The sequence below is a fragment of the Cygnus atratus genome, unplaced genomic scaffold (assembly GCF_013377495.2).
Source record: "Cygnus atratus isolate AKBS03 ecotype Queensland, Australia unplaced genomic scaffold, CAtr_DNAZoo_HiC_assembly HiC_scaffold_54, whole genome shotgun sequence".
NCBI classification, from domain to species: Eukaryota; Metazoa; Chordata; class Aves; order Anseriformes; family Anatidae; genus Cygnus; species Cygnus atratus.
This window is the reverse complement of record NW_026110150.1, coordinates 14,433-83,137: the sequence shown is the minus strand read 5'-3', so window position 1 is coordinate 83,137 and position 68,705 is coordinate 14,433. Positions and strand designations below refer to the sequence as shown.

General features: G+C 57.4%; 2 protein-coding genes across 2 annotated transcripts; one reads left to right on the top strand and one right to left on the bottom strand.

Annotated features, from left to right (window-relative positions):
* Positions 1 to 5,193: 5,193 nt before the first annotated feature.
* On the top strand, positions 5,194 to 12,962 carry LOC118261159 (uncharacterized). The gene is made up of 18 exons (XM_035571849.1): positions 5,194 to 5,810; positions 6,004 to 6,132; positions 6,274 to 6,353; positions 6,522 to 6,645; positions 6,935 to 7,024; positions 7,111 to 7,215; positions 7,437 to 7,614; positions 8,342 to 8,448; positions 8,811 to 8,960; positions 9,178 to 9,332; positions 9,614 to 9,752; positions 10,036 to 10,173; positions 10,421 to 10,597; positions 10,998 to 11,153; positions 11,423 to 11,524; positions 11,734 to 11,836; positions 12,075 to 12,134; positions 12,794 to 12,962. The coding sequence occupies exons 1-18, from the start codon at positions 5,496 to 5,498 to the stop codon at positions 12,919 to 12,921; spliced, it is 2,436 nt and encodes an 811-aa protein (XP_035427742.1). The 5' UTR covers positions 5,194 to 5,495; the 3' UTR covers positions 12,922 to 12,962.
* Positions 12,963 to 34,771: 21,809 nt separating this feature from the next.
* Positions 34,772 to 50,542, bottom strand: LOC118261163 (uncharacterized). The gene is made up of 7 exons (XM_050716937.1): positions 50,448 to 50,542; positions 50,027 to 50,203; positions 36,540 to 36,695; positions 36,169 to 36,270; positions 35,857 to 35,959; positions 35,559 to 35,618; positions 34,772 to 34,899 (listed from the first exon to the last, which is right to left on the bottom strand). Exons 1-7 carry the CDS (start codon positions 50,499 to 50,501, stop codon positions 34,772 to 34,774), a joined length of 780 nt encoding a protein of 259 aa, XP_050572894.1. The 5' UTR covers positions 50,502 to 50,542.
* Between the last annotated feature and the right edge of the window lie 18,163 nt (positions 50,543 to 68,705).

Genomic DNA, 68,705 nt, shown 5'->3' with positions numbered 1-68,705 from the left:
ACTATCATTTTTAATTTCCTATCTATCAGTATAAAATACTTCTACAGTCATTCTTTTGTGAAGGTAAACTTCACAGGAGGCATACACGATGAGCTTGCTTTGTTTTCTGGATAATTGCAGCATGTTTTCACGTTCTTTGGCTGGAAATAGGAAAAACCCTTCTGCACCTGAGTGCAGCCAGGTCTCTAAGGAAAGCAGGTGGGAGCTGGTGCAAAGGAGCTGTAACATCCAGCTGCAGACTTTGGTGCAGAAGTGTGGTGGAAGGAAAAGTGATGCAAGCACCAAGCAGACAATGGGAGAAATGTCAGGGCTGGGGTGGGGAGGAGCAAGGTTGTCCATGCGGTGTCAGATCTCAAGAGTCTGCTTTTCCTATCTATGCAATTCCCCAAAGGAGACACCCTGGACCAATATCAATTAGTGAATTGAAATGCTCCAAACCGAAATTAAACTAAACGCATCCTTTAAGATGAGAAAAAAAATTTATTAGGTGCTCTTTGAAATCTTCCTCCTTAACTACACCATGAAAGCTCTCCAATTAGCTGTACAAGTCTTGAAGTCTTGAACAAAACTATGTAAGAAGCGTTAGGAGTTTCTTCATTTTAATGAGTTCCATGGTGTATTTTGGTGCTGAATTTATGAAGCTCAGGTACTGAGAGGAGAATGATGCAACCAATTGAGAAAGTAAAGTCAGAAGAAAAAGTTGAAGTGACTTGGAGTATTAACGGGCCCCACTGAGGGCCGTTACTAAGAGAGTCTCCCCAAGAACTTGTTAGAGCAGATAATTGGAGGCCATGATTACAGATAGTCAAAGGCACTGTGATGAGAAATGTTTTGATGAAGCAGAAGGGGCAAGGCCCAATACCAGCTACTGGAGGGGAGATCCTACACACCCATGTCTGGTTCAGGGCTTTTCCTGGGGTCTGTGGGATGTGGTGGGCAGTGTGATGCCACAAGAAGAACACTGGAGCTGGAACTGGAGTGGCTGCAGGAGCTGGAACGGCTGCAGGAGCTGGAACAGCTGCAGGGGCTGGAGTGGCTGCAGGGTCTGTCACTAGGTTGATAGTAGCATCAATTGCAGCTCGATAGGCGTAGGCCAGACCCCAGCACACTGCAGTGATTTGTGTCACTTTGGAACTGCCAGAGTCATGACACCCTTTTTTCAAGCATTCTACCAGTTTTTTGGGATTTTGCAGTTCAGGGGTGAATGTCCAAAACACTGGAGGTGCCCACTGCTCTAGAAACCTGCCCATATCCTCCCACACTCCCTGCCACTCGAAACTATCCCGCCTCAAGACAGATCTCTGGATGAGATTCCTAAGTAGTTGTTTAACCTTAAACAAAACCTGAAGCGCATTCAGGAGACATAACAACAAGAACATGGTGGTCTGAGTATCCCAAGGATATTCAACATCTTGGAGAACTATCGTAACTAGCTCAGAGGATAAGAGGGTGGTGAAGGAGAAAGGGAGAGTGAACAAATAGGAAAAAATATCTTCCCCTGTCCCCTCCACAGATTGGCTCCCTGACGAAAAAAGGCAATAGGTGTAATTGCTAATAGTTTCTGAGATATGGTTTCCAAAGTATAGAGTCGACGACAGTCCTGGGTACAAATACCAGGTTAGAGTCATGACCAGAAATTTCATCATATCATAAGCCATTGTTACAACACACAGTACCATACCGATCTTAAACCAGGGCCCGGAAAGGATAAACAGCGTGACAGGGAGCACATACAGAAAGTAACGTGCTATAAAACTCAATTTGGAAAACAGGCACAGCAGACTCGAGATTAAAGCAATCAACATTGTGACTAGCAACTATTAAGCAGGTCTAATACTTATACCAATTTTAGTTTAACACACTCTGGTCAGATCTGTCGTTATGTCAACCCTTCGTGCCCCACATTGAGCGCCAAAAAGGACTGTTGTGGTTTAACCCGGTTGGCAGCTAAACACCACACAGCCGTTCGCTCACCCTCCCCACTCCCTCTCCGGGATGGGGGAGAGAAACGGGAAAGTGAAGCCTGTGAGTTGAGATAAAGACAGTTTATTAAGACAGGAAAATAATTAATAATAATAATAATAATAATGATAATGATAATAGTACTACTACTACTACTGTGTACGAAACAAGTGATGCACAATGCAATTGCTCACCACCTGCTGACCGATGCCCAGCCTATCCCTGAGCAGCCGGCCCCCCACCCTGGCTAGCCACCCCTATATATTGTTCAGCATGACGTCAGATGGTATGGAATACCCCTTTGGCCAGTTTGGGTCAGCTGTCCTGGGTCTGTCCCCTCTCGGCTCGTGCTGCACCCCTAGCCTGCCCGCTGGCAGGACAGAGCGAGAAGCTGAAAAGTCCTTGGCTTGGTGTAAGCACTGCTCTGCAACAATTAAAACATCAGCATGTTATCAGCGCTCTTCTCATCCTAATCCAAAACATAGCACCCTGCCAGCTACTAGGAGGAAAATTAACTCTGTCCTAACTGAAACCAGGACAACATAGGCAAAAATAATCTGAGAGGCTGCAGCCACATGGGAAGTGGTGATCGGCGGCCATCTTGGCCATAGCAATCACAAAGCGGTTGAGTTTAAAATCATTGGTGATAGGAGGAAAACTGCCACAAAACCTGCTTTTGGCAGGGGGTTGGACCCGATGATCTCTTGAGGTCCCCTCCAATTCTGTGAATTCTGGACACGGGGAGGGCAGACTTCAGGCTGCTCAGGGAACTAGTTAGGAAGGTCCCCTGAGAAGCTGCTTTGGAAGGTATCGGGGTCCATCTTTTTAAGCACCACCTCCTAAGAGCACAGGAGCAGGCGATTCCAAAATGTCGGAAGTGAAGCAGGCGGGGCAGAAGGCCAGCTTGGCTGAGCAGGGATCTTCTTCTAGAGCTTAAGAGGAAAAAGCTTCCAGTGTGGCCACTGGAAGCGAGGTCGGGTGACATGGCAGGGCTACAGAGGTGCTGTTCGCCTCTGTCGGGAGAAAATTTGTGCGGCCAAAGCTCAGAGGTGAAGCTGGCTAGTACTGTGGGTGACAACACAGACATATATATATATATATATGTACTGAATATGTTAACAGCAAAAGGAGGACCGGAGGAAACATTGGTCCGTTACTTGATGAGAATGGTCACCTCACAAGCAGGGACATAGGCGAAGCAGAGACATTTAATGCCTTTTTCGCCTCTGTCTTCATGAGCAGTGATGGGCTCTGGGACCCAAGGGGCCCAGAGTTGGAGGGCCGCGACTGCAATAACAAAAACCTCCCAGCCAAACCCACACTGGATGCATATGAGTCTACGGGGCCTGAGGGGATTCATCCCAGGGTTCTCAGAGGGCCGACTAATGTCCTTGTGAGACCTCTCTCAATCATTTTTCAATGGTCTTGGGAGCCCAGAGAGGTCCAAGTTGACTGTAGGCTGGCAATCATTGTGACAGCTTTCAAGAAGGGCAAGAAGCGCCTGATAATTACAGACCTGCCAGTCTCTCTTCAGAGCCTAGTAAAAATATGGAGAAAACTGTTTGGGCGTTACTGAAAAACACCTGAAAGACAACACAGTCATTGGTCACAGCCCACCAAGGTTCATGAGGGGAAAGTCCTGTTTAACAAACTTAATTTCCTTTTACGACAACATCACCCATCTAGTTGACCAAGGGAAGGCAGGTTTTGGATTTCCATCAAGTTTTCAATGCTGTTTCTCTCAGTATCCTTCTGGACAAAATGTCTGTTGTACAGCTAGATAAATACATGCTGTTTAGGGTGAAAAATTGGCTGATGGGTTGGGCTCAAAGGGTTATAGAAAGGGGGTTGCATCAGGCTGTTGACCAGTCCCTAGTGGGGTTCCCCAGGGTTCCATTGTAGGGCCAGCACAAGAGGCTGCAGAGCAGCCCTGCAGAAAGGGATCTGGGGGTTTTGGTCGACAGCAAGTTGAATACGAGTCAGAATTCAGCCTGGAGGAGACTGAGGGGAGGCCTCCTGGCGGCCTGCAGCTCCCTCACGAGGGGAGCGGAGGGGCAGGTGCTGAGCTCTGCTCTCTGGGGACAGTGACAGGACCCGAGAGAACGGCATGGAGCTGGGACAGGGGAGGCTGGGGCTGGGTGATAGGAAAAGGTTCTTCACTGAGAGGGTGGTCGGGCACTGGGACAGGCTCCCCCGGGCAGTGGGCATGGCTCCAAGCCTGCTGGAAGTCAAGAAGCGTTTGGACAACGCTCTAACATTCTCCGATATTGGGCGGTTCTGTGTGGAGCCTGGCGTTTGACTCAATGATCCTTGTGGGTCTGTGTGGGAAAGGAATTTGCAGGTGGCTTTGCGCTATTTCACACGTCCCTGAATTAGAGATAATGAAGAAATAAGCGTTAGAAACAAAAACTCGAGCAAGGTGGAGATAAATTGGTTGGAGATAACTTGGCTACAACGTTAAAGATGAGCTTTGCGCAGAGGCCAATTGCTGGCTGGCTTGAGGCGCATGTCTCGGGGCGCCTTCTGCTCAAGAGCCATCAGGAGACCGTGTCTTTCATCCCTTCAGGTCTGCCCCTTTCCAACTCAGGATATTCTATGATTCTAAGTGTGGCGCCCAGCATTTGGCCTTGAATGCCACACAGCTGGATGCGGCCCGTCGATCCAGCCTGTCCAGATCCCTCTGCAGAGCCTTCCTGCCCTCAAGCGGATCAACCCTCCTGCCCAGCTTGGTGTCGCCCACGAACTTACAGCACCCGGACGCCTGGGACCCACCCAGCCCAGGCGCGTGTCACAATGGGACCCTTTGTGACATCCCTTGGTGACACCCCAGGGGTCCGCCTTATAAGAGTGCAGCCGTGGCTCGGACCCTCAGTGTCGGTGCACGGCAGTGACGGACAGGGCAGGAGCACAGGGCCTTCGAGGAGTCCCTGAGCACAGCCCACATCCCACAATGCCGCAACCGTCCGCCCGCAGGAGCCGCCGTTTTATCCTGAAGGGCCCTGTTCCCACTCCAGAGACTCTTTCTGATTCTTATGAGGAGGGAGGCATCCCCCCCAAGAAGCCCAGGCTGGCCTGGCAGGAGACCTGGACAGAGGACAGCTTGCTGGCAGAGGGCAGCAGCCTGGCAGAGGACAGCAAGGATGAGTCGCAGCTGCTGAATCCCAGTGAGTCAGGGTCACGGGGATGGGGTGGGGAGGGTTGGGGACAGCGAGACCCCTGCTTGACTCCAGGACTCCTTTCCTGGCTAAACCGGCGGGTGGGCCCGACGGGGCTGAGCTTCCTCCACAGCACCACAGAATCCCAGGACTCTTTGGGCTGGGGGGGACCTCAGCAATCACAATGCCTCCCCCCAGCCCAGGCTGCCCAAAGCCCACCCAGCCTGGCCATGAGCAGCGCCAGGGAGGGGGCACCGCAGCCTGCGCCAGGGCCTCACCGCCCTGGGCGTGAAGGATAGAAATCCCTCCCTGACCGAAAGAAACCTGCCCTCTTTTAGGTTATAGCTGTCACCCCTTGTCCTGTCGCTGCACTCCCTGATGAAGATCCCCCCCAGCTTTCCTGGAGGCCCCTTTGGGCACTGGGAGGCCACAGCGAGGTCCCCCCGCAGCCTTCTCCAGGCACCACAAGCCCAGCTCCCTCAGCCTCTCTTCCCAGCAGAGCTGCTGCAGCCTCTGGGCATCCTCGCGGCCTCCCCACGTCCTTCTGGGGCTGGGGCCCTTCCTCTCCTCACTCCTGCATTCAGCCCCTCTCTGCAGCACTCTTTGCTTTCCTCCTTTCCAGTTAAGGCATGGGATCTGTGCAAAGACTCGGCCATGGAATTCATCGAGGCTTATGTCAGCGGCACAGAAAAGGTAACGGCAACCGCTTGCATCGCAGCCGTGCTCCTGGCGCTGCCACGGCTCTGCTGCGGGGCTGCTGGAGGGCTGCTGGCTGGGCAGAGCCGTGGCCTCCGGGTGTCCCACACAGCTCCAGACCCCTCAAGGCTTGGTCCTGCTGGCCGTGGGTGTCCCCCTAACGCTCTGTTTGTGTCTTTGTGGCTGCCAGGACAAGGAGGAGCAGAAGATGCTGTTCCTCAGCAAAATCTGCGCTCTGTGCAGAACTGTTGCAGAGAAGGGCTTGTCGCTGGACTTGCATGCCTTCTGCTGCAAAAATAAGCTGGTGGAGAACATCATGGTGAGAGGATGTGCGGCGGGTTGGGGAAGGGGCAAGGCCCCCTGGCACCAGCCCCCTGGGAGGCCGGGACTGGGGCAGTGCTGGCTCTGCTGGTGCTGGGTGCCGGCGGCTGCAAGCTCTCATTCCTCTTGTGCTCTACAGGCGCTGCTGGAAAAGGAGCCCATGGACAGCTTGCACACAGAATTTCGGCAGAAGGCCATGGAGACTCTCACCGTCCTCAGGTGAATGCCCAGCCCCTGGTTGGGCCAGCACATCCCCAGGACAATGTCCTGGTGGCCCTGAAGCTGGCAGGGAGGCTGCCCATCCCTCCCGGGGATGCCTGGCCAAGGGAGGTCCGTGTCCTCCTTCATAAGCCTCAAGGCACTGCGTCCCTCTCTCCTCTCCCTCAGCAACACCGTGCCGAGAGCACTGCATGGCAAAAAGGAGAGTCTCCGGAATGCGTGCTACAGGAGCGTGTTCTTTCTGCCTCCGGAGTCCAATGTGCCAGAGACAGAAAGAGCACTCTACACCAAGGTATGTGCTGGGTGAGGTACCGGCACCCCCAGTCCTGCTGAGCTGCTGCCTTGCTTCCCCGTGCTGAGACAACTGGAGACCAATGCAGGGCCGGGGCCCAGATTTGCTTTCCCAGCCTCATCCCTTCTTCCCCTTCCCCTTCCCTGGCCTGATCCCGTGCTGCAGGAGGTCTGCACACAGCAGCTTTTAGCCCCAAAGCCACCCCTGGGCTCCAGAGGGGCTCAGAGCCAGCTCCTGGGGCTGAGAAGGGCCACAGAAATAATTCAGTGATCACCTGTCCTCCTTGCAGACTATGAATGCCATGGACCCCATGCTGGCGGCCTTCGTATGCAACTGTCCCCCCGCCAGCGTCAGCACAGAGTTGCAGAATATCTTGGAGGTTTGGCATTTGCAAAGAATTTCCAAAGAATCCTCTCAGGTCACATTTGCAGACCGCTGTCAGCCCAGCAACTTCTCTCCTTGCAGGTGCTGCTGGACTTTGCTGGCTCCAAAAACTCAGCTGTGCGTGAGAGAGCTGTGACGAGGATTGAGAGGCTGAGTGATTTCATCCTCTGGCATTTTGTGGCCAAGGTAAGGAACAAGGAACCCTCCACCCTTTCCTGCATCCCAGAACATCCTGCCTCTCAGGGGTGCCTGCGAGGCAAGCCTGGATGCATGTGAGGGCCTCAGCACCCTGAAGCAAGGGTCTTCGTCCCTCCTTTGCCCCTGCTCTTCCCTCCCCAGGCCCTGCTCTCTCAGGGGCCAGCTCTGCCTCCACTAAGCACTTCATCTCTCCTCCCTCCCTCCCCCAGATCTCAGGCTACAATGAAAAATACACGGACAGCCACGATGATCCCAGAGAGCTCTACATCCCCATCCTGGGCCAGCTGCTGGGACACCTCTTCATTGTCAGCTGTGGCACAGATTCCATCAGTTGCACAGCTTTGGATGCTCTTTTTCGCTTCTACGAAATCATCTCAGATGGAAGAGGTAAGAGAAGGTGTGGTGGGCAGCGTCCGTCTGCACACAGACATCTGCTGGTATGTCTGCTGCTTTTCCCCGAGTATTCTGAAGGATTGTTCTTTTGCTTGGTGGAGGCTGCCCACGGAAGTCTGCCAGGTTCCCTGACCTCCTCTGCTCCTCACAGCAGCTTCCCGCAGGAATCTTGCTATCGTTTTCCACAGAAGCTAAACGCTCACCTCATGTCCAGGAGCAGTTCTCTGCTGCTGTCCTTCTCAACCCTCCCCAGATCACCTACCACTCTGCTTTGAGGTCTTCCCCAGTCTAAGCCATCAATCGATTACCACTTCCCAAACCACATCTTCCCTGAGGAGTGGACAGCAGAGCCAGCCGTGCATCACCAGGGATGGTGTCGCCCTCCAGAATTCTCCTTGACTGTTTGCTCCCTGCCGTCTTGCAAGCAGATGTCAGGGAGCTTCCTGCACATCCTGACCCCGAGCAGAAGGGGTCTGTGACACGCTGCTACCCCCACGGCACCCAACGCCATTGCTTCTCCTCCTTCTGCATCATCCCTGAGGTCCCTCTTGCTCCCAGCAGCCGTCACCCTGTGCTCTACATCCCTGCCCACCACTCTCCTCACCATGGGTCTGAGCCTCCCTCCTCAACCATTCCTAGTGAAAGTGCTTTTCACCATTTGGCAAGCTTGTTGGCAAAGATGCTCTTCCCTACTGACTCTTCGGTGTTCCCCCCTGTTTAGAATGCTCACTGACAAAGGACATGGAAAATTATGCAGAGAGACGAAAGAAGTTGAAGGATACAGCATTTCCATTCACTGTAATGTCCGCTCCCTGTGATATTGCCAAGGTAATGAGCTCTGGCCTTGCTGGGAATCTTGTCCGCAGCATCAGCAGGCAACTCGTGTGAGCAAAAGGGTCCAGAACCGGTGGGGCTGGCACGGCCTCACTCGCCCTGGTGAGAGGGTTCCTCTTGTCCCCAAGCTGGGGCTATGCGAAGGCTGCTCCCCTGTGTCCCGGCAGCAGCTCCAGCCCTCCTGGCCACCAGCAAGCCCTGGTTACCTGCAGGGCCAGCACTCTGTCGCCATACGCCCCATCCTCACTCCTTCCCCCTGAGGGCCCTCTCTCTGGAGCTGCCCTTGCTGCTCAGCTAAGCAGCACCCTTGGGACACTCAGTGCGGCATGTCTTCCTTCCCCTCCTCCTTCCCACAGGCATTTGGAGGATACCTCTTCCCTTCTGAGAGGCTGGACGTCATCCTCACAGCCCTTGAAGCTTTACAAGACTCCAGCATCCATGACAAGCAGGGGGCCTGCAGCGTGCTGGAAGCAGCCTTGGAGGACCCTGACTACTGGCTGACAGATGTAAGTGGCCTGTGGCCATTGCCCTGCCCTTGAGCTCTTTCAGGCGTTGTTCCTCCATCCCTCCCTCCCTCCTTGCCTCCCTCGCACACCGAGCTCTCTTGGGCTCCAGAAGCCACCTGAAGCCAGCAGGGAGCAATGGAAGGGGCCAAAGTTTCAGTGGCAGCTGTGGAAATGGCTGCAGTCTGGTGGACACACCATTCCCACCTTGTCCCCCCAGGTGCCAATAATCATGGAATGCATCAGGAAAAACCTGGACAGCATCCACACGGCATCAGCGCGGCGCTGCCTGGACTCCCTGCTTCTCCAGCTGACCAACCAGATGTCCAGGGAAGAAGTCAAGAACCTGCTGCAGTTCCCTCCGCCAAGTAACAGGTCTGCAGCCTGTCACTCCATCAGCACAGCCCTCCATCCCACCCATGTTTTCCAGCCCCACTGGGCCAGCCAGGGCTGCAGCAGCCCAGCTGTCCAAGGCAGCCCAGAGCCCCCCTGCCCCCAGGGAACGCCAGCTCAGCCCCCTCCTGCATGCCCAGGCTGGGCCCCCAGCGCTCCCCAAGTCACAGGGGCCGCAGGACAGCCTGGGTCCTACGGGGCTGGCCCAGGCCGCGGCCCTGCGGCTGGGGCAGCCCCACTGACAGAGTATTCTGGGCTTGCAGCACTGCCCTGGGCATGTGGGAGGTGGTCCTGGCCATGCCGCAGACCTTGGAGAAGGTTTTAAACATGCTGATGGAAGACTTGCCACTGTGCAACTGGTGCACGGCAGTGACAGAAGACACCTGCATCCGTCGCTTGGCTGTGAGTTCCCAGATGAAACCTTGCTCCCAGCAGGGCTGCGCGTGCCCCTTCAGGCACACAGGCACAGCCCTGTCCCCATCTACCCCCAACCTGCCAGCTCCCCCAGGACGTACGGACACATCGTCCCTGGGGCCGGCAGGGCCGGCAAGCCCCCGTAACCAGCCGCGCCTGGTGCCTCTTTGGTGCCAGCTCGCGCTGCTCCATCCCTGCCCAAAGGCGGGAGAAGAAGAGGCTGCAGGGAGCCCTGCAGGCCCTGCCAGGCTCTCCCTGCTCTTTCTTGCAGATGCTGGCCCAGAATCACATTTCTGAAGAGGAGTTTGGTAACCCAGTGCACCTCCTGAGTTACCTGAAGCACCCAAGCCCAGCGATGCGCTTGATGGTTCTCAAAGGGCTCTCCACCATGTCAGAGAGCCCTGAGAAGGTGAGCGGGCCATCGTCAAGCAAAGCCATGTTGGCAGCCTGGGGCTTTGCTCTTCTGCCCTCCTGTCCCTCCCCGTTGCTCTCCCCGCATCCCTGTAGTGCGCCCGCGGCCACTGCTTGCAGGAGGCGATTGCCATGCCAGCTGCCAGGAAGCAAGGCAGGAGGCTGGTGCTCAGGAACCACAGCCCTTTGCCCAGGGTGGTCTTCTCTCACGGCTTCACGGAAGGGAAACTGTGTCTTTCCTACAGGCAAGAAAAATTCAGGTCGTGCTGCCAGACATCCTGGAGGCCCTGCAGGACACCAACACAGACGTCGTGCTGAAGGCCCTGCTTGTGCTGAGAAATGTGATGGCTCATGTGGAGAGGAGAGAGGCCAGTCGCACGGCTCTGCAGCTGGCTGAGAAGCTCCTGCCACTCTTTGCCCATGTAAGTCTGCTGCGGGAGCCCGAGCCCTCAGCTGGGCCCCCTGTAATGAGGGCTGCCCTTCAGCCCGGCCCCATGGGCAGCACTCAGGCAGGGCCTTCCCAGTCTCCTTGTCAGCCCAGCCGCTGGGGAGCTCAGCTTGGACATGGCTGGTGCGGCTGGTGGCGAAAGTGGGGTGGCTGGCGGGCAGCCTGTGATGGCAACCGACTGCGTTGCCTTTCACGGGCACCAGGCCTTGCAGCTGCCCCGGCAGGGCTGCTGAGCAGCTCCTCTGGGAAGGATCCAGCGCTGAAGCATCTCACAGTTCTGTGATCTCCCTTCGCATCAGCCACGCTAATGCCCCTGCTCCCCATGGGCGGGCAGCAGCTGTTGCCGAAATTCATCCTGTCCTCCTCCCTGCCAGGAGTCCAGCCAGGTGCGCGAGCACTCCATCTGCCTCTTCCAAGCCGTGACAGAGGCTGTGCTGCGGCACAGGCAGAAGGAAATGAAGAGGACAGTGCACAGCAGCCTTCTCCCGCTCTACTTTCGGATGAGAGACCAGAGTGAGAGCGTAGCAAAGGTACAGATCTCAGAGCTGACCAGTTACGTGGGCAAGGGTGTGCCGACACCACAGGGATGCTCTGGGGGATCTCTGGCCGGCAGCGTGAGCTGCCTCCGATGGTGGCTGTCCCGTGTCCTTGCCCTGGCCATTGAACCCAGTGCACGCTGTCCCCCACCACAGCCTCCCATAACACGCTGGGAAAGGCTCGCAGCCCTGCCAAGAGGAGGGGACAGAGGGTCTCCTTCCCAAGGCTGTGGTGCCATGTCCCAACCTCTGCTGCTCCACAGGCCTCTGGGGAAGCTCTCGTCGTCGCTGCAAAGTTTCTGCGACTCAAAGAGCTCAAGCACTTGGCCCAGACAGAACAGACCGGGAGGATCGGGGAGTGCTTGGTAAGGACGACCCCACAGGCCCCAGCCCCAGCTGGGCAAACGTGCCCGGCCAGAGCCCGCTGCCTGCAGCTGCATCCTCGCTCCCTTCCTTCCAGCACAGAGCCCCAGGGGGCTCTTCTGCAGGCCCCTCTGCCCTCCCTGTCCCCAGGATGCTGGAGGAGACCCTGGGGAGGGTCTGCAAGCCCCGTGACCTTGTGTTCTCTCTCCAGCTGCAGCAGGGCAGAGACAGAGTAGACGAATACCTGCAGCAGAGCCAGCCCTACCTGCAGGACTCTCAGACCGTCTTGCGACTTGAGGCCGTCAGGTTCATTGGTGAGCCCAGCCCCTGGGTCCCTCTTTGGGCAGCCTTTGACAGCCCCAGGCACTGCCCTGGCAGTGAGGCGCAGCCCTGTTGCCCCCAGAGCCCCCCGACTGGGCCCTCGCTCCAGCCCCCCTCGGGCAATGACCTTGCTGGGGTGCAGGAGGGGGCACAGCCTGGCTGGCCAGGCCAGGGGCTGCGCTGCTGGGAGTGTGCTGGGGAGCGGGGGTCTGATGGGAGCTCTGTGTCTAGGGCTTGCTGCGCGCTACTCCAAGGACCAGAGCGAGGAGAAGCTGAATGAAATCGTCAGCGGTGAGTGAGGGCAGTGGTGTGTGTGCTAGGGCTGGGGGGACAGGGGCAGAGGCCCCCACGCCTTGCCCTGCTCCAGGGAAATGCTTCGGGGCGGAGGAGCAATGCAGGCATAGGAAGGAGGGAGAGGAGACGGGGTAGCCCGGCATGTCAGGGAATGCCCTCCCAGCCTGGAGTTGGGCAGTGCTGCTGAAAGGGTTGAGTGTGCCTGAGGAAGAGTCAGGAGAAAGGGCAGGAAGGCTGATAGAAGGTGGGAGCCTGTTGTAGAGCACCCAACCAGGACGAAGAGGGAGATGAAACAGCCTACAAGCAGCTAGGAGCAGTGTCATGATTGCGAGCCCTTGCTCTCGTGGGGAAGCACAATAGGGAGAGGAAGGAGTCCAGGAGATTCCTGGAGTGTGTGAATCCTCCCAGGGGATGGAGGCCGGTGGTGGGGGATCCAGCTTGTGAAGGTGCCCGACTTGACCTGTGGTGCGCAGATGGGGAAGGACTTCTGGGTGCATTTGGGACATTGCTGAGCAGCAGCTTTCAACTGATTCATTTGTCCCTCCTGCTCCTCCTGGCCTGGGGAAGAGTCGAGTGGGGCTGGCATGGTCTGCAGGGGATGCCTGGGGATCTCTGCAAGGAGTGGGTTTTCATCTCTGCTCTTCTTTCTTTGGCAGTCCTCCGGTCTTCAGGGAATGACCCAGAACCCATGGTCAGTTGCCTGGCAGTTCAGACCATCATGATCCTGGCGTCAAGGCGTAACAGAACGTCAGGACGGAGATTTCGACTGCTGTGGTGCTGCTAGCCATGCAGCACTCCTCAAATCATCAATATATATCTTAATAGAACTGGGTTCTTGTCTCATTATTCCAGCAGCTCCTTCAAAGTTACTCGGTGCCATGATGCAGAGCTAACTTGGAGGCTACCAAGGATGTCTTTTCCCTGGGCCCAGTGACTGCATGGTGCATTTCCTCTCCTAGTAGCAGGGAATAATATGGAAAGAAAGAGGCAGAGCCAGGTAATAAATAGGTGGCTCCGATGCTGGTGTCATGGACAGAATGATGGCTTTCTCCATCATGGGATGGCCTTTGCAACTGCAGGCCTGCTGGTGCCTGACCGGAAGCACCTTTATCAGAGGGGGAGAAAGAGTTTTGCACAGGAGTTAGCAGGGCTGATCGATAGAGCTTTAAACTAGATTTGAAAGGGGAAAGGGATAAAAACAGGCCCACTGGTGATATGCTAGGGGACGGCACACCAAAATGGGAGGGACTGTGCGCTAGCGAGATCCTGCAGCCTGCTCCATGCCATGCTGGGTACACTGGAGCACATTTGAAATGTTTCTGCACCAATGCACCCAGCGTGAGGGACAAGCAGGAGGAGCTGGAAGCTTCAGCTCGGTCCCAGAACAAGGGAGACTTGGTGAAAGTCCTGTGACTGGAGTGCTGTGATGGACGGTTATGCACTCTTCAAGAAGGATAGGCAGGGCAGGCAAGGCAAGGGGCTGGCACAGCGACATGGCTGAGAGCCTCTGGGTAAGGATTAAGGGAGAAACAAATAACGTGGATGTTGTAGTGGGAGTCTGCGATACCGATGAGTTATTCTCTAAGGAACTAAGAGATACCTCTCTTAGATCAGCTGCCCTTGTCCTGATGGGGGACTTCAACTTGCCAGACATTAACTGGTAAGACCACACAGCTGATACAAGCAGGTCCAGGAGATTCCTCACACACCATGATGACAACTCCTTGGTACAGCTACTGAGGGAGACAACAAGGAAAGGTGCCTTCCTAGACCTGTTGCTTGTGAACAGAGAGGGTGCGGTGGGTGAAGTGGTGATCGGCAGCCATCTTGGTCATAGCGATCAGGAAGCAGTTGAGTTTAAAAATCTTTGGTGATAGGAGGAAAACTGCCACAAAACCTGCTTTTGGCAGGGGGTTTGGACCCGATGATCTCCTGAGGTCCCTTCCAACCCCTCCAATTCTGTGAACTCTGGACACGGGGAGGGCAGACTTCAGGCTGCTCAGGGAACTAGTTAGGAAGGTCCCCTGAGAAGCTGCTTTGGAAGGTATCGGGGTCCATCTTTTTAAGCACCACCTCCTAAGAGCACAGGAGCAGGCGATTCCAAAATGTCGGAAGTGAAGCAGGCGGGGCAGAAGGCCAGCTTGGCTGAGCAGGGATCTTCTTCTAGAGCTTAAGAGGAAAAAGCTTCCAGTGTGGCCACTGGAAGCGAGGTCGGGTGACATGGCAGGGCTACAGAGGTGCTGTTTGCCTCTGTCGGGAGAAAATTTGTGCGGCCAAAGCTCAGAGGTGAAGCTGGCTAGTCCTGTGGGCAACAAGCCCCCTTCCTATTTGAGGAGGAGGACTGAGAGAGCGGCTGTGGTGGAACTCGGCTGCCCACCCGAGTAAAACCACCACACAGGGTCTCCGTGTGCTCACGGCTGGGTGCACCCAGAGCCTGCCAGAAGCAAGGCCTGACCCCTTCCCTGGCATCTGCCAGCCACCGCTTCCCTGGGAAGGGATGGGGGATAGCAAAGGGCAATTGGGACAACTAGGGCATCCACGCCTTTGCCTTCTACGTGCCTGGGGTGTATCAGGACTCCTTGTGGGGCCATGAGTGTGTCACCCTCGTGTCAGGGTGGCAGCAGGCGCAAGGGCAGCAGGCTCTGCCAGGCTGGTGACTTGCGTGCGCAGGGAGGAGTGGACTTTGTGCAGCCCAATGCCAGTGGCTACATTCAGTAGCCCCAGAAAGCTGTCAAATGAGTGGGAAACGAGGGTATGTGAGCTGTACCTGGGCCAGCAGGGAGTCTTGCCAAGAGCTTGTGTTTTCTACTTGGCTGGGACCAACTGTGTTTTCTGGCTGGCTGGGACCGTTTGGGCCCAGCCAGCCAACCAAGCTTTTACCCATCGAAGAGTACATTTGTCCAAGCCATGAACAGCCAGTTTCTCCAGGAGACTGCTGTGGGAGCTGGATGTATTCGAAAGTGTAGGAGACCTGCACGTGATGCGAATGATATGGAATAAGGGGTGGAAAATTGTCGCGATTTTGGCTGGGATTATGTTAATTTTGTTTGTAGAGTCTTGTATGGTGTTGTGTTTTGGGTTTACAGAAATAATGTTGAGAATAATGCTGATAACACAATGATGCTTTAGTTGTTGCTGAGCAGTGCTTGCACAGAGTCAAAGACTTTTTGGCATCTCACGCTGCCCCACCAGTGAGGAGGCTGGAGGTCCCCAAGAAGCTGGGAGGGGACACAGCCAGGACAGCTGACACAAACTGGCCTAAGGAATGTCCCATACCATATGGCATCATGCTTAGTGATAAGACGAGGGGAAAGAAGGAGGATGGACAGACGTTCAGAGGGATGACATTTGTCTTCCCAAGAAACCCTGAGGTTTGAGCAGCCCTGCTTTCCCGGAAGTGGCTGAGCATCTGCTTGCCAACGGGAAGTTGTGAATGGATTCCTTCTTTTGCTTTGCTTGCACGTGCATCTTTGGCTTTTCCTAGAATGCTATATTTGTCTTGATCCATGGGCTTTCTCATCTTTGCCCTTCTGATTCCCATCGCCATCCTGCTGGGACGGGGTGGGCAAGTGGGTGTGCAGTGCTGAGCTGCTCACCCGCCCAGCCCAGGAGCGTGTCACAATGAAACCCTTTGTGACCTCCCTCGATGACACCCCCAGGGGTCTGCCCTAAAAAAATGCAGCTGTGACTCGGACCCTCAGTGTCCGTGCAGGACAGTGACGGGACAGGGCGGGAGCACAGGGCCTTTAAGGAGTCTAAGTGCACAGCCCACGTCCCACAATGCGGTTCCGATGCTGCTACCACCGGAGAAGACGACGTATTATCCTGGGGAGGTATCCTTGCCATCGTCGCTCCATTCGTCCATCCCGCAAGGTGGCAAAGATAACCCGCCCCTGCTCCAGGATGGTCTGGCAGGAGACCTGGTCTCCTGAGGAGAGCAGCTTTCCGCTGGATTCCTTGGATTTCCAGCCACCGAATCCCAGTGAGTGAGCATCCCGCGCGGTTGGGAAGGGTTGGGGCCAAGCAAACATCCCTGCTTGAAGCCAGGACGTCTTTCCTGGCACGGCAGCAGTGGGATCCTGTGGGTGGGGGGCAGAATGGCACCTGGATGCTGGGGGTGCTGGGAGCCCAACCCAGCATGGCCTCGCCCCGGGTTGGGAGGGAGCTTAGAGGGGGCCCAGATCCTGCTGCCTCAGCACCCTCAGAGTATAGAAGTTGTTGCTAATTGAATACCTAATTGAAATCTACCCTCCTTTAGGTTAAATCTGTTAGCCCTTGTCCTATCACAGCACTCCCTGATAAAGAGTCCCTCCCCAGCTATCCTGTAGGCCCACCTTTAGGTACAGGAAGGCCGCTGTAAGGTCCCCCTGGAGCCTCCTCTTCTCCAGGCTGAAGAAGCCCAGCTCTCTCAGCCTGTCCTAGGGGAGGTGCTCCAGCCCTCTGATCAGCATCAGGGCCTCCTCTGGACCTGCTCCAGCAGGTGCATGTGTCTCTCGTGCTGGGGGCCCTTCGTCTCCTCGCTCCTGCCTTCAGCCCCTCACTGCAGCACTCCTCGCTCTCCTCCGTTGTTAGATGCCTGGTTGTGGGATCTTGGCAAAGAGGAAGCCAAGAAAGTCATCGAGATATTTGTCAGAAGCACAAAGAAGGTAATGGCAGCCACTTCCATTGTGGCTGTGCCCGTGTGTCCTGATGGGGCCCCGGCCCTGCTGCCAGGCTGGGCAGAGCTGCTGCCCTCCGTGTGTCTCAGACAGCACCGCACGTCACAGCACTCCAGTGTCACAGCACTCCAGTGCTGTGGGCTCTGGTTCTCCCCCCTCACGCTCCCCGTGGTTCTCTCTGTGGCTGCCAGGATGAGGAAAAGAAAATTAAGTTCCTGGAGAGCATCTGCACCCTGTGCAGACACTGTTCCTTGCTGGAGGACATGGATGCCTTCTGCCGCAAAACCGAGCTGGCAGAGAACATCAAGGTGAGGGGACGCGTGGCGGGTTGGGGAAGGGGCAAGGCCCCTCAGACACCAGCCCCCTGTGAGGCTGGGGCAGGGGGAGGTGGAGACAAACCATGCACAGACACCAAGCTGCCCAAGGCAGGACTGGGCGTGCTGCTGGGCCTTCAGCAGCGGGCACTGGGGGCTGGTGTCTGCCACGTCCCATCCTGGTTGTGCTTTGCAGGTTTTGCTGGAAGAGGAGCCCACGGACAGTTTGCACACAGCATTTCGTAGGAATGCCATGCTAACTATTGCCACCCTCAGGTACCTGCCCAGCCCCTCCTTTGGCCAGCACATCCCCAGGGCAATGTCCTGGTGGCCCTGAAGCTGGCAGGGAGGCTGCCCATCCCTCCCAGGGATGCCTGTCCATGGGAGGGCCGTGTCCTCCTTCCCTAAGCCTCGAGGCACCACCCCAGCACCAGCGTCCAACAAGCTCCTATCTCCCTTCTTAGCTCCACCGCGGAGGCAGCACTGGATGGCAAAAAGGAGAGTCTCCTGCATGCCTGCTTCAAGAGTGTCTTCTTTCTGCCTCCCTATTTGGACATGTCAGCGGCAGAAAAAGATCTCTACAACAAGGTATGTGCTGGGTGAGGTAGTGGCACCCCCATTCCCGCTGGGCTGCTGCCTTGCTGCCCCGTGCTGAGACAACCGGACAACCAATGCAGGGCCAGAGCCCAGATTTGCTTTCCCAGCCTCATCCCTTCTTCCCCTTCCCCTTCCCTGGCCTGATCCCGTGCTGCAGGAGGTCTGCACGCAGCAGCTTTTCAGCCCCAAGTCACCCCTGGGCACTGTGAGGCGGTGCATGTGTCCTCCCTTGGTGCTGGAGGTTCAGTCAGCTCCTGGGGGTGAGAAGGACCGTAGAAATACTTCTATGATCCTCTGTCCTCCTTGCAGACCATGAACGCCATGGAAATCATGCTGCGGGCCTTTGTACGCAACTGTCCAATCTCCAGTGTCGGCGAGGAGTTGCAGATTATTTGGCAGGTCTGGCATTTGCAGAGTCGGTTTCCCAGGAGTGGTTCCACAGCTGGGGGGGTAACGAACGTCCATGCTGCAGTGGATGGCCCACCCCCAGTGCTAGGACTGAGCACACTGCAGGCAGGTGCCCACCTCCTTTGGGGAAGCGCACCAAGGTCTTCTGGGAGCCTGGCATCCCCTGGCTGTGGTCAAAGACCCTTTCCCCTCTGAAGAATCCTCTCATGTCACAGCAAAACCTTGCCCATGGCACTTTTGGGCCAGCCCCTCCAGACCCCAAGAGATCACCTTGCGCCAAAGCAGTGGGAGAATTTTAGCCCACTCCTTGGGCACCGCACTGGCGGCAGCTGGAGCTGCTCTCCGCCTGCCCCCCAGTCCCTCCAGTCTTCTCTTGCCAGGTGTGAATGTGGCAGAGATCCCCGGGGACCTGCCCATCCTGCACGGGAGCGTGGCCCTGAAGCCATGTTCTCCTGGCTGCCCAGTGGCCGTATCCCTGCCCCATTGCGGACCCCTGGTTCCTGCCACAGAAGCCAGCCTTCACGGAGAGGGGACAGAGGGCCGCGTTCTGGGGGAGGGCGCAGGAAGGAGCTGAGGCTGCACTGGCGGGTGGCATCTGCCCGTCTGCCTGACCACAAAGTTGGCTGGCGGATCTGTGGCAAGCCTGCAAGGGAACCGAGGGGCAGGAGCCCTGCTGAGGGCTTTGCTCCACCTTGGGGGAAGCTTTGATGGACGGCATGAGCACAGCCAGGGGTTCAGCAGTGCTGCTTCTGCTGGAGCAGGCGTCAGCTCCCAGGGCAGACCAGCAGCTTCTCTCCTCACAGGCGCTGCTGCACTATGCCACCTCCCATAACACAGCTGTGCGCAAGATTGCCCTGCAGAAGATTGAGAGGCTGAGTGATTTCCTGGTCACATATTTGGGGAAGGTAAGATGCCAGGAACCCTTCAGCCAGCCTGTCTCCCCTTCCCTGCATTCCAGAGCATCCTGCAGCTCAGGGGTGCCTGTGCAGCAAGCCCGAGCACAGGTGGGGGCCTCAGCACAGCTCTGCCCTGAAGCAAGGGTCTTTGTCCCTCCTTTGCCCCTGCTCTTCCTTCCCCAGGCCCTGCTCTCTGCCTCCACTTAACCCTTCTTCTCTCCTCCCTCCCTTGCCCAGACCTCGTTCACTGCTGGACAATGCAACGGCAGCCCTGGCACCCACAAAGAGGTCCACATCCCCATCCTGGGACAGCTGCTGGGCCATCTCTTCATTGTCAGCTGTGGCACAGATTCCATCAGTTGCACAGCTTTGGATGCTCTTTATCACTTCTACGCATTCCTCACAGACGGAAGAGGTAAGAGAAGGTGTGGTGGGCAGCGTCCGTCTGCACACAGACATCTGCTGGTATGTCTGCTGCTTTTCCCCGAGTATTCTGAAGGATTGTTCTTTTGCTTGGTGGAGGCTGCCCACGGGAGTCTGCCAGGTTCCCTGACCTCCTCTGCTCCTCACAGCAGCTTCCCGCAGGACTCTGGCTATCGTTTTCCACAGAAGCTAAACGCTCACCTCATGTCCAGGAGCAGTTCTCTGCTGCTGTCCTTCTCAACCCTCCCCAGATCACCTACCACGCTGTTTTGAGGTCTTCCCCAGTCTAAGCCATCAATCGATTACCACTTCCCAAACCACATCTTCCCTGAGGAGTGGACAGCAGAGCCAGCCGTGCATCACCAGGGATGGTGTCGCCCTCCAGAATTCTCCTTGACTGTTTGCTCCCTGCCGTCTTGCAAGCAGATGTCAGGGAGCTTCCTGCACATCCTGACCCCGAGCAGAAGGGGTCTGTGACACGCTGCTACCCCCACGGCACCCAACGCCATTGCTTCTCCTCCTTCTGCATCATCCCTGAGGTCCCTCTTGCTCCCAGCAGCCGTCACCCTGTGCTCTACATCCCTGCCCACCACTCTCCTCACCATGGGTCTTCTTGTAGATGGGCGTCACGTTTGCTAGCTGCCAGTTGACTTGGATCTCCCCTGATAGCCAGGACTGCTGATAAATGATGGAAAGCGACTTGGCCAGCTCTTCCGCCAGTTCTCTCAGTACCCTCATGTGGATCCCATCTGGCCCAATCGACTTGCGTACATCTAAGTGCTGTAGCAGGTCGCCAACCATTTCCTCGTGGATTGTGAGGGCCACATCCTGCTCCCCATCCCCTTCCACCAGCTCAGGGTACTGGGTATCTAGAGAACAACTGGTCTTGCTGCTAAAGACTGAGGCAAAGAAGGCATTAAGCACCTCAGCCTTTTCCTCATATCTTGTCACTAAGTTTCCCCTCACATCCAGTAAAGGATGGAGATTCTCCTTAGTCCTCCTTTTCGTGTTAATGTATTTATAAAAACATTTTCTGTTATCTTTAACAGCAGTAGCCAGATTGAGCTCCGGATGAGCTTTGGCCCTTCTAATTTTGTCCCTGCACATCCTTACAACATCCTTATAATCATTCTCAGTGGCCCAACCTCATTTCCAAAGATCATAAACCCGCTTTTTTTTCCTAAGCTACGTGTGCCCCTGATCCTTTCACCCATTGTCCCAAGGCCCTGAAGTCCCCCTTTGACTTCTCTTTGCCACTTTGAATCTGCCGTCGGGACAGAACAGTAATGGATGATGCTCAGAGGGCCTTACTGGGTGAGTGAGCTTTCTAGAAACATCTTTTACCCTGTTCTGCTGGGAGGCAGCAGACTTCCCCATGGGTTGGGTTAGATCGCATATGTGGCCCTCTGTTCTCCTCAGAAGGGAGTCGCCTATGACAGTAACCCTTCTGTTTTTCTTGATGGAGGTGGTCGTGATACTGGGGGAAGGCTGACTTGCCCTAGGCAACCCCTCCAACCTGGATGGACCTTCATGCACATCATCATTTGTGTGTCTGTTAGTTCCAGAGCCTGTTGTATCAGGGCACCTGGGAAGGTGAGCTTGGCAAGGAGACACTTGCCTGCTGCCCCGAGCAGATCTGGACTTCCATTCCCCTGTCGCTGAGATCCACTCCTTCTGCCTGATGGCCAGAAGGTAGGGGATCCTCCATTTCCTCTGCTGTGTCTGTCTGACGCATCTGTCCCAGGGATGGCAGAGTACAGTTCAACCTTCTCCGACTCCCTGGTGCTCCTCAGCCTGCCCGCCTCCTCCCGAAGCTCTGTCAGGAGGCTGAGCAGTTCTTCTACCTGGGACACCTCCCACAGGTGTACTCACCGCTGCCCTCAGACCCTGACAGAACACGCAGGCACACCCTGCAGCCTGAGACCTGGACATGAGGAAAGGGCTTCGAGTTGTGCCAGGGGATGTTTAGATGGGATGTCAGGAAGAATTTATTCATGGAAAGGGTGGAACCGGCTGCCCAGGGCACTGGTGGAGTCCCCAGGAATGGGGCTATTAAAGAAATGTGTGGACTTGGTGCTAAGGGCCGTGCTTTTGTGGGTAGTGTTAGCTGACGGTTGGACTTGAGCTGAAGGGCCTTTTCCAACCGCAGCGGTTCTGTGACTCTTCCATTGAGTAGGCACCAAGCAGTCACCGGGCCCAGGGAAAAGACATCCTTGGTAGCCTCCAAGTTAGCTCAGCGTCATGGCACCGAGTCACTTTGAAGGAGCTGCTGGAATAATGAGACAAGAATCCGGTTCTATTAAGATATATATTGATGATTTGATGATTTGAGGAGTGCTGCATGGCTAGCAGCACCACAGCAGTCGAAATCTCCGTCCTGACGTTCTGTTACGCCTTGACGCCAGGATCATGATGGTCTGAACTGCCAGGCATCTGACCATGGGTTCCGGGTCGTTCCCTGAAGACCAGAGGACTGCCAAAGAAAGAAGAGCAGAGATGAAAACCCACTCCTTGCAGAGATCCCCAGGCATCCCCTGCAGACCATGCCAGCCCCACTCGACTCTTCCCCAGGCCAGGAGGAGCAGGAGGGACAAATGAATCAGTTGAAAGCTGCTGCTCAGCAATATCCCAAATGCACCCAGAAGTCCTTCCCCATCTGCGCACCACAGGTCAAGTCGGGCACCTTCACAAGCTGGATCCCCCACCACCTGCCTCCATCCCCTGGGAGGATTCACACACTCCAGGAATCTCCTGGACTCCTTCCTCTCCCTATTGTGCTTCCCCACGAGAGCAAGGGCTCGCAATCATGACACTGCTCCTAGCTGCTTGTAGGCTGTTTCATCTCCCTCTTCGTCCTGGTTGGGTGCTCTACAACAGGCTCCCACCTTCTATCAGCCTTCCTGCCCTTTCTCCTGACTCTTCCTCAGGCACACTCAACCCTTTCAGCAGCACTGCCCAACTCCAGGCTGGGAGGGCATTCCCTGACATGCCGGGCTACCCCATCTCCTCTCCCTCCTTCCTATGCCTGCATTGCTCCTCCGCCCCGAAGCATTTCCCTGGAGCAGGGCAAGGCGTGGGGGCCTCTGCCCCTGTCCCCCCAGCCCTAGCACACACACCACTGCCCTCACTCACCGCTGACGATTTCATTCAGCTTCTCCTCGCTCTGGTCCTTGAAGTAGCGCGCAACAAGCCCTAGACACAGAGCTCCCATCAGACCCCCGCTCCCCAGCACGCTCCCAGCAGCGCAGCCCCTGGCCTGGCCAGCCAGGCTGTGCCCCCTCCTGCACCCCAGCAAGGTCATTGCCCGAGGGATGCTGGAGCGAGGGCCCAGTCGGGGGGCTCTGGGGGCAACAGGGCTGCGCCTCACTGCCAGGGCAGTGCCTGGGGCTGTCAAAGGCTGCCCAAAGAGGGACCCAGGGGCTGGGCTCACCAATGAACCTGACGGCCTCAAGTCGCAAGACGGTCTGAGAGTCCTGCAGGTAGGGCTGGCTCTGCTGCAGGTATTCGTCTACTCTGTCTCTGCCCTGCTGCAGCTGGAGAGAGAACACAAGGTCACGGGGCTTGCAGACCCTCCCCAGGGTCTCCTCCAGCATCCTGGGGACAGGGAGGGCAGAGGGGCCTGCAGAAGAGCCCCCTGGGGCTCTGTGCTGGAAGGAAGGGAGCGAGGATGCAGCTGCAGGCAGCGGGCTCTGGCCGGGCACGTTTGCCCAGCTGGGGCTGGGGCCTGTGGGGTCGTCCTTACCAAGCACTCCCCAATCTTCCACGTCTGTTCTTTCTGGGCCAAGTGCTTGAGCTCTTTGAGTCGCAGAAACTTTGCAGCGACGACGAGAGCTTCCCCAGAGGCCTGTGGAGCAGCAGAGGTTGGGACATGGCACCACAGCCTTGGGAAGGAGACCCTCTGTCCCCTCCTCTTGGCAGGGCTGCGAGCCTTTCCCAGCGTGTTATGGGAGGCTGTGGTGGGGGACAGCGTGCACTGGGTTCAATGGCCAGGGCAAGGACACGGGACAGCCACCATCGGAGGCAGCTCACGCTGCCGGCCAGAGATCCCCCAGAGCATCTCTGTGGTGTCGGCACACCCTTGCCCACGTAACTGGTCAGCTCTGAGATCTGTACCTTTGCTACGCTCTCACTCTGGTCTCTCATCCGAAAGTAGAGCGGGAGAAGGCTGCTGTGCACTGTCCTCTTCATTTCCTTCTGCCTGTGCCGCAGCACAGCCTCCGTCACGGCTTGGAAGAGGCAGATGGAGTGCTCGCGCACCTGGCTGGACTCCTGGCAGGGAGGAGGACAGGATGAATTTCAGCAACAGCTGCTGCCCGCCCATGGGGAGCAGGGGCATTAGCGTGGCTGATGCGAAGGGAGATCACAGAACTTCAGCGCTGGATCCTTCCCAGAGGAGCTGCTCAGCAGCCCTGCCGGGGCAGCTGCAAGGCCTGGTGCCCGTGAAAGGCAACGCAGTCGGTTGCCATCACAGGCTGCCCGCCAGCCACCCCACTTTCGCCACCAGCCGCACCAGCCATGTCCAAGCAGAGCTCCCCAGCGGCTGGGCTGACGAGGAGACTGGGAAGGCCCTGCCTGAGTGCTGCCCACGGGGCCGGGCTGAAGGGCAGCCCTCATTACAGGGGGCCCAGCTGAGGGCTCAGGCTCCCGCAGCAGACTTACATGGGCAAAGAGTGGCAGGAGCTTCTCAGCCAGCTGCAGAGCCGTGCGACTGGCCCCTCTCCTCTCCACATGAGCCATCACATTGCTGAGCACAAGCAGGGCCTTCAGCACGACGTCTGTGTTGGTGTCCTGCAGGGCCTCCAGGATGTCTGGCAGCACGACCTGAATTTTTCTTGCCTGTAGGAAAGACACAGTTTCCCTTCCGTGAAGCCGTGAGAGACCACCCTGGGCAAAGGGCTGTGGTTCCTGAGCACCAGCCTCCTGCCTTGCTTCCTGGCAGCTGGCATGGCAATCGCCTCCTGCAAGCAGTGGCCGCGGGCGCACTACAGGGATGCGGGGAGAGCAACGGGGAGGGACGGGAGGGCAGAAGAGCAAAGCCCCAGGCTGCCAACATGGCTTTGCTTGACGATGGCCCGCTCACCTTCTCAGGGCTCTCTGACACGGTGGAGAGCCCTTTGAGAACCATCAAGCGCATCGCTGGGCTTGGGTGCTTCAGGTAACTCAGGAGGTGCACTGGGTTACCAAACTCCTCTTCAGAAATGTGATTCTGGGCCAGCATCTGCAAGAAAGAGCAGGGAGAGCCTGGCAGGGCCTGCAGGGCTCCCTGCAGCCTCTTCTTCTCCCGCCTTTGGGCAGGGATGGAGCAGCGCGAGCTGGCACCAAAGAGGCACCAGGCGCGGCTGGTTACGGGGGCTTGCCGGCCCTGCCGGCCCCAGGGACGATGTGTCCGTACGTCCTGGGGGAGCTGGCAGGTTGGGGGTAGATGGGGACAGGGCTGTGCCTGTGTGCCTGAAGGGGCACGCGCAGCCCTGCTGGGAGCAAGGTTTCATCTGGGAACTCACAGCCAAGCGACGGATGCAGGTGTCTTCTGTCACTGCCGTGCACCAGTTGCACAGTGGCAAGATTTCCATCCGCACGTTTAAAACCTTCTCCAAGGTCTGCGGCATGGCCAGAATCACCTCCCACATGCCCAGGGCAGTGCTGCAAGCCCAGAATACTCTGTCAGTGGGGCTGCCTCAGCCGCAGGGCCGCGGCCTGGGCCAGCCCCATAGGACCCAGGCTGTCCTGCGGCCCCTGTGACTTGGGGAGCGCTGGGGGCCCAGCCTGGGCAAGCAGGAGGGGGCTGAGCTGGTGTTCCCTGGGGGCAGGGGGGCTGCTGCAGCCCTGGTTGGCCCAGTGGGGCTGGAACATGTTGGTGGGATGGAGGGCTGTGCTCCTTCGGGATGCCCTGCTGTTTGCCATGGCTCTGGCAACCAGAGCGTCTCCAGGTGCATCTCCCGACGTGGAACAAGCCCTCAAGGATGTTAAGGCCAGGACCTGTCACTTGGCGGAGAGAACTGCAGCAGGTTCTTGACTTCTTCCCTGGACATCTGGTTGGTCAGCTGGAGAAGCAGGGAGTCCAGGCAGCGCCGCGCTGATGCCGTGTGGATGCTGTCCAGGTTTTTCCTGATGCATTCCATGATTATTGGCACCTGGGGGGACAAGGTGGGAATGGTGTGTCCACCAGACTGCAGCCATTTCCACAGCTGCCACTGAAACTTTGGCCCCTTCCATTGCTCCCTGCTGGCTTCAGGTGGCTTCTGGAGCCCAAGAGAGCTCGGTGTGCGAGGGAGGCAAGGAGGGAGGGAGGGATGGAGGAACAACGCCTGAAAGAGCTCAAGGGCAGGGCAATGGCCACAGGCCACTTACATCTGTCAGCCAGTAGTCAGGGTCCTCCAAGGCTGCGTCCAGCACGCTGCAGGCCCCCTGCTTGTCATGGATGCTGGAGTCTTGTAAAGCTTCAAGGGCTGTGAGGATGACGTCCAGCCTCTCAGAAGGGAAGAGGTATCCTCCAAATGCCTGTGGGAAGGAGGAGGGGAAGGAAGACATGCCGCACTGAGTGTCCCACGGGTGCTGCTTAGCTGAGCAGCAAGGGCAGCTCCAGAGAGAGGGCCCTCAGGGGGAAGGAGTGAGGATGGGGCGTATGGCGACAGAGTGCTGGCCCTGCAGGTAACCAGGGCTTGCTGGTGGCCAGGAGGGCTGGAGCTGCTGCCGGGACACAGGGGAGCAGCCTTCGCATAGCCCCAGCTTGGGGACAAGAGGAACCCTCTCACCAGGGCGAGTGAGGCCGTGCCAGCCCCACCGGTTCTGGACCCCTTTGCTCACACGAGTTGCCTGCTGATGCTGCGGACAAGATTCCCAGCAAGGCCAGAGCTCATTACCTTGGCAATATCACAGGGAAAGGACATTACAATCAATGGAAATGTTGCATCCTTCAAATCCTTGTGTGTCTCTGCATAATTTTCCATGTCGTTTGTCAGCGAGCATTCTAAACAGGGGGGAACACCGAAGAGTCAGTAGGGAAGAGCATCTTTGCCAACAAGCTTGCCAAATGGTGAAAAGCACTTTCACTAGGAATGGTTGAGGAGGGAGGCTCAGACCCATGGTGAGGAGAGTGGTGGGCAGGGATGTAGAGCACAGGGTGACGGCTGCTGGGAGCAAGAGGGACCTCAGGGATGATGCAGAAGGAGGAGAAGCAATGGCGTTGGGTGCCGTGGGGGTAGCAGCGTGTCACAGACCCCTTCTGCTCGGGGTCAGGATGTGCAGGAAGCTCCCTGACATCTGCTTGCAAGACGGCAGGGAGCAAACAGTCAAGGAGAATTCTGGAGGGCGACACCATCCCTGGTGATGCACGGCTGGCTCTGCTGTCCACTCCTCAGGGAAGATGTGGTTTGGGAAGTGGTAATCGATTGATGGCTTAGACTGGGGAAGACCTCAAAACAGCGTGGTAGGTGGTCTGGGGAGGGTTGAGAAGGACAGCAGCAGAGAACTGCTCCTGGACATGAGGTGAGCGTTTAGCTTCTGTGGAAAACGATAGCAAGATTCCTGCGGGAAGCTGCTGTGAGGAGCAGAGGAGGTCAGGGAACCTGGCAGACTTCCGTGGGCAGCCTCCACCAAGCAAAAGAACAATCCTTCAGAATACTCGGGGAAAAGCAGCAGACATACCAGCAGATGTCTGTGTGCAGACGGACGCTGCCCACCACACCTTCTCTTACCTCTTCCGTCTGTGAGGAATGCGTAGAAGTGATAAAGAGCATCCAAAGCTGTGCAACTGATGGAATCTGTGCCACAGCTGACAATGAAGAGATGGCCCAGCAGCTGTCCCAGGATGGGGATGTGGACCTCTTTGTGGGTGCCAGGGCTGCCGTTGCATTGTCCAGCAGTGAACGAGGTCTGGGCAAGGGAGGGAGGAGAGAAGAAGGGTTAAGTGGAGGCAGAGAGCAGGGCCTGGGGAAGGAAGAGCAGGGGCAAAGGAGGGACAAAGACCCTTGCTTCAGGGCAGAGCTGTGCTGAGGCCCCCACCTGTGCTCGGGCTTGCTGCACAGGCACCCCTGAGCTGCAGGATGCTCTGGAATGCAGGGAAGGGGAGACAGGCTGGCTGAAGGGTTCCTGGCATCTTACCTTCCCCAAATATGTGACCAGGAAATCACTCAGCCTCTCAATCTTCTGCAGGGCAATCTTGCGCACAGCTGTGTTATGGGAGGTGGCATAGTGCAGCAGCGCCTGTGAGGAGAGAAGCTGCTGGTCTGCCCTGGGAGCTGACGCCTGCTCCAGCAGAAGCAGCACTGCTGAACCCCTGGCTGTGCTCATGCCGTCCATCAAAGCTTCCCCCAAGGTGGAGCAAAGCCCTCAGCAGGGCTCCTGCCCCTCGGTTCCCTTGCAGGCTTGCCACAGATCCGCCAGCCAACTTTGTGGTCAGGCAGACGGGCAGATGCCACCCGCCAGTGCAGCCTCAGCTCCTTCCTGCGCCCTCCCCCAGAACGCGGCCCTCTGTCCCCTCTCCGTGAAGGCTGGCTTCTGTGGCAGGAACCAGGGGTCCGCAATGGGGCAGGGATACGGCCACTGGGCAGCCAGGAGAACATGGCTTCAGGGCCACGCTCCCGTGCAGGATGGGCAGGTCCCCGGGGATCTCTGCCACATTCACACCTGGCAAGAGAAGACTGGAGGGACTGGGGGGCAGGCGGAGAGCAGCTCCAGCTGCCGCCAGTGCGGTGCCCAAGGAGTGGGCTAAAATTCTCCCACTGCTTTGGCGCAAGGTGATCTCTTGGGGTCTGGAGGGGCTGGCCCAAAAGTGCCATGGGCAAGGTTTTGCTGTGACATGAGAGGATTCTTCAGAGGGGAAAGGGTCTTTGACCACAGCCAGGGGATGCCAGGCTCCCAGAAGACCTTGGTGCGCTTCCCCAAAGGAGGTGGGCACCTGCCTGCAGTGTGCTCAGTCCTAGCACTGGGGGTGGGCCATCCACTGCAGCATGGACGTTCGTTACCCCCCCAGCTGTGGAACCACTCCTGGGAAACCGACTCTGCAAATGCCAGACCTGCCAAATAATCTGCAACTCCTCGCCGACACTGGAGATTGGACAGTTGCGTACAAAGGCCTGCAGCATGATTTCCATGGCGTTCATGGTCTGCAAGGAGGACAGAGGATCATAGAAGTATTTCTACGGTCCTTCTCACCCCCAGGAGCTGACTGAACCTCCAGCACCAAGGGAGGACACATGCACCGCCTCACAGTGCCCAGGGGTGACTTTGGGGCTAAAAAGCTGCTGTGTGCAGACCTCCTGCAGCACGGGATCAGGCCAGGGAAGGGGAAGGGGAAGAAGGGATGAGGCTGGGAAAGCAAATCTGGGCTCTGGCCCTGCATTGGTTGTCCGGTTGTCTCAGCACGGGGCAGCAAGGCAGCAGCCCAGCGGGAATGGGGGTGCCACTACCTCACCCAGCACATACCTTGTTGTAGAGATCTTTTTCTGCCGCTGACATGTCCAAATAGGGAGGCAGAAAGAAGACACTCTTGAAGCAGGCATGCAGGAGACTCTCCTTTTTGCCATCCAGTGCTGCCTCCGCGGTGGAGCTAAGAAGGGAGATAGGAGCTTGTTGGACGCTGGTGCTGGGGTGGTGCCTCGAGGCTTAGGGAAGGAGGACATGGCCCTCCCATGGACAGGCATCCCTGGGAGGGATGGGCAGCCTCCCTGCCAGCTTCAGGGCCACCAGGACATTGCCCTGGGGATGTGCTGGCCAAAGGAGGGGCTGGGCAGGTACCTGAGGGTGGCAATAGTTAGCATGGCATTCCTACGAAATGCTGTGTGCAAACTGTCCGTGGGCTCCTCTTCCAGCAAAACCTGCAAAGCACAACCAGGATGGGACGTGGCAGACACCAGCCCCCAGTGCCCGCTGCTGAAGGCCCAGCAGCACGCCCAGTCCTGCCTTGGGCAGCTTGGTGTCTGTGCATGGTTTGTCTCCACCTCCCCCTGCCCCAGCCTCACAGGGGGCTGGTGTCTGAGGGGCCTTGCCCCTTCCCCAACCCGCCACGCGTCCCCTCACCTTGATGTTCTCTGCCAGCTCGGTTTTGCGGCAGAAGGCATCCATGTCCTCCAGCAAGGAACAGTGTCTGCACAGGGTGCAGATGCTCTCCAGGAACTTAATTTTCTTTTCCTCATCCTGGCAGCCACAGAGAGAACCACGGGGAGCGTGAGGGGGGAGAACCAGAGCCCACAGCACTGGAGTGCTGTGACACTGGAGTGCTGTGACGTGCGGTGCTGTCTGAGACACACGGAGGGCAGCAGCTCTGCCCAGCCTGGCAGCAGGGCCGGGGCCCCATCAGGACACACGGGCACAGCCACAATGGAAGTGGCTGCCATTACCTTCTTTGTGCTTCTGACAAATATCTCGATGACTTTCTTGGCTTCCTCTTTGCCAAGATCCCACAACCAGGCATCTAACAACGGAGGAGAGCGAGGAGTGCTGCAGTGAGGGGCTGAAGGCAGGAGCGAGGAGACGAAGGGCCCCCAGCACGAGAGACACATGCACCTGCTGGAGCAGGTCCAGAGGAGGCCCTGATGCTGATCAGAGGGCTGGAGCACCTCCCCTAGGACAGGCTGAGAGAGCTGGGCTTCTTCAGCCTGGAGAAGAGGAGGCTCCAGGGGGACCTTACAGCGGCCTTCCTGTACCTAAAGGTGGGCCTACAGGATAGCTGGGGAGGGACTCTTTATCAGGGAGTGCTGTGATAGGACAAGGGCTAACAGATTTAACCTAAAGGAGGGTAGATTTCAATTAGGTATTCAATTAGCAACAACTTCTATACTCTGAGGGTGCTGAGGCAGCAGGATCTGGGCCCCCTCTAAGCTCCCTCCCAACCCGGGGCGAGGCCATGCTGGGTTGGGCTCCCAGCACCCCCAGCATCCAGGTGCCATTCTGCCCCCCACCCACAGGATCCCACTGCTGCCGTGCCAGGAAAGACGTCCTGGCTTCAAGCAGGGATGTTTGCTTGGCCCCAACCCTTCCCAACCGCACGGGATGCTCACTCACTGGGATTCGGTGGCTGGAAATCCAAGGAATCCAGCGGAAAGCTGCTCTCCTCAGGAGACCAGGTCTCCTGCCAGACCATCCTGGAGCAGGGGCGGGTTATCTTTGCCACCTTGCGGGATGGACGAATGGAGCGACGATGGCAAGGATACCTCCCCAGGATAATACGTCGTCTTCTCCGGTGGTAGCAGCATCGGAACCGCATTGTGGGACGTGGGCTGTGCACTTAGACTCCTTAAAGGCCCTGTGCTCCCGCCCTGTCCCGTCACTGTCCTGCACGGACACTGAGGGTCCGAGTCACAGCTGCATTTTTTTAGGGCAGACCCCTGGGGGTGTCATCGAGGGAGGTCACAAAGGGTTTCATTGTGACACGCTCCTGGGCTGGGCGGGTGAGCAGCTCAGCACTGCACACCCACTTGCCCACCCCGTCCCAGCAGGATGGCGATGGGAATCAGAAGGGCAAAGATGAGAAAGCCCATGGATCAAGACAAATATAGCATTCTAGGAAAAGCCAAAGATGCACGTGCAAGCAAAGCAAAAGAAGGAATCCATTCACAACTTCCCGTTGGCAAGCAGATGCTCAGCCACTTCCGGGAAAGCAGGGCTGCTCAAACCTCAGGGTTTCTTGGGAAGACAAATGTCATCCCTCTGAACGTCTGTCCATCCTCCTTCTTTCCCCTCGTCTTATCACTAAGCATGATGCCATATGGTATGGGACATTCCTTAGGCCAGTTTGTGTCAGCTGTCCTGGCTGTGTCCCCTCCCAGCTTCTTGGGGACCTCCAGCCTCCTCACTGGTGGGGCAGCGTGAGATGCCAAAAAGTCTTTGACTCTGTGCAAGCACTGCTCAGCAACAACTAAAGCATCATTGTGTTATCAGCATTATTCTCAACATTATTTCTGTAAACCCAAAACACAACACCATACAAGACTCTACAAACAAAATTAACATAATCCCAGCCAAAATCGCGACAATTTTCCACCCCTTATTCCATATCATTCGCATCACGTGCAGGTCTCCTACACTTTCGAATACATCCAGCTCCCACAGCAGTCTCCTGGAGAAACTGGCTGTTCATGGCTTGGACAAATGTACTCTTCGATGGGTAAAAGCTTGGTTGGCTGGCTGGGCCCAAACGGTCCCAGCCAGCCAGAAAACACAGTTGGTCCCAGCCAAGTAGAAAACACAAGCTCTTGGCAAGACTCCCTGCTGGCCCAGGTACAGCTCACATACCCTCGTTTCCCACTCATTTGACAGCTTTCTGGGGCTACTGAATGTAGCCACTGGCATTGGGCTGCGCAAAGTCCACTCCTCCCTGCGCACGCAAGTCACCAGCCTGGCAGAGCCTGCTGCCCTTGCGCCTGCTGCCACCCTGACACGAGGGTGACACACTCATGGCCCCACAAGGAGTCCTGATACACCCCAGGCACGTAGAAGGCAAAGGCGTGGATGCCCTAGTTGTCCCAATTGCCCTTTGCTATCCCCCATCCCTTCCCAGGGAAGCGGTGGCTGGCAGATGCCAGGGAAGGGGTCAGGCCTTGCTTCTGGCAGGCTCTGGGTGCACCCAGCCGTGAGCACACGGAGACCCTGTGTGGTGGTTTTACTCGGGTGGGCAGCCGAGTTCCACCACAGCCGCTCTCTCAGTCCTCCTCCTCAAATAGGAAGGGGGCTTGTTGCCCACAGGACTAGCCAGCTTCACCTCTGAGCTTTGGCCGCACAAATTTTCTCCCGACAGAGGCAAACAGCACCTCTGTAGCCCTGCCATGTCACCCGACCTCGCTTCCAGTGGCCACACTGGAAGCTTTTTCCTCTTAAGCTCTAGAAGAAGATCCCTGCTCAGCCAAGCTGGCCTTCTGCCCCGCCTGCTTCACTTCCGACATTTTGGAATCGCCTGCTCCTGTGCTCTTAGGAGGTGGTGCTTATAAAGATGGACCCTGATACCTTCCAAAGCATCAGGGGACCTTCCTAACTAGTTCCCTGAGCAGCCTGAAGTCTGCCCTCCCCGTGTCCAGAGTTCACAGAATTGGAGGGGTTGGAAGGGACCTCAGGAGATCATCGGGTCCAACCCCCCTGCCAAAAGCAGGTTTTGTGGCAGTTTTCCTCCTATCACCAAAGATTTTTAAACTCAACTGCTTCCTTATCGCTATGACCAAGATGGCTGCCGATCACCACTTCACCCACCGCGCCCTCTCTGTTCACAAGCAACAGGTCTAGGAAGGCACCTTTCCTTGTTGTCTCCCTCAGTAGCTGTACCAAGGAGTTGTCATCATGGTGTGTGAGGAATCTCCTGGACCTGCTTGTATCAGCTGTGTGGTCTTACCAGTTAATGTCTGGCAAGTTGAAGTCCCCCATCAGGACAAGGGCAGCTGATCTAAGAGAGGTATCTCTTAGTTCCTTAGAGAATAACTCGTCGGTATCGCAGACTCCCACTACAACATCCACGTTATTTGTTTCTCCCTTAATCCTTACCCAGAGGCTCTCAGCCATGTCGCTGTGCCAGCCCCTTGCCTTGCCTGCCCTGCCTATCCTTCTTGAAGAGTGCATAACCGTCCATCACAGCACTCCAGTCACAGGACTTTCACCAAGTCTCCCTTGTCCTGGGACCGAGCTGAAGCTTCCAGCTCCTCCTGCTTGTCCCTCACGCTGGGTGCATTGGTGCAGAAACATTTCAAATGTGCTCCAGTGTACCCAGCATGGCATGGAGCAGGCTGCAGGATCTCGCTAGCGCACAGTCCCTCCCATTTTGGTGTGCCGTCCGCTAGCATATCACCAGTGGGCCTGTTTTTATCCCTTTCCCCTTTCAAATCTAGTTTAAAGCTCTATCGATCAGCCCTGCTAACTCCTGTGCAAAACTCTTTCTCCCCCTCTGATAAAGGTGCTTCCCGTCAGGCACCAGCAGGCCTGCAGTTGCATAGGCCATCCCATGATGGAGAAAGCCATCATTCTGTCCATGATACCAGCATCGGAGCCACCTATTTATTACCTGGCTCTGCCTCTTTCTTTCCATATTATTCCCTGCTACCAGGAGAGGAAAACGCTACATGTGCCCCTGATCCTTTCACCCATTGTCCCAAGGCCCTGAAGTCCCCTTTGATTGCCCTTGGACTTCCCTTTGCCACTTTTGAGAGAGGGAGTTAGGAGAATCTTATCAAGTACAGACAGAGCGCTGACAGCATTAAACTAGGATGCTAATTAGTGTCTTTGCTAACTATGGTGCATTGTGCAAATTAACTAAAGCAAGAAGCTTTGGGCCCCTTACCAAGGTCAGTCTCTTAATAAAAGTGTGAGCCTGTCTTACGAAACTGGCAGAAACTGGTCCTGCGGGTGGACAAGATCCAGGGAGCAACTGAGTCTGTGCAAAGACAAGAGGTCAACTAGCCGTGACGAGGAAGAGTCATCAACCTTCATCCCCACGACCCCCGATGACCACCACCAGGAGACACTGCTCAAGCGCAGATGGAAGGAGTTTATGGAAATGACTCCTTGGAACTAATTTTTATATGAAGCGTGGACAGGTTATGAATATGTACAGGCGTATTGTGAAACTTCATGCATATGTAACTCTTTACTGCATATAACCAAGGCAAGTTGCCACGACAGGTGCGCACGACTTTGGTGGTACTACCCTCCGTGCTGCTCAGCACTGAATAAACACACCTACTTTACAATCTTACTGATTGTGGAGTCCGTTTTCCGGAAGTCACTTTGAAGCTGCCGTCAGGACAAAACAGTAATGGATGATCCTCAGAGGGCCTTACGCGGCGAGTGAGCTTTCTAGAAACATCTTTTACCCTGTTCTCCTGGGAGGCAACAGACTTCCCAATGGGTTGGGTCAGGTCGGCATATGCACTTCTCCTCAGAAGGGAGTCGCCTATGACAGTAACCCTTCTGTTTTTCTTGATGGAGGTGGTCATGACACTGGGGGAAGGCTGATGTGCCCTATTTCTAATTCAGGAAGGAATTCTTCCTAATTCAGGAAGAATTTCTTCATGGAAAGGGTGGAACAGGCTGCCCAGGGCACTGGTGGAGTCCCCAGGCCTGGAGCTATTAAAGAAGTGTGTGGACTTGGTGCTAAGGGCCGTGCTTTTGTGGTGGGCCTGGTAGTGTTAGCTGACGGTTGGACTTGAGCTGAAGGGCCTTTTCCAACCGCAGCGGTTCTGTGATTCTTCCATTGAGTAGGCACCAAGCAGTCACCGGGCCCAGGGAAAAGACGTCCTTGGTGGCCTCCAAGTTAGCTCTGCATCATGGCACCGAGTCACTTTGAAGGAGCTGCTGGAATAATGAGACAAGAATCCGGTTCTATTAAGATATATATTGATGATTTGAGGAGTGCTGCATGGCTAGCAGCACCACAGCAGTCGAAATCTCCGTCCTGACGTTCTGTTACGCCTTGACGCCAGGATCATGATGGTCTGAACTGCCAGGCATCTGACCATGGGTTCCGGGTCGTTCCCTGAAGACCAGAGGACTGCCAAAGAAAGAAGAGCAGAGATGAAAACCCACTCCTTGCAGAGATCCCCAGGCATCCCCTGCAGACCATGCCAGCCCCACTCGACTCTTCCCCAGGCCAGGAGGAGCAGGAGGGACAAATGAATCAGTTGAAAGCTGCTGCTCAGCAATGTCCCAAATGCACCCAGAAGTCCTTCCCCATCTGCGCACCACAGGTCAAGTCGGGCACCTTCACAAGCTGGATCCCCCACCACCTGCCTCCATCCCCTGGGAGGATTCACACACTCCAGGAATCTCCTGGACTCCTTCCTCTCCCTATTGTGCTTCCCCACGAGAGCAAGGGCTCGCAATCATGACACTGCTCCTAGCTGCTTGTAGGCTGTTTCATCTCCCTCTTCGTCCTGGTTGGGTGCTCTACAACAGGCTCCCACCTTCTATCAGCCTTCCTGCCCTTTCTCCTGACTCTTCCTCAGGCACACTCAACCCTTTCAGCAGCACTGCCCAACTCCAGGCTGGGAGGGCATTCCCTGACATGCCGGGCTACCCCGTCTCCTCTCCCTCCTTCCTATGCCTGCATTGCTCCTCCGCCCCGAAGCATTTCCCTGGAGCAGGGCAAGGCGTGGGGGCCTCTGCCCCTGTCCCCCCAGCCCTAGCACACACACCACTGCCCTCACTCACCGCTGACGATTTCATTCAGCTTCTCCTCGCTCTGGTCCTTGGAGTAGCGCGCAGCAAGCCCTAGACACAGAGCTCCCATCAGACCCCTGCTCCCCAGCACGCTCCCAGCAGCGCAGCCCCTGGCCTGGCCAGCCAGGCTGTGCCCCCTCCTGCACCCCAGCAAGGTCATTGCCCGAGGGGGGCTGGAGCGAGGGCCCAGTCGGGGGGCTCTGGGGGCAACAGGGCTGCGCCTCACTGCCAGGGCAGTGCCTGGGGCTGCCAAAGGCTGCCCAAAGAGGGACCCAGGGGCTGGGCTCACCAATGAACCTGACGGCCTCAAGTCGCAAGACGGTCTGAGAGTCCTGCAGGTAGGGCTGGCTCTGCTGCAGGTATTCGTCTACTCTGTCTCTGCCCTGCTGCAGCTGGAGAGAGAACACAAGGTCACGGGGCTTGCAGACCCTCCCCAGGGTCTCCTCCAGCATCCTGGGGACAGGGAGGGCAGAGGGGCCTGCAGAAGAGCCCCCTGGGGCTCTGTGCTGGAAGGAAGGGAGCGAGGATGCAGCTGCAGGCAGCGGGCTCTGGCCGGGCACGTTTGCCCAGCTGGGGCTGGGGCCTGTGGGGTCGTCCTTACCAAGCACTCCCCGATCTTCCACGTCTGTTCTGTCTGGGCCAAGTGCTTGAGCTCTTTGAGTCGCAGAAACTTTGCAGCGACGACGAGAGCTTCCCCAGAGGCCTGTGGAGCAGCAGAGGTTGGGACATGGCACCACAGCCTTGGGAAGGAGACCCTCTGTCCCCTCCTCTTGGCAGGGCTGCGAGCCTTTCCCAGCGTGTTATGGGAGGCTGTGGTGGGGGACAGCGTGCACTGGGTTCAATGGCCAGGGCAAGGACACGGGACAGCCACCATCGGAGGCAGCTCACGCTGCCGGCCAGAGATCCCCCAGAGCATCCCTGTGGTGTCGGCACACCCTTGCCCACGTAACTGGTCAGCTCTGAGATCTGTACCTTTGCTACGCTCTCACTCTGGTCTCTCATCCGAAAGTAGAGCGGGAGAAGGCTGCTGTGCACTGTCCTCTTCATTTCCTTCTGCCTGTGCCGCAGCACAGCCTCCGTCACGGCTTGGAAGAGGCAGATGGAGTGCTCGCGCACCTGGCTGGACTCCTGGCAGGGAGGAGGACAGGATGAATTTCAGCAACAGCTGCTGCCCGCCCATAGGGAGCAGGGGCATTAGCGTGGCTGATGCGAAGGGAGATCACAGAACTGTGAGATGCTTCAGCGCTGGATCCTTCCCAGAGGAGCTGCTCAGCAGCCCTGCCGGGGCAGCTGCAAGGCCTGGTGCCCGTGAAAGGCAACGCAGTCGGTTGCCATCACAGGCTGCCCACCAGCCACCCCACTTTCGCCACCAGCCGCACCAGCCATGTCCAAGCAGAGCTCCCCAGCGGCTGGGCTGACGAGGAGACTGGGAAGGCCCTGCCTGAGTGCTGCCCACGGGGCCGGGCTGAAGGGCAGCCCTCATTACAGGGGGCCCAGCTGAGGGCTCGGGCTCCCGCAGCAGACTTACATGGGCAAAGAGTGGCAGGAGCTTCTCAGCCAGCTGCAGAGCCGTGCGACTGGCCCCTCTCCTCTCCACATGAGCCATCACATTGCTGAGCACAAGCAGGGCCTTCAGCACGACGTCTGTGTTGGTGTCCTGCAGGGCCTCCAGGATGTCTGGCAGCACGACCTGAATTTTTCTTGCCTGTAGGAAAGACACAGTTTCCCTTCCGTGAAGCCGTGAGAGACCACCCTGGGCAAAGGGCTGTGGTTCCTGAGCACCAGCCTCCTGCCTTGCTTCCTGGCAGCTGGCATGGCAATCGCCTCCTGCAAGCAGTGGCCGCGGGCGCACTACAGGGATGCGGGGAGAGCAACGGGGAGGGACGGGAGGGCAGAAGAGCAAAGCCCCAGGCTGCCAACATGGCTTTGCTTGACGATGGCCCGCTCACCTTCTCAGGGCTCTCTGACATGGTGGAGAGCCCTTTGAGAACCATCAAGCGCATCGCTGGGCTTGGGTGCTTCAGGTAACTCAGGAGGTGCACTGGGTTACCAAACTCCTCTTCAGAAATGTGATTCTGGGCCAGCATCTGCAAGAAAGAGCAGGGAGAGCCTGGCAGGGCCTGCAGGGCTCCCTGCAGCCTCTTCTTCTCCCGCCTTTGGGCAGGGATGGAGCAGCGCGAGCTGGCACCAAAGAGGCACCAGGCGCGGCTGGTTACGGGGGCTTGCCGGCCCTGCCGGCCCCAGGGACGATGTGTCCGTACGTCCTGGGGGAGCTGGCAGGTTGGGGGTAGATGGGGACAGGGCTGTGCCTGTGTGCCTGAAGGGGCACGCGCAGCCCTGCTGGGAGCAAGGTTTCATCTGGGAACTCACAGCCAAGCGACGGATGCAGGTGTCTTCTGTCACTGCCGTGCACCAGTTGCACAGTGGCAAGATTTCCATCCGCACGTTTAAAACCTTCTCCAAGGTCTGCGGCATGGCCAGGACCACCTCCCACATGCCCAGGGCAGTGCTGCAAGCCCAGAATACTCTGTCAGCGGGGCTGCCTCAGCCGCAGGGCCGCGGCCTGGGCCAGCCCCATAGGACCCAGACTGTCCTGCGGCCCCTGTGACTTGGGGAGCGCTGGGGGCCCAGCCTGGGCATGCAGGAGGGGGCTGAGCTGGCGTTCCCTGGGGGCAGGGGGCTCTGGGCTGCCTTGGACAGCTGGGCTGCTGCAGCCCTGGCTGGCCCAGTGGGGCTGGAAAACATGGGTGGGATGGAGGGCTGTGCTGATGGAGTGACAGGCTGCAGACCTGTTACTTGGCGGAGGGAACTGCAGCAGGTTCTTGACTTCTTCCCTGGACATCTGGTTGGTCAGCTGGAGAAGCAGGGAGTCCAGGCAGCGCCGCGCTGATGCCGTGTGGATGCTGTCCAGGTTTTTCCTGATGCATTCCATGATTATTGGCACCTGGGGGGACAAGGTGGGAATGGTGTGTCCACCAGACTGCAGCCATTTCCACAGCTGCCACTGAAACTTTGGCCCCTTCCATTGCTCCCTGCTGGCTTCAGGTGGCTTCTGGAGCCCAAGAGAGCTCGGTGTGCGAGGGAGGCAAGGAGGGAGGGAGGGATGGAGGAACAACGCCTGAAAGAGCTCAAGGGCAGGGCAATGGCCACAGGCCACTTACATCTGTCAGCCAGTAGTCAGGGTCCTCCAAGGCTGCTTCCAGCACACTGCAGGCCCCCTGCTTGTCATGGATGCTGGAGTCTCGCATAGCTTCAGTGGCTGTGAGGATGATGTCCGCCCTTTCAGAAGGCCTCAGGTATCCTCCAAACGCCTGTGGGAAGGAGGAGGGGAGGGAAGACATGCCGCACTGAGTGTCCCAAGGGTGCTGCTTAGCTGAGCAGCAAGGGCAGCTCCAGAGAGAGGGCCCTCAGGGGGAAGGAGTGAGGATGGGGCGTATGGCGACAGAGTGCTGGCCCTGCAGGTAACCAGGGCTTGCTGGTGGCCAGGAGGGCTGGAGCTGCTGCCGGGACACAGGGGAACAGCCTTCACATAGCCCCAGCTTGGGGACAAGAGGAACCCTCTCACCAGGGCGAGTGAGGCCGTGCCAGCCCCACCGGTTCTGGACCCTTTTGCTCACACGAGTTGCCTGCTGATGCTACGGACAAGATTCCCAGCAAGGCCAGAGCTCATTACCTTGGCAATATCACAGGGAGCGGACATTTCATATGAAGGGAATGTCGTATCCCTCAACTTCTTTCGTCTCTCTGCATAATTTTCCATGTCGTTTGTCAGCGAGCATTCTAAACAGGGGGGAACACCGAAGAGTCAGTAGGGAAGAGCATCTTTGCCAACAAGCTTGCCAAATGGTGAAAAGCACTTTCACTAGGAATGGTTGAGGAGGGAGGCTCAGACCCATGGTGAGGAGAGTGGTGGGCAGGGATGTAGAGCACAGGGTGACGGCTGCTGGGAGCAAGAGGGACCTCAGGGATGATGCAGAAGGAGGAGAAGCAATGGCGTTGGGTGCCGTGGGGGTAGCAGCGTGTCACAGACCCCTTCTGCTTGGGGTCAGGATGTTCAGGAAGCTCCCTGACATCTGCTTGCAAGACGGCAGGGAGCAAACAGTCAAGGAGAATTCTGGAGGGCGACACCATCCCTGGTGATGCACGGCTGGCTCTGCTGTCCACTCCTCAGGGAAGATGTGGTTTGGGAAGTGGTAATCGATTGATGGCTTAGACTGGGGAAGACCTCAAAAAATCTGGGGAGGGTTGAGAAGGACAACAGCAGAGAACTGCTCCTGGACTTCCGTAAGCATTTAGCTTCTGTGAAAAACGATAGCAAGATTCCTGCGGGAAGCTGCTGTGAGGAGCAGAGGAGGTCAGGGAACCTGGCAGACTTCCGTGGGCAGCCTCCACCAAGCAAAAGAACAATCCTTCAGAATACTCGGGGAAAAGCAGCAGACATACCAGCAGATGTCTGTGTGCAGACGGACGCTGCCCACCACACCTTCTCTTACCTCTTCCGTCTGTGAGGAATGCGTAGAAGTGATAAAGAGCATCCAAAGCTGTGCAACTGATGGAATCTGTGCCACAGCTGACAATGAAGAGATGGCCCAGCAGCTGTCCCAGGATGGGGATGTGGACCTCTTTGTGGGTGCCAGGGCTGCCGTTGCATTGTCCAGCAGTGAACGAGGTCTGGGCAAGGGAGGGAGGAGAGAAGAAGGGTTAAGTGGAGGCAGAGAGCAGGGCCTGGGGAAGGAAGAGCAGGGGCAAAGGAGGGACAAAGACCCTTGCTTCAGGGCAGAGCTGTGCTGAGGCCCCCACCTGTGCTCGGGCTTGCTGCACAGGCACCCCTGAGCTGCAGGATGCTCTGGAATGCAGGGAAGGGGAGACAGGCTGGCTGAAGGGTTCCTGGCATCTTACCTTCCCCAAATATGTGACCAGGAAATCACTCAGCCTCTCAATCTTCTGCAGGGCAATCTTGCGCACAGCTGTGTTATGGGAGGTGGCATAGTGCAGCAGCGCCTGTGAGGAGAGAAGCTGCTGGTCTGCCCTGGGAGCTGACGCCTGCTCCAGCAGAAGCAGCACTGCTGAACCCCTGGCTGTGCTCATGCCGTCCATCAAAGCTTCCCCCAAGGTGGAGCAAAGCCCTCAGCAGGGCTCCTGCCCCTCGGTTCCCTTGCAGGCTTGCCACAGATCCGCCAGCCAACTTTGTGGTCAGGCAGACGGGCAGATGCCACCCGCCAGTGCAGCCTCAGCTCCTTCCTGCGCCCTCCCCCAGAACGCGGCCCTCTGTCCCCTCTCCGTGAAGGCTGGCTTCTGTGGCAGGAACCAGGGGTCCGCAATGGGGCAGGGATACGGCCACTGGGCAGCCAGGAGAACATGGCTTCAGGGCCACGCTCCCGTGCAGGATGGGCAGGTCCCCGGGGATCTCTGCCACATTCACACCTGGCAAGAGAAGACTGGAGGGACTGGGGGGCAGGCGGAGAGCAGCTCCAGCTGCCGCCAGTGCGGTGCCCAAGGAGTGGGCTAAAATTCTCCCACTGCTTTGGCGCAAGGTGATCTCTTGGGGTCTGGAGGGGCTGGCCCAAAAGTGCCATGGGCAAGGTTTTGCTGTGACATGAGAGGATTCTTCAGAGGGGAAAGGGTCTTTGACCACAGCCAGGGGATGCCAGGCTCCCAGAAGACCTTGGTGCGCTTCCCCAAAGGAGGTGGGCACCTGCCTGCAGTGTGCTCAGTCCTAGCACTGGGGGTGGGCCATCCACTGCAGCATGGACGTTCGTTACCCCCCCAGCTGTGGAACCACTCCTGGGAAACCGACTCTGCAAATGCCAGACCTGCCAAATAATCTGCAACTCCTCGCCGACACTGGAGATTGGACAGTTGCGTACAAAGGCCCGCAGCATGATTTCCATGGCGTTCATGGTCTGCAAGGAGGACAGAGGATCATAGAAGTATTTCTACGGTCCTTCTCACCCCCAGGAGCTGACTGAACCTCCAGCACCAAGGGAGGACACATGCACCGCCTCACAGTGCCCAGGGGTGACTTTGGGGCTGAAAAGCTGCTGCGTGCAGACCTCCTGCAGCACTGGATCAGGCCAGGGAAGGAGAAGGGGAAGAAGGGATGAGGCTGGGAAAGCAAATCTGGGCTCTGGCCCTGCATTGGTTGTCCGGTTGTCTCAGCACGGGGCAGCAAGGCAGCAGCCCAGCGGGAATGGGGGTGCCACTACCTCACCCAGCACATACCTTGTTGTAGAGATCTTTTTCTGCCGCTGACATGTCCAAATAGGGAGGCAGAAAGAAGACACTCTTGAAGCAGGCATGCAGGAGACTCTCCTTTTTGCCATCCAGTGCTGCCTCCGCGGTGGAGCTAAGAAGGGAGATAGGAGCTTGTTGGACGCTGGTGCTGGGGTGGTGCCTCGAGGCTTAGGGAAGGAGGACACGGCCCTCCCATGGACAGGCATCCCTGGGAGGGATGGGCAGCCTCCCTGCCAGCTTCAGGGCCACCAGGACATTGCCCTGGGGATGTGCTGGCCAAAGGAGGGGCTGGGCAGGTACCTGAGGGTGGCAATAGTTAGCATGGCATTCCTACGAAATGCTGTGTGCAAACTGTCCGTGGGCTCCTCTTCCAGCAAAACCTGCAAAGCACAACCAGGATGGGACGTGGCAGACACCAGCCCCCAGTGCCCGCTGCTGAAGGCCCAGCAGCACGCCCAGTCCTGCCTTGGGCAGCTTGGTGTCTGTGCATGGTTTGTCTCCACCTCCCCCTGCCCCAGCCTCACAGGGGGCTGGTGTCTGAGGGGCCTTGCCCCTTCCCCAACCCGCCACGCGTCCCCTCACCTTGATGTTCTCTGCCAGCTCGGTTTTGCGGCAGAAGGCATCCATGTCCTCCAGCAAGGAACAGTGTCTGCACAGGGTGCAGATGCTCTCCAGGAACTTAATTTTCTTTTCCTCATCCTGGCAGCCACAGAGAGAACCACGGGGAGCGTGAGGGGGGAGAACCAGAGCCCACAGCACTGGAGTGCTGTGACACTGGAGTGCTGTGACGTGCGGTGCTGTCTGAGACACACGGAGGGCAGCAGCTCTGCCCAGCCTGGCAGCAGGGCCGGGGCCCCATCAGGACACACGGGCACAGCCACAATGGAAGTGGCTGCCATTACCTTCTTTGTGCTTCTGACAAATATCTCGATGACATTCTTGGCTTCCTCTTTGCCAAGATCCCACAACCAGGCATCTAACAATGGAGGAGAGCGAGGAGTGCTGCAGTGAGGGGCTGAAGGCAGGAGCGAGGAGACGAAGGGCCCCCAGCACGAGAGACACATGCACCTGCTGGAGCAGGTCCAGAGGAGGCCCTGATGCTGATCAGAGGGCTGGAGCACCTCCCCTAGGACAGGCTGAGAGAGCTGGGCTTCTTCAGCCTGGAGAAGAGGAGGCTCCAGGGGGACCTTACAGCGGCCTTCCTGTACCTAAAGGTGGGCCTACAGGATAGCTGGGGAGGGACTCTTTATCAGGGAGTGCTGTGATAGGACAAGGGCTAAAAGATTTAACCTAAAGGAGGGTAGATTTCAATTAGGTATTCAATTAGCAACAACTTCTATACTCTGAGGGTGCTGAGGCAGCAGGATCTGGGCCCCCTCTAAGCTCCCTCCCAACCCGGGGCGAGGCCATGCTGGGTTGGGCTCCCAGCACCCCCAGCATCCAGGTGCCATTCTGCCCCCCACCCACAGGATCCCACTGCTGCCGTGCCAGGAAAGACGTCCTGGCTTCAAGCAGGGATGTTTGCTTGGCCCCAACCCTTCCCAACCGCGCGGGATGCTCACTCACTGGGATTCGGTGGCTGGAAATCCAAGGAATCCAGCGGAAAGCTGCTCTCCTCAGGAGACCAGGTCTCCTGCCAGACCATCCTGGAGCAGGGGCGGGTTATCTTTGCCACCTTGCGGGATGGACGAATGGAGCGACGATGGCAAGGATACCTCCCCAGGATAATACGTCGTCTTCTCCGGTGGTAGCAGCATCGGAACCGCATTGTGGGACGTGGGCTGTGCACTTAGACTCCTTAAAGGCCCTGTGCTCCCGCCCTGTCCCGTCACTGTCCTGCACGGACACTGAGGGTCCGAGTCACAGCTGCATTTTTTTTAGGGCAGACCCCTGGGGGTGTCATCGAGGGAGGTCACAAAGGGTTTCATTGTGACACGCTCCTGGGCTGGGCGGGTGAGCAGCTCAGCACTGCACACCCACTTGCCCACCCCGTCCCAGCAGGATGGCGATGGGAATCAGAAGGGCAAAGATGAGAAAGCCCATGGATCAAGACAAATATAGCATTCTAGGAAAAGCCAAAGATGCACGTGCAAGCAAGCAAAAGAAGGAATCCATTCACAACTTCCCGTTGGCAAGCAGATGCTCAGCCACTTCCGGGAAAGCAGGGCTGCTCAAACCTCAGGGTTTCTTGGGAAGACAAATGTCATCCCTCTGAACGTCTGTCCATCCTCCTTCTTTCCCCTCGTCTTATCACTAAGCATGATGCCATATGGTATGGGACATTCCTTAGGCCAGTTTGTGTCAGCTGTCCTGGCTGTGTCCCCTCCCAGCTTCTTGGGGACCTCCAGCCTCCTCACTGGTGGGGCAGCGTGAGATGCAAAAAGTCTTTGACTCTGTGCAAGCACTGCTCAGCAACAACTAAAGCATCACTGTGTTATCAGCATTATTCTCAACATTATTTCTGTAACCCAAAACACAACACCATACAAGACTCTACAAACAAAATTAACATAATCCCAGCCAAAATCGCGACAATTTTCCACCCCTTATTCCATATCATTCGCATCACGTGCAGGTCTCCTACACCTTTCGAATACATCCAGCTCCCACAGCAGTCTCCTGGAGAAACTGGCTGTTCATGGCTTGGACAAATGTACTCTTCGATGGGTAAAGCTTGGTTGGCTGGCTGGGCCCAAACGGTCCCAGCCAGCCAGAAAACACAGTTGGTCCCAGCCAAGTAGAAAACACAAGCTCTTGGCAAGACTCCCTGCTGGCCCAGGTACAGCTCACATACCCTCGTTTCCCACTCATTTGACAGCTTTCTGGGGCTACTGAATGTAGCACTGGCATTGGGCTGCGCAAAGTCCACTCCTCCCTGCGCACGCAAGTCACCAGCCTGGCAGAGCCTGCTGCCCTTGTGCTTGCTGCCACCCTGACACGAGGGTGACACACTCATGGCCCCACAAGGAGTCCTGATACACCTCAGGCACGTAGAAGGCAAAAGCGTGGATGCCCTAGTTGTCCCAATTGCCCTTTGCTATCCCCCATCCCTTCCCAGGGAAGCGGTGGCTGGCAGATGCCAGGGAAGGGGTCAGGCCTTTGCTTCTGGCAGGCTCTGGGTGCACCCAGCCGTGAGCACACGGAGACCCTGTGTGGTGGTTTTACTCGGGTGGGCAGCCGAGTTCCACCACAGCCGCTCTCTCAGTCCTCCTCCTCAAATAGGAAGGGGGCTTGTTCGCCCACAGGACTAGCCAGCTTCACCTCTGAGCTTTGGCCGCACAAATTTTCTCCCGACAGAGGCAAACAGCACCTCTGTAGCCCTGCCATGTCACCCGACCTCGCTTCCAGTGGCCACACTGGAAGCTTTTTCCTCTAAGCTCTAGAAGAAGATCCCTGCTCAGCCAAGCTGGCCTTCTGCCCCGCCTGCTTCACTTCCGACATTTTGGAATCGCCTGCTCCTGTGCTCTTAGGAGGTGGTGCTTATAAAGATGGACCCTGATACCTTCCAAAGCATCAGGGGACCTTCCTAACTAGTTCCCTGAGCAGCCTGAAGTCTGCCCTCCCCGGTCCAGAGTTCACAGAATTGGAGGGGTGGAAGGGACCTCAGGAGATCATCGGGTCCAACCCCCCTGCCAAAAGCAGGTTTTGTGGCAGTTTTCCTCCTATCACCAAAGATTTTTAAACTCAACTGCTTCCTATCGCTATGACCAAGATGGCCACCGATCACCACTTCACCCACCGCGCCCCTCTCTGTTCACAAGCAACAGGTCTAGGAAGGCACCTTTCCTTGTTGTCTCCCTCAGTAGCTGTACCAAGGAGTTGTCATCATGGTGTGTGAGGAATCTTCCTGGACCTGCTTGTATCAGCTGTGTGGTCTTACCAGTTAATGTCTGGCAAGTTGAAGTCCCCCATCAGGACAAGGGCAGCTGATCTAAGAGAGGTATCTCTTAGTTGCCTTAGAGAATAAACTCGTCGGTATCGCAGACTCCCCACTACAACATCCACGTTATTTGTTTCTCCCCTTAATCCTTACCCAGAGGCTCTCAGCCATGTCGCTGTGCCAGCCCCTCTGCCTTGCCTGCCCTGCCTATCCTTCTTGAAGAGTTCATAACCGTCCATCACAGCACTCCAGTCACAGGACTTTCACCAAGTCTCCCTTGTCCTGGGACCGAGCTGAAGCTTCCAGCTCCTCCTGCTTGTCCTCACGCTGGGTGCATTGGTGCAGAAACATTTCAAATGTGCTCCAGTGTACCCAGCATGGCATGGAGCAGGCTGCAGGATCTCGCTAGCGCACAGTCCCTCCCATTTTGGTTGTGCCGTCCGCTAGCATATCACCAGTGGGCCTGTTTTTATCCCTTTCCCTTTCAAATCTAGTTTAAAGCTCTATCGATCAGCCCTGCTAACTCCTGTGCAAAACTCTTTCTCCCCCCTCTGATAAAGGTGCTTCCCGTCAGGCACCAGCAGGCCTGCAGTTGCATAGGCCATCCCATGATGGAGAAAGCCATCATTCTGTCCATGATACCAGCATCGGAGCCACCTATTTATTACCTGGCTCTGCCTCTTTCTTTCCATATTATTCCCTGCTACCAGGAGAGGAAAACGCTACATGTGCCCCTGATCCTTTCACCCATTGTCCCAAGGCCCTGAAGTCCCCTTTGATGCCCTTGGACTTCCCCTTTGCCACTTTTGAGAGAGGGAGTTAGGAGAATCTTATCAAGTACAGACAGAGCGCTGACAGCATTAAACTAGGATGCTAATTAGTGTCTCTTGCTAACTATGGTGCATGTGCAAATTAACTAAAGGCAAGAAGCTTTGGGCCCCTTACCAAGGTCAGTCTCTTAATAAAAGTGTGAGCCTGTCTACGAAACTGGCAGAAACTGGTCCTGCGGGTGGACAAGATCCAGGGAGCAACTGAGTCTGTGCAAAGACAAGAGGTCAATAGCCGTGACGAGGAAGCGTCATCAAACCCTTCATCCCCACGACCCCCGATGACCACAACCAGGAGACACTGCTCAAGCGCAGATGGAAGGAGTATGAAATGACTCCTTGGAACTAATTTTTATATGAAGCGTGGACAGGTTATGAATATGTACAGGCGTATTGTGAAACTTCATGCATATGTAACTCTTTACTGCATATAACCAAGGCAAGTTGCCACGACAGGTGCGCACGACTTTGGTGGTACTACCCTCCGTGCTGCTCAGCACTGAATAAACACACCTACTTTACAATCTTACTGATTGTGGAGTCCGTTTTCCGGAAGTCACTTTGAAGCTGCCGTCAGGACAAAACAGTAATGGATGATCCTCAGAGGGCCTTACGCGGCGAGTGAGCTTTCTAGAAACATCTTTTACCCTGTTCTCCTGGGAGGCAACAGACTTCCCAATGGGTTGGGTCAGGTCGGCATATGCACTTCTCCTCAGAAGGGAGTCGCCTATGACAGTAACCCTTCTGTTTTTCTTGATGGAGGTGGTCATGACACTGGGGGAAGGCTGATGTGCCCTATTTCTAATTCAGGAAGGAATTCTTCCTAATTCAGGAAGAATTTCTTCATGGAAAGGGTGGAACAGGCTGCCCAGGGCACTGGTGGAGTCCCCAGGCCTGGAGCTATTAAAGAAGTGTGGGACTTGGTGCTAAGGGCCGTGCTTTTGTGGTGGGCTGGTAGTGTTAGCTGACGGTTGGACTTGAGCTGAAGGGCCTTTTCCAACCGCAGCGGTTCTGTGACTCTTCCATTGAGTAGGCACCAAGCAGTCACCGGGCCCAGGGAAAAGACGTCCTTGGTGGCCTCCAAGTTAGCTCAGCGTCATGGCACCGAGTCACTTTGAAGGAGCTGCTGGAATAATGAGACAAGAATCCGGTTCTATTAAGATATATATTGATGATTTGAGGAGTGCTGCATGGCTAGCAGCACCACAGCAGTCGAAATCTCCGTTTTCTGACGTTCGTTACGCCTTGACGCCAGGATCATGATGGTCTGAACTGCCAGGCATCTGACCATGGGTTCGGGTCGTTCCCTGAAGACCGGAGGACTGCCAAAGAAAGAAGAGCAGAGATGAAAACCCACTCCTTGCAGAGATCCCCAGGCATCCCCTGCAGACCATGCCAGCCCCACTCGACTCTTCCCCAGGCCAGGAGGAGCAGGAGGGACAAATGAATCAGTTGAAAGCTGCTGCTCAGCAATGTCCCAAATGCACCCAGAAGTCCTTCCCCATCTGCGCACCACAGGTCAAGTCGGGCACCTTCACAAGCTGGAATCCCCCACCACCCGGCCTCCATCCCCTGGGAGATTCACACACTCCAGGAATCTCCTGGACTCCTTCCTCTCCCTATGTGCTTCCCCACGAGAGCAAGGGCTCGCAATCATGACACTGCTCCTAGCTGCTGTAGGCTGTTTTCATCTCCCTCTTCGTCCTGGTTGGGTGCTCTACAACAGGCTCCCACCTTCTATCAGCCTTCCCTGCCCTTTCTCCTGACTCTTCCTCAGGCACAACTCAACCCTTTCAGCAGCACTGCCCAACTCCATGGCTGGGAGGGCATTCCATGACATGCCGGGCTACCCCGTCTCCTCTCCCTCCTTCCTATGCCTGCATTGCTCCCTCCGCCCCGAAGCATTTCCCTGGAGCAGGGCAAGGCGTGGGGCCTCTGCCCCTGTCCCCCCAGCCCTAGCACACACACCACTGCCCTCACTCACCGCTGACGATTTCATTCAGCTTCTCCTCGCTCTGGTCCTTGAAGTAGCGCGCAACAAGCCCTAGACACAGAGCTCCCATCAGACCCCCGCTCCCCAGCACGCTCCCAGCAGCGCAGCCCCTGGCCTGTGCCAGCCAGGCTGTGCCCCCTCCTGCACCCCAGCAAGGTCATTGCCCGAGGGGGGGCTGGAGCGAGGCCCAGTCGGGGGGGCTCTGGGGGCAACAGGGCTGCGCCTCACTGCCAGGGCAGTGCCTGGGGCTGTCAAAGGCTGCCCAAAGAGGGACCCAGGGGCTGGGCTCACCAATGAACCTGACGGCCTCAAGTCGCAAGACGGTCTGAGAGTCCTGCAGGTAGGGCTGGCTCTGCTGCAGGTATTCGTCTACTCTGTCTCTGCCCTGCTGCAGCTGGAGAGAGAACACAAGGTCACGGGGCTTGCAGACCCTCCCCAGGGTCTCCTCCAGCATCCTGGGGACAGGGAGGGCAGAGGGGCCTGCAGAAGAGCCCCCTGGGGCTCTGTGCTGGAAGGAAGGGACGAGGATGCAGCTGCAGGCAGCGGGCTCTGGCCGGGCACGTTTGCCCAGCTGGGGCTGGGGCCTGTGGGGTCGTCCTTACCAAGCACTCCCCGATCTTCCACGTCTGTTCTGTCTGGGCCAAGTGCTTGAGCTCTTTGAGTCGCAGAAACTTTGCAGCGACGACGAGAGCTTCCCCCAGAGGCCTGTGGAGCAGCAGAGGTTGGGACATGGCACCACAGCCTTGGGAAGGAGACCCTCTGTCCCCTCCTCTTGGCAGGGCTGCGAGCCTTTCCCAGCGTGTTATGGGAGGCTGTGGTGGGGGACAGCGTGCACTGGGTTCAATGGCCAGGCAAGGACACGGGACAGCCACCATCGGAGGCAGCTCACGCTGCTGGCCAGAGATCCCCCAGAGCATCTCTGTGGTGTCGGCACACCCTTGCCCACGTAACTGGTCAGCTCTGAGATCTGTACCTTGCTACGCTCTCACTCTGGTCTCTCATCCGAAAGTAGAGCGGGAGAAGGCTGCTGTGCACTGTCCTCTTCATTTCCTTCTGCCTGTGCCGCAGCACAGCCTCCGTCACGGCTTGGAAGAGGCAGATGGAGTGCTCGCGCACCTGGCTGGACTCCTGGCAGGGAGGAGGACAGGATGAATTTCAGCAACAGCTGCTGCCTGCCCATGGGGAGCAGGGGCATTAGCGTGGCTGATGCGAAGGGAGATCACAGAACTGTGAGATGCTTCAGCGCTGGATCCTTCCCAGAGGAGCTGCTCAGCAGCCCTGCCGGGGCAGCTGCAAGGCCTGGTGCCCGTGAAAGGCAACGCAGTCGGTTGCCATCACAGGCTGCCCGCCAGCCACCCCACTTTCGCCACCAGCCGCACCAGCCATGTCCAAGCAGAGCTCCCCAGCGGCTGGGCTGACGAGGAGACTGGGAAGGCCCTGCCTGAGTGCTGCCCACGGGCCGGGCTGAAGGGCAGCCTCATTACAGGGGCCCAGCTGAGGGCTCGGGCTCCCGCAGCAGACTTACATGGGCAAAGAGTGGCAGGAGCTTCTCAGCCAGCTGCAGAGCCGTGCGACTGGCCTCTCTCCTCTCCACATGAGCCATCACATTGCTGAGCACAAGCAGGGCCTTCAGCACGACGTCTGTGTTGGTGTCCTGCAGGGCCTCCAGGATGTCTGGCAGCACGACCTGAATTTTTCTTGCCTGTAGGAAAGACACAGTTTCCCTTCCGTGAAGCCGTGAGAGACCACCCTGGGCAAAGGGCTGTGGTTCCTGAGCACCAGCCTCCTGCCTTGCTTCCTGGCAGCTGGCATGGCAATCGCCTCCTGCAAGCAGTGGCCGCGGGCGCACTACAGGGATGCGGGGAGAGCAACGGGGAGGGATGGGAGGGCAGAAGAGCAAAGCCCCAGGCTGCCAACATGGCTTTGCTTGACGATGGCCCGCTCACCTTCTCAGGGCTCTCTGACACGGTGGAGAGCCCTTTGAGAACCATCAAGCGCATCGCTGGGCTTGGGTGCTTCAGGTAACTCAGGAGGTGCACTGGGTTACCAAACTCCTCTTCAGAAATGTGATTCTGGGCCAGCATCTGCAAGAAAGAGCGGGAGAGCCTGGCAGGGCCTGCAGGGCTCCCTGCAGCCTCTTCTTCTCCCGCCTTTGGGCAGGGATGGAGCAGCGCGAGCTGGCACCAAGAGGCACCAGGCGCGGCTGGTTACGGGGGCTTGCCGGCCCTGCCGGCCCCAGGACGATGTGTCCGTACGTCCTGGGGGAGCTGGCAGGTTGGGGGTAGATGGGGACAGGGCTGTGCCTGTGTGCCTGAAGGGGCACGCGCAGCCCTGCTGGGAGCAAGGTTTCATCTGGGAACTCACAGCCAAGCGACGGATGCAGTGTCTTCTGTCACTGCCGTGCACCAGTTGCACAGTGGCAAGATTTCCATCAGCATGTTTAAAACCTTCTCCAAGGTCTGCGGCATGGCCAGAATCACCTCCCACATGCCCAGGGCAGTGCTGCAAGCCCAGAATACTCTGTCAGTGGGGCTGCCTCAGCCGCAGGGCCGCGGCCTGGGCCAGCCCCATAGGACCCAGGCTGTCCTGCGGCCCCTGTGACTTGGGGAGCGCTGGGGGCCCAGCCTGGGCAAGCAGGAGGGGGCTGAGCTGGTGTTCCCTGGGGGCAGGGGGGCTGCTGCAGCCCTGGTTGGCCCAGTGGGGCTGGAACATGTTGGTGGGATGGAGGGCTGTGCTCCTTCGGGATGCCCTGCTGTTTGCCATGGCTCTGGCAACCAGAGCGTCTCCAGGTGCATCTCCCGACGTGGAACAAGCCCTCAAGGATGTTAAGGCCAGGACCTGTCACTTGGCGGAGAGAACTGCAGCAGGTTCTTGACTTCTTCCCTGGACATCTGGTTGGTCAGCTGGAGAAGCAGGGAGTCCAGGCAGCGCCGCGCTGATGCCGTGTGGATGCTGTCCAGGTTTTTCCTGATGCATTCCATGATTATTGGCACCTGGGGGGACAAGGTGGGAATGGTGTGTCCACCAGACTGCAGCCATTTCCACAGCTGCCACTGAAACTTTGGCCCCTTCCATTGCTCCCTGCTGGCTTCAGGTGGCTTCTGGAGCCCAAGAGAGCTCGGTGTGCGAGGGAGGCAAGGAGGGAGGGAGGGATGGAGGAACAACGCCTGAAAGAGCTCAAGGGCAGGGCAATGGCCACAGGCCACTTACATCTGTCAGCCAGTAGTCAGGGTCCTCCAAGGCTGCGTCCCAGCACGCTGCAGGCCCCCTGCTTGTCATGGATGCTGGAGTCTTGTAAAGCTTCAAGGGCTGTGAGGATGACGTCCAGCCTCTCAGAAGGGAAGAGGTATCCTCCAAATGCCTGTGGGAAGGAGGAGGGGAAGGAAGACATGCCGCACTGAGTGTCCCACGGGTGCTGCCTTAGCTGAGCAGCAAGGGCAGCTCCAGAGAGAGGGCCCTCAGGGGGAAGGAGTGAGGATGGGGCGTATGGCGACAGAGTGCTGGCCCTGCAGGTAACCAGGGCTTGCTGGTGGCCAGGAGGGCTGGAGCTGCTGCCGGGACACAGGGGAGCAGCCTTCACATAGCCCCAGCTTGGGGACAAGAGGAACCCTCTCACCAGGGCGAGTGAGGCCGTGCCAGCCCCACCGGTTCTGGACCCCTTTGCTCACACGAGTTGCCTGCTGATGCTGCGGACAAGATTCCCAGCAAGGCCAGAGCTCATTACCTTGGCAATATCACAGGGAAAGGACATTACAATCAATGGAAATGTTGCATCCTTCAAATCCTTGTGTGTCTCTGCATAATTTTTCCATGTCGTTTGTCAGCGAGCATTCTAAACAGGGGGGAACACCGAAGAGTCAGTAGGGAAGAGCATCTTTGCCAACAAGCTTGCCAAATGGTGAAAAGCACTTTCACTAGGAATGGTTGAGGAGGGAGGCTCAGACCCATGTGAGGAGAGTGGTGGGCAGGGATGTAGAGCACAGGGTGACGGCTGCGGGAGCAAGAGGGACCTCAGGGATGATGCAGAAGGAGGAGAAGCAATGGCCGTTGGGTGCCGTGGGGTAGCAGCGTGTCACAGACCCCTTCTGCTCGGGTCAGGAATGTGCAGGAAGCTCCCTGACATCTGCTTGCAAGACGCAGGGAGCAAACAGTCAAGGAGAATTCTGGAGGGCGACACCATCCCTGGTGATGCACGGCTGGCTCTGCTGTCCACTCCTCAGGGAAGATGTGGTTTGGGAAGTGGTAATCGATTGATGGCTTAGACTGGGGAAGACCTCAAAAAATCTGGGGAGGGTTGAGAAGGACAGCAGCAGAGAACTGCTCCTGGACTTCCGTAAGCATTTAGCTTCTGTGAAAAACGATAGCAAGATTCCTGCAGGAAGCTGCTGTGAGGAGCAGAGGAGGTCAGGGAACCTGGCAGACTTCCGTGGGCAGCCTCCACCAAGCAAAAGAACAATCCTTCAGAATACTCGGGGAAAAGCAGCAGACATACCAGCAGATGTCTGTGTGCAGACGGACGCTGCCCACCACACCTTCTCTTACCTCTTCCATCTGTGAGGAATGCGTAGAAGTGATAAAGAGCATCCAAAGCTGTGCAACTGATGGAATCTGTGCCACAGCTGACAATGAAGAGATGGCCCAGCAGCTGTCCCAGGATGGGGATGTGGACCTCTTTGTGGGTGCCAGGGCTGCCGTTGCATTGTCCAGCAGTGAACGAGGTCTGGGCAAGGGAGGGAGGAGAGAAGAAGGGTTAAGTGGAGGCAGAGAGCAGGGCCTGGGGAAGGAAGAGCAGGGGCAAAGGAGGGACAAAGACCCTTGCTTCAGGGCAGAGCTGTGCTGAGGCCCCCACCTGTGCTCGGGCTTGCTGCACAGGCACCCCTGAGCTGCAGGATGCTCTGGAATGCAGGGAAGGGGAGACAGGCTGGCTGAAGGGTTCCTGGCATCTTACCTTCCCCAAATATGTGACCAGGAAATCACTCAGCCTCTCAATCTTCTGCAGGGCAATCTTGCGCACAGCTGTGTTATGGGAGGTGGCATAGTGCAGCAGCGCCTGTGAGGAGAGAAGCTGCTGGTCTGCCCTGGCAGCTGACGCCTGCTCCAGCAGAAGCAGCACTGCTGAACCCCTGGCTGTGCTCATGCCGTCCATCAAAGCTTCCCCCAAGGTGGAGCAAAGCCCTCAGCAGGGCTCCTGCCCCTGGGTTCCCTTGCAGGCTTGCCACAGATCCGCCAGCCAACTTTGTGGTCAGGCAGACGGGCAGATGCCACCCGCCAGTGCAGCCTCAGCTCCTTCCTGCGCCCTCCCCCAGAACGCGGCCCTCTGTCCCCTCTCCGTGAAGGCTGGCTTCTGTGGCAGGAACCAGGGGTCCGCAATGGGGCAGGGATACGGCCACTGGGCAGCCAGGAGAACATGGCTTCAGGGCCACGCTCCCGTGCAGGATGGGCAGGTCCCCGGGGATCTCTGCCACATTCACACCTGGCAAGAGAAGACTGGAGGGACTGGGGGGCAGGCGGAGAGCAGCTCCAGCTGCCGCCAGTGCGGTGCCCAAGGAGTGGGCTAAAATTCTCCCACTGCTTTGGCGCAAGGTGATCTCTTGGGGTCTGGAGGGGCTGGCCCAAAAGTGCCATGGGCAAGGTTTTGCTGTGACATGAGAGGATTCTTCAGAGGGGAAAGGGTCTTTGACCACAGCCAGGGGATGCCAGGCTCCCAGAAGACCTTGGTGCGCTTCCCCAAAGGAGGTGGGCACCTGCCTGCAGTGTGCTCAGTCCTAGCACTGGGGGTGGGCCATCCACTGCAGCATGGACGTTCGTTACCCCCCCAGCTGTGGAACCACTCCTGGGAAACCGACTCTGCAAATGCCAGACCTGCCAAATAATCTGCAACTCCTCGCCGACACTGGAGATTGGACAGTTGCGTACAAAGGCCTGCAGCATGATTTCCATGGCGTTCATGGTCTGCAAGGAGGACAGAGGATCATAGAAGTATTTCTACGGTCCTTCTCACCCCCAGGAGCTGACTGAACCTCCAGCACCAAGGGAGGACACATGCACCGCCTCACAGTGCCCAGGGGTGACTTTGGGGCTAAAAAGCTGCTGTGTGCAGACCTCCTGCAGCACGGGATCAGGCCAGGGAAGGGGAAGGGGAAGAAGGGATGAGGCTGGGAAAGCAAATCTGGGCTCTGGCCCTGCATTGGTTGTCCGGTTGTCTCAGCACGGGGCAGCAAGGCAGCAGCCCAGCGGGAATGGGGGTGCCACTACCTCACCCAGCACATACCTTGTTGTAGAGATCTTTTTCTGCCGCTGACATGTCCAAATAGGGAGGCAGAAAGAAGACACTCTTGAAGCAGGCATGCAGGAGACTCTCCTTTTTGCCATCCAGTGCTGCCTCCGCGGTGGAGCTAAGAAGGGAGATAGGAGCTTGTTGGACGCTGGTGCTGGGGTGGTGCCTCGAGGCTTAGGGAAGGAGGACACGGCCCTCCCATGGACAGGCATCCCTGGGAGGGATGGGCAGCCTCCCTGCCAGCTTCAGGGCCACCAGGACATTGCCCTGGGGATGTGCTGGCCCAACCAGGGGCTGGGCAGGTACCTGAGGGTGGCAATAGTTAGCATGGCATTCCTACGAAATGCTGTGTGCAAACTGTCCGTGGGCTCCTCTTCCAGCAAAACCTGCAAAGCACAACCAGGATGGGACGTGGCAGACACCAGCCCCCAGTGCCCGCTGCTGAAGGCCCAGCAGCACGCCCAGTCCTGCCTTGGGCAGCTTGGTGTCTGTGCATGGTTTGTCTCCACCTCCCCCTGCCCCAGCCTCACAGGGGGCTGGTGTCTGAGGGGCCTTGCCCCTTCCCCAACCCGCCACGCGTCCCCTCACCTTGATGTTCTCTGCCAGCTCGGTTTTGCGGCAGAAGGCATCCATGTCCTCCAGCAAGGAACAGTGTCTGCACAGGGTGCAGATGCTCTCCAGGAACTTAATTTTCTTTTCCTCATCCTGGCAGCCACAGAGAGAACCACGGGGAGCGTGAGGGGGGAGAACCAGAGCCCACAGCACTGGAGTGCTGTGACACTGGAGTGCTGTGACGTGCGGTGCTGTCTGAGACACACGGAGGGCAGCAGCTCTGCCCAGCCTGGCAGCAGGGCCGGGGCCCCATCAGGACACACGGGCACAGCCACAATGGAAGTGGCTGCCATTACCTTCTTTGTGCTTCTGACAAATATCTCGATGACTTTCTTGGCTTCCTCTTTGCCAAGATCCCACAACCAGGCATCTAACAACGGAGGAGAGCGAGGAGTGCTGCAGTGAGGGGCTGAAGGCAGGAGCGAGGAGACGAAGGGCCCCCAGCACGAGAGACACATGCACCTGCTGGAGCAGGTCCAGAGGAGGCCCTGATGCTGACCAGAGGGCTGGAGCACCTCCCCTAGGACAGGCTGAGAGAGCTGGGCTTCTTCAGCCTGGAGAAGAGGAGGCTCCAGGGGGACCTTACAGCGGCCTTCCTGTACCTAAAGGTGGGCCTACAGGATAGCTGGGGAGGGACTCTTTATCAGGGAGTGCTGTGATAGGACAAGGGCTAACAGATTTAACCTAAAGGAGGGTAGATTTCAATTAGGTATTCAATTAGCAACAACTTCTATACTCTGAGGGTGCTGAGGCAGCAGGATCTGGGCCCCCTCTAAGCTCCCTCCCAACCCGGGGCGAGGCCATGCTGGGTTGGGCTCCCAGCACCCCCAGCATCCAGGTGCCATTCTGCCCCCCACCCACAGGATCCCACTGCTGCCGTGCCAGGAAAGACGTCCTGGCTTCAAGCAGGGATGTTTGCTTGGCCCCAACCCTTCCCAACCGCGCGGGATGCTCACTCACTGGGATTCGGTGGCTGGAAATCCAAGGAATCCAGCGGAAAGCTGCTCTCCTCAGGAGACCAGGTCTCCTGCCAGACCATCCTGGAGCAGGGGCGGGTTATCTTTGCCACCTTGCGGGATGGACGAATGGAGCGACGATGGCAAGGATACCTCCCCAGGATAATACGTCGTCTTCTCCGGTGGTAGCAGCATCGGAACCGCATTGTGGGACGTGGGCTGTGCACTTAGACTCCTTAAAGGCCCTGTGCTCCCGCCCTGTCCCGTCACTGTCCTGCACGGACACTGAGGGTCCGAGTCACAGCTGCATTTTTTTAGGGCAGACCCCTGGGGGTGTCATCGAGGGAGGTCACAAAGGGTTTCATTGTGACACGCTCCTGGGCTGGGCGGGTGAGCAGCTCAGCACTGCACACCCACTTGCCCACCCCGTCCCAGCAGGATGGCGATGGGAATCAGAAGGGCAAAGATGAGAAAGCCCATGGATCAAGACAAATATAGCATTCTAGGAAAAGCCAAAGATGCACGTGCAAGCAAAGCAAAGCAAAAGAAGGAATCCATTCACAACTTCCCGTTGGCAAGCAGATGCTCAGCCACTTCCGGGAAAGCAGGGCTGCTCAAACCTCAGGGTTTCTCGGGAAGACAAATGTCATCCCTCTGAACGTCTGTCCATCCTCCTTCTTTCCCCTCGTCTTATCACTAAGCATGATGCCATATGGTATGGGACATTCCTTAGGCCAGTTTGTGTCAGCTGTCCTGGCTGTGTCCCCTCCCAGCTTCTTGGGGACCTCCAGCCTCCTCACTGGTGGGGCAGCGTGAGATGCCAAAAAGTCTTTGACTCTGTGCAAGCACTGCTCAGCAACAACTAAAGCATCACTGTGTTATCAGCATTATTCTCAACATTATTTCTGTAAACCCAAAACACAACACCATACAAGACTCTACAAACAAAATTAACATAATCCCAGCCAAAATCGCGACAATTTTCCACCCCTTATTCCATATCATTCGCATCACGTGCAGGTCTCCTACACTTTCGAATACATCCAGCTCCCACAGCAGTCTCCTGGAGAAACTGGCTGTTCATGGCTTGGACAAATGTACTCTTCGATGGGTAAAAGCTTGGTTGGCTGGCTGGGCCCAAACGGTCCCAGCCAGCCAGAAAACACAGTTGGTCCCAGCCAAGTAGAAAACACAAGCTCTTGGCAAGACTCCCTGCTGGCCCAGGTACAGCTCACATACCCTCGTTTCCCACTCATTTGACAGCTTTCTGGGGCTACTGAATGTAGCCACTGGCATTGGGCTGCGCAAAGTCCACTCCTCCCTGCGCACGCAAGTCACCAGCCTGGCAGAGCCTGCTGCCCTTGTGCTTGCTGCCACCCTGACACGAGGGTGACACACTCATGGCCCCACAAGGAGTCCTGATACACCTCAGGCACGTAGAAGGCAAAAGCGTGGATGCCCTAGTTGTCCCAATTGCCCTTTGCTATCCCCCATCCCTTCCCAGGGAAGCGGTGGCTGGCAGATGCCAGGGAAGGGGTCAGGCCTTGCTTCTGGCAGGCTCTGGGTGCACCCAGCCGTGAGCACACGGAGACCCTGTGTGGTGGTTTTACTCGGGTGGGCAGCCGAGTTCCACCACAGCCGCTCTCTCAGTCCTCCTCCTCAAATAGGAAGGGGGCTTGTTGCCCACAGGACTAGCCAGCTTCACCTCTGAGCTTTGGCCGCACAAATTTTCTCCCGACAGAGGCAAACAGCACCTCTGTAGCCCTGCCATGTCACCCGACCTCGCTTCCAGTGGCCACACTGGAAGCTTTTTCCTCTTAAGCTCTAGAAGAAGATCCCTGCTCAGCCAAGCTGGCCTTCTGCCCCGCCTGCTTCACTTCCGACATTTTGGAATCGCCTGCTCCTGTGCTCTTAGGAGGTGGTGCTTATAAAGATGGACCCCGATACCTTCCAAAGCATCAGGGGACCTTCCTAACTAGTTCCCTGAGCAGCCTGAAGTCTGCCCTCCCCGTGTCCAGAGTTCACAGAATTGGAGGGGTTGGAAGGGACCTCAGGAGATCATCGGGTCCAAACCCCCTGCCAAAAGCAGGTTTTGTGGCAGTTTTCCTCCTATCACCAAAGATTTTTAAACTCAACTGCTTCCTGATCGCTATGACCAAGATGGCTGCCGATCACCACTTCACCCACCGCACCCTCTCTGTTCACAAGCAACAGGTCTAGGAAGGCACCTTTCCTTGTTGTCTCCCTCAGTAGCTGTACCAAGGAGTTGTCATCATGGTGTGTGAGGAATCTCCTGGACCTGCTTGTATCAGCTGTGTGGTCTTACCAGTTAATGTCTGGCAAGTTGAAGTCCCCCATCAGGACAAGGGCAGCTGATCTAAGAGAGGTATCTCTTAGTTCCTTAGAGAATAACTCGTCGGTATCGCAGACTCCCACTACAACATCCACGTTATTTGTTTCTCCCTTAATCCTTACCCAGAGGCTCTCAGCCATGTCGCTGTGCCAGCCCCTTGCCTTGCCTGCCCTGCCTATCCTTCTTGAAGAGTGCATAACCGTCCATCACAGCACTCCAGTCACAGGACTTTCACCAAGTCTCCCTTGTTCTGGGACCGAGCTGAAGCTTCCAGCTCCTCCTGCTTGTCCCTCACGCTGGGTGCATTGGTGCAGAAACATTTCAAATGTGCTCCAGTGTACCCAGCATGGCATGGAGCAGGCCGCAGGATCTCGCTAGCGCACAGTCCCTCCCATTTTGGTGTGCCGTCCCCTAGCATATCACCAGTGGGCCTGTTTTTATCCCTTTCCCCTTTCAAATCTAGTTTAAAGCTCTATCGATCAGCCCTGCTAACTCCTGTGCAAAACTCTTTCTCCCCCTCTGATAAAGGTGCTTCCCGTCAGGCACCAGCAGGCCTGCAGTTGCATAGGCCATCCCATGATGGAGAAAGCCATCATTCTGTCCATGATACCAGCATCGGAGCCACCTATTTATTACCTGGCTCTGCCTCTTTCTTTCCATATTATTCCCTGCTACCAGGAGAGGAAAACGCTACATGTGCCCCTGATCCTTTCACCCATTGTCCCAAGGCCCTGAAGTCCCCTTTGATTGCCCTTGGACTTCCCTTTGCCACTTTTGAGAGAGGGAGTTAGGAGAATCTTATCAAGTACAGACAGAGCGCTGACAGCATTAAACTAGGATGCTAATTAGTGTCTTTGCTAACTATGGTGCATTGTGCAAATTAACTAAAGCAAGAAGCTTTGGGCCCCTTACCAAGGTCCGTCTCTTAATAAAAGTGTGAGCCTGTCTTACGAAACTGGCAGAAACTGGTCCTGCGGGTGGACAAGATCCAGGGAGCAACTGAGTCTGTGCAAAGACAAGAGGTCAACTAGCCGTGACGAGGAAGAGTCATCAACCTTCATCCCCACGACCCCCGATGACCACCACCAGGAGACACTGCTCAAGCGCAGATGGAAGGAGTTTATGGAAATGACTCCTTGGAACTAATTTTTATATGAAGCGTGGACAGGTTATGAATATGTACAGGCGTATTGTGAAACTTCATGCATATGTAACTCTTTACTGCATATAACCAAGGCAAGTTGCCACGACAGGTGCGCACGACTTTGGTGGTACTACCCTCCGTGCTGCTCAGCACTGAATAAACACACCTACTTTACAATCTTACTGATTGTGGAGTCCGTTTTCCGGAAGTCACTTTGAAGCTGCCGTCAGGACAAAACAGTAATGGATGATCCTCAGAGGGCCTTACGCGGCGAGTGAGCTTTCTAGAAACATCTTTTACCCTGTTCTCCTGGGAGGCAACAGACTTCCCAATGGGTTGGGTCAGGTCGGCATATGCACTTCTCCTCAGAAGGGAGTCGCCTATGACAGTAACCCTTCTGTTTTTCTTGATGGAGGTGGTCATGACACTGGGGGAAGGCTGATGTGCCCTATTTCTAATTCAGGAAGGAATTCTTCCTAATTCAGGAAGAATTTCTTCATGGAAAGGGTGGAACAGGCTGCCCAGGGCACTGGTGGAGTCCCCAGGCCTGGAGCTATTAAAGAAGTGTGTGGACTTGGTGCTAAGGGCCGTGCTTTTGTGGTGGGCCTGGTAGTGTTAGCTGACGGTTGGACTTGAGCTGAAGGGCCTTTTCCAACCGCAGCGGTTCTGTGATTCTTCCATTGAGTAGGCACCAAGCAGTCACCGGGCCCAGGGAAAAGACGTCCTTGGTGGCCTCCAAGTTAGCTCTGCATCATGGCACCGAGTCACTTTGAAGGAGCTGCTGGAATAATGAGACAAGAATCCGGTTCTATTAAGATATATATTGATGATTTGAGGAGTGCTGCATGGCTAGCAGCACCACAGCAGTCGAAATCTCCGTCCTGACGTTCTGTTACGCCTTGACGCCAGGATCATGATGGTCTGAACTGCCAGGCAACTGACCATGGGTTCTGGGTCATTCCCTGAAGACCGGAGGACTGCCAAAGAAAGAAGAGCAGAGATGAAAACCCACTCCTTGCAGAGATCCCCAGGCATCCCCTGCAGACCATGCCAGCCCCACTCGACTCTTCCCCAGGCCAGGAGGAGCAGGAGGGACAAATGAATCAGTTGAAAGCTGCTGCTCAGCAATGTCCCAAATGCACCCAGAAGTCCTTCCCCATCTGCGCACCACAGGTCAAGTCGGGCACCTTCACAAGCTGGATCCCCCACCACCTGCCTCCATCCCCTGGGAGGATTCACACACTCCAGGAATCTCCTGGACTCCTTCCTCTCCCTATTGTGCTTCCCCACGAGAGCAAGGGCTCGCAATCATGACACTGCTCCTAGCTGCTTGTAGGCTGTTTCATCTCCCTCTTCGTCCTGGTTGGGTGCTCTACAACAGGCTCCCACCTTCTATCAGCCTTCCTGCCCTTTCTCCTGACTCTTCCTCAGGCACACTCAACCCTTTCAGCAGCACTGCCCAACTCCAGGCTGGGAGGGCATTCCCTGACATGCCGGGCTACCCCGTCTCCTCTCCCTCCTTCCTATGCCTGCATTGCTCCTCCGCCCCGAAGCATTTCCCTGGAGCAGGGCAAGGCGTGGGGGCCTCTGCCCCTGTCCCCCCAGCCCTAGCACACACACCACTGCCCTCACTCACCGCTGACGATTTCATTCAGCTTCTCCTCGCTCTGGTCCTTGGAGTAGCGCGCAGCAAGCCCTAGACACAGAGCTCCCATCAGACCCCCGCTCCCCAGCACGCTCCCAGCAGCGCAGCCCCTGGCCTGGCCAGCCAGGCTGTGCCCCCTCCTGCACCCCAGCAAGGTCATTGCCCGAGGGGGGCTGGAGCGAGGGCCCAGTCGGGGGGCTCTGGGGGCAACAGGGCTGCGCCTCACTGCCAGGGCAGTGCCTGGGGCTGCCAAAGGCTGCCCAAAGAGGGACCCAGGGGCTGGGCTCACCAATGAACCTGACGGCCTCAAGTCGCAAGACGGTCTGAGAGTCCTGCAGGTAGGGCTGGCTCTGCTGCAGGTATTCGTCTACTCTGTCTCTGCCCTGCTGCAGCTGGAGAGAGAACACAAGGTCACGGGGCTTGCAGACCCTCCCCAGGGTCTCCTCCAGCATCCTGGGGACAGGGAGGGCAGAGGGGCCTGCAGAAGAGCCCCCTGGGGCTCTGTGCTGGAAGGAAGGGAGCGAGGATGCAGCTGCAGGCAGCGGGCTCTGGCCGGGCACGTTTGCCCAGCTGGGGCTGGGGCCTGTGGGGTCGTCCTTACCAAGCACTCCCCGATCTTCCACGTCTGTTCTGTCTGGGCCAAGTGCTTGAGCTCTTTGAGTCGCAGAAACTTTGCAGCGACGACGAGAGCTTCCCCAGAGGCCTGTGGAGCAGCAGAGGTTGGGACATGGCACCACAGCCTTGGGAAGGAGACCCTCTGTCCCCTCCTCTTGGCAGGGCTGCGAGCCTTTCCCAGCGTGTTATGGGAGGCTGTGGTGGGGGACAGCGTGCACTGGGTTCAATGGCCAGGGCAAGGACACGGGACAGCCACCATCGGAGGCAGCTCACGCTGCCGGCCAGAGATCCCCCAGAGCATCCCTGTGGTGTCGGCACACCCTTGCCCACGTAACTGGTCAGCTCTGAGATCTGTACCTTTGCTACGCTCTCACTCTGGTCTCTCATCCGAAAGTAGAGCGGGAGAAGGCTGCTGTGCACTTTCCTCTTCATTTCCTTCTGCCTTTGCCACAGCACAGCCTCCGTCACGGCTTGGAAGAGGCAGATGGAGTGCTCGCGCACCTGGCTGGACTCCTGGCAGGGAGGAGGACAGGATGAATTTCAGCAACAGCTGCTGCCTGCCCATGGGGAGCAGGGGCATTAGCGTGGCTGATGCGAAGGGAGATCACAGAACTTCAGCGCTGGATCCTTCCCAGAGGAGCTGCTCAGCAGCCCTGCCGGGGCAGCTGCAAGGCCTGGTGCCCGTGAAAGGCAACGCAGTCGGTTGCCATCACAGGCTGCCCGCCAGCCACCCCACTTTCGCCACCAGCCGCACCAGCCATGTCCAAGCAGAGCTCCCCAGCGGCTGGGCTGACGAGGAGACTGGGAAGGCCCTGCCTGAGTGCTGCCCACGGGGCCGGGCTGAAGGGCAGCCCTCATTACAGGGGGCCCAGCTGAGGGCTCGGGCTCCCGCAGCAGACTTACATGGGCAAAGAGTGGCAGGAGCTTCTCAGCCAGCTGCAGAGCCGTGCGACTGGCCTCTCTCCTCTCCACATGAGCCATCACATTGCTGAGCACAAGCAGGGCCTTCAGCACGACGTCTGTGTTGGTGTCCTGCAGGGCCTCCAGGATGTCTGGCAGCACGACCTGAATTTTTCTTGCCTGTAGGAAAGACACAGTTTCCCTTCCGTGAAGCCGTGAGAGACCACCCTGGGCAAAGGGCTGTGGTTCCTGAGCACCAGCCTCCTGCCTTGCTTCCTGGCAGCTGGCATGGCAATCGCCTCCTGCAAGCAGTGGCCGCGGGCGCACTACAGGGATGCGGGGAGAGCAACGGGGAGGGACAGGAGGGCAGAAGAGCAAAGCCCCAGGCTGCCAACATGGCTTTGCTTGACGATGGCCCGCTCACCTTCTCAGGGCTCTCTGACACGGTGGAGAGCCCTTTGAGAACCATCAAGCGCATCGCTGGGCTTGGGTGCTTCAGGTAACTCAGGAGGTGCACTGGGTTACCAAACTCCTCTTCAGAAATGTGATTCTGGGCCAGCATCTGCAAGAAAGAGCAGGGAGAGCCTGGCAGGGCCTGCAGGGCTCCCTGCAGCCTCTTCTTCTCCCGCCTTTGGGCAGGGATGGAGCAGCGCGAGCTGGCACCAAAGAGGCACCAGGCGCGGCTGGTTACGGGGGCTTGCCGGCCCTGCCGGCCCCAGGGACGATGTGTCCGTACGTCCTGGGGGAGCTGGCAGGTTGGGGGTAGATGGGGACAGGGCTGTGCCTGTGTGCCTGAAGGGGCACGCGCAGCCCTGCTGGGAGCAAGGTTTCATCTGGGAACTCACAGCCAAGCGACGGATGCAGGTGTCTTCTGTCACTGCCGTGCACCAGTTGCACAGTGGCAAGATTTCCATCCGCACGTTTAAAACCTTCTCCAAGGTCTGCGGCATGGCCAGGACCACCTCCCACATGCCCAGGGCAGTGCTGCAAGCCCAGAATACTCTGTCAGTGGGGCTGCCCCAGCCGCAGGGCCGCGGCCTGGGCCAGCCCCGTAGGACCCAGGCTGTCCTGCGGCCCCTGTGACTTGGGGAGCGCTGGGGGCCCAGCCTGGGCATGCAGGAGGGGGCTGAGCTGGCGTTCCCTGGGGGCAGGGGGCTCTGGGCTGCCTTGGACAGCTGGGCTGCTGCAGCCCTGGCTGGCCCAGTGGGGCTGGAAAACATGGGTGGGATGGAGGGCTGTGCTGATGGAGTGACAGGCTGCAGACCTGTTACTTGGCGGAGGGAACTTCAGCAGCTTCTGGACTTCTTCCCTGGACATCTGGTTGGTCAGCTGGAGAAGCAGGGAGTCCAGGCAGCGCCGCGCTGATGCCGTGTGGATGCTGTCCAGGTTTTTCCTGATGCATTCCATGATTATTGGCACCTGGGGGGACAAGGTGGGAATGGTGTGTCCACCAGACTGCAGCCATTTCCACAGCTGCCACTGAAACTTTGGCCCCTTCCATTGCTCCCTGCTGGCTTCAGGTGGCTTCTGGAGCCCAAGAGAGCTCGGTGTGCGAGGGAGGCAAGGAGGGAGGGAGGGATGGAGGAACAACGCCTGAAAGAGCTCAAGGGCAGGGCAATGGCCACAGGCCACTTACATCTGTCAGCCAGTAGTCAGGGTCCTCCAAGGCTGCATCCAGCACGCTGCAGGCCCCCTGCTTGTCATGGATGCTGGAGTCTCGCATAGCTTCAGTGGCTGTGAGGATGATGTCCGCCCTTTCAGAAGGCCTCAGGTATCCTCCAAACGCCTGTGGGAAGGAGGAGGGGAGGGAAGACATGCCGCACTGAGTGTCCCAAGGGTGCTGCTTAGCTGAGCAGCAAGGGCAGCTCCAGAGAGAGGGCCCTCAGGGGGAAGGAGTGAGGATGGGGCGTATGGCGACAGAGTGCTGGCCCTGCAGGTAACCAGGGCTTGCTGGTGGCCAGGAGGGCTGGAGCTGCTGCCGGGACACAGGGGAACAGCCTTCACATAGCCCCAGCTTGGGGACAAGAGGAACCCTCTCACCAGGGCGAGTGAGGCCGTGCCAGCCCCACCGGTTCTGGACCCCTTTGCTCACACGAGTTGCCTGCTGATGCTGCGGACAAGATTCCCAGCAAGGCCAGAGCTCATTACCTTGGCAATATCACAGGGAGCGGACATTTCATATGAAGGGAATGTCGTATCCCTCAACTTCTTTCGTCTCTCTGCATAATTTTCCATGTCGTTTGTCAGCGAGCATTCTAAACAGGGGGGAACACCGAAGAGTCAGTAGGGAAGAGCATCTTTGCCAACAAGCTTGCCAAATGGTGAAAAGCACTTTCACTAGGAATGGTTGAGGAGGGAGGCTCAGACCCATGGTGAGGAGAGTGGTGGGCAGGGATGTAGAGCACAGGGTGACGGCTGCTGGGAGCAAGAGGGACCTCAGGGATGATGCAGAAGGAGGAGAAGCAATGGCGTTGGGTGCCGTGGGGGTAGCAGCGTGTCACAGACCCCTTCTGCTCGGGGTCAGGATGTGCAGGAAGCTCCCTGACATCTGCTTGCAAGACGGCAGGGAGCAAGCAGTCAAGGAGAATTCTGGAGGGCGACACCATCCCTGGTGATGCACGGCTGGCTCTGCTGTCCACTCCTCAGGGAAGATGTGGTTTGGGAAGTGGTAATCGATTGATGGCTTAGACTGGGGAAGACCTCAAAAAATCTGGGGAGGGTTGAGAAGGACAACAGCAGAGAACTGCTCCTGGACTTCCGTAAGCATTTAGCTTCTGTGAAAAACGATAGCAAGATTCCTGCGGGAAGCTGCTGTGAGGAGCAGAGGAGGTCAGGGAACCTGGCAGACTCCCGTGGGCAGCCTCCACCAAGCAAAAGAACAATCCTTCAGAATACTCGGGGAAAAGCAGCAGACATACCAGCAGATGTCTGTGTGCAGACGGACGCTGCCCACCACACCTTCTCTTACCTCTTCCGTCTGTGAGGAATGCGTAGAAGTGATAAAGAGCATCCAAAGCTGTGCAACTGATGGAATCTGTGCCACAGCTGACAATGAAGAGATGGCCCAGCAGCTGTCCCAGGATGGGGATGTGGACCTCTTTGTGGGTGCCAGGGCTGCCGTTGCATTGTCCAGCAGTGAACGAGGTCTGGGCAAGGGAGGGAGGAGAGAAGAAGGGTTAAGTGGAGGCAGAGAGCAGGGCCTGGGGAAGGAAGAGCAGGGGCAAAGGAGGGACAAAGACCCTTGCTTCAGGGCAGAGCTGTGCTGAGGCCCCCACCTGTGCTCGGGCTTGCTGCACAGGCACCCCTGAGCTGCAGGATGCTCTGGAATGCAGGGAAGGGGAGACAGGCTGGCTGAAGGGTTCCTGGCATCTTACCTTCCCCAAATATGTGACCAGGAAATCACTCAGCCTCTCAATCTTCTGCAGGGCAATCTTGCGCACAGCTGTGTTATGGGAGGTGGCATAGTGCAGCAGCGCCTGTGAGGAGAGAAGCTGCTGGTCTGCCCTGGGAGCTGACGCCTGCTCCAGCAGAAGCAGCACTGCTGAACCCCTGGCTGTGCTCATGCCGTCCATCAAAGCTTCCCCCAAGGTGGAGCAAAGCCCTCAGCAGGGCTCCTGCCCCTGGGTTCCCTTGCAGGCTTGCCACAGATCCGCCAGCCAACTTTGTGGTCAGGCAGACGGGCAGATGCCACCCGCCAGTGCAGCCTCAGCTCCTTCCTGCGCCCTCCCCCAGAACGCGGCCCTCTGTCCCCTCTCCGTGAAGGCTGGCTTCTGTGGCAGGAACCAGGGGTCCGCAATGGGGCAGGGATACGGCCACTGGGCAGCCAGGAGAACATGGCTTCAGGGCCACGCTCCCGTGCAGGATGGGCAGGTCCCCGGGGATCTCTGCCACATTCACACCTGGCAAGAGAAGACTGGAGGGACTGGGGGGCAGGCGGAGAGCAGCTCCAGCTGCCGCCAGTGCGGTGCCCAAGGAGTGGGCTAAAATTCTCCCACTGCTTTGGCGCAAGGTGATCTCTTGGGGTCTGGAGGGGCTGGCCCAAAAGTGCCATGGGCAAGGTTTTGCTGTGACATGAGAGGATTCTTCAGAGGGGAAAGGGTCTTTGACCACAGCCAGGGGATGCCAGGCTCCCAGAAGACCTTGGTGCGCTTCCCCAAAGGAGGTGGGCACCTGCCTGCAGTGTGCTCAGTCCTAGCACTGGGGGTGGGCCATCCACTGCAGCATGGACGTTCGTTACCCCCCCAGCTGTGGAACCACTCCTGGGAAACCGACTCTGCAAATGCCAGACCTGCCAAATAATCTGCAACTCCTCGCCGACACTGGAGATTGGACAGTTGCGTACAAAGGCCCGCAGCATGATTTCCATGGCGTTCATGGTCTGCAAGGAGGACAGAGGATCATAGAAGTATTTCTACGGTCCTTCTCACCCCCAGGAGCTGACTGAACCTCCAGCACCAAGGGAGGACACATGCACCGCCTCACAGTGCCCAGGGGTGACTTGGGGGCTGAAAAGCTGCTGCGTGCAGACCTCCTGCAGCACTGGATCAGGCCAGGGAAGGAGAAGGGGAAGAAGGGATGAGGCTGGGAAAGCAAATCTGGGCTCTGGCCCTGCATTGGTTGTCCGGTTGTCTCAGCACGGGGCAGCAAGGCAGCAGCCCAGCGGGAATGGGGGTGCCACTACCTCACCCAGCACATACCTTGTTGTAGAGATCTTTTTCTGCCGCTGACATGTCCAGATAGGGAGGCAGAAAGAAGACACTCTTGAAGCAGGCATGCAGGAGACTCTCCTTTTTGCCATCCAGTGCTGCCTCCGCGGTGGAGCTAAGAAGGGAGATAGGAGCTTGTTGGACGCTGGTGCTGGGGTGGTGCCTCGAGGCTTAGGGAAGGAGGACACGGCCCTCCCATGGACAGGCATCCCTGGGAGGGATGGGCAGCCTCCCTGCCAGCTTCAGGGCCACCAGGACATTGCCCTGGGGATGTGCTGGCCAAAGGAGGGGCTGGGCAGGTACCTGAGGGTGGCAATAGTTAGCATGGCATTCCTACGAAATGCTGTGTGCAAACTGTCCATGGGCTCCTCTTCCAGCAAAACCTGCAAAGCACAACCAGGATGGGACGTGGCAGACACCAGCCCCCAGTGCCCGCTGCTGAAGGCCCAGCAGCACGCCCAGTCCTGCCTTGGGCAGCTTGGTGTCTGTGCATGGTTTGTCTCCACCTCCCCCTGCCCCAGCCTCACAGGGGGCTGGTGTCTGAGGGGCCTTGCCCCTTCCCCAACCCGCCACGCGTCCCCTCACCTTGATGTTCTCTGCCAGCTCGGTTTTGCGGCAGAAGGCATCCATGTCCTCCAGCAAGGAACAGTGTCTGCACAGGGTGCAGATGCTCTCCAGGAACTTAATTTTCTTTTCCTCATCCTGGCAGCCACAGAGAGAACCACGGGGAGCGTGAGGGGGGAGAACCAGAGCCCACAGCACTGGAGTGCTGTGACACTGGAGTGCTGTGACGTGCGGTGCTGTCTGAGACACACGGAGGGCAGCAGCTCTGCCCAGCCTGGCAGCAGGGCCGGGGCCCCATCAGGACACACGGGCACAGCCACAATGGAAGTGGCTGCCATTACCTTCTTTGTGCTTCTGACAAATATCTCGATGACATTCTTGGCTTCCTCTTTGCCAAGATCCCACAACCAGGCATCTAACAATGGAGGAGAG

What these genes read in the sequence shown, in the direction of transcription:
- LOC118261159 (XM_035571849.1), top strand. Translation starts at nt 5,496, where the DNA reads ATGAAGATCCCCCCCAGCTTTCCTGGAGGCCCCTTTGGGCACTGGGAG. An exon ending in TCTGGCATTTTGTGGCCAAG is followed by an intron (nt 7,216 to 7,436) that starts GTAAGGAACAAG and finishes TCCCTCCCCCAG; the next exon opens with ATCTCAGGCTACAATGAAAA. An exon ending in CTCCCTGTGATATTGCCAAG is followed by an intron (nt 8,449 to 8,810) that starts GTAATGAGCTCT and finishes TCCTTCCCACAG; the next exon opens with GCATTTGGAGGATACCTCTT.
- LOC118261163 (XM_050716937.1), bottom strand. Translation starts at nt 50,501, where the DNA reads ATGCGCTTGATGGTTCTCAAAGGGCTCTCCACCGTGTCAGAGAGCCCT. An exon ending in AGAGTGAGAGCGTAGCAAAG is followed by an intron (nt 36,271 to 36,539) that starts GTACAGATCTCA and finishes GCTGCTCCACAG; the next exon opens with GCCTCTGGGGAAGCTCTCGT. An exon ending in TGAGGCCGTCAGGTTCATTG is followed by an intron (nt 35,619 to 35,856) that starts GTGAGCCCAGCC and finishes CTCTGTGTCTAG; the next exon opens with GGCTTGCTGCGCGCTACTCC.